At 37.0% G+C, this 72,089-nt stretch overlaps 2 protein-coding genes and 1 pseudogene across 4 annotated transcripts; 2 read left to right on the top strand and 1 right to left on the bottom strand.

Annotated features, from left to right (window-relative positions):
- Positions 1 to 16,866: 16,866 nt before the first annotated feature.
- Positions 16,867 to 17,304, bottom strand: LOC147482529 (uncharacterized). The gene has a single exon (XM_086579334.1). It carries the CDS (start codon positions 17,302 to 17,304, stop codon positions 16,867 to 16,869), a length of 438 nt encoding a protein of 145 aa, XP_086435460.1.
- A 29,750-nt stretch (positions 17,305 to 47,054) lies between these two features.
- LOC147482528 (equilibrative nucleotide transporter 2-like) lies at positions 47,055 to 51,008 on the top strand. 2 transcript variants are annotated; one of them, XM_086581003.1, is made up of 7 exons: positions 47,055 to 47,165; positions 48,050 to 48,205; positions 48,295 to 48,438; positions 48,706 to 48,811; positions 49,356 to 49,531; positions 50,309 to 50,402; positions 50,758 to 51,008. In XM_086581003.1, exons 1-6 carry the CDS (start codon positions 47,073 to 47,075, stop codon positions 50,327 to 50,329), a joined length of 696 nt encoding a protein of 231 aa, XP_086437129.1. In that variant the 5' UTR covers positions 47,055 to 47,072; the 3' UTR covers positions 50,330 to 50,402; positions 50,758 to 51,008. The 2 variants fall into 2 exon arrangements, with proteins under 2 accessions (XP_086437129.1, XP_086437128.1); XM_086581002.1 differs by having other exon boundaries at positions 49,356 to 49,703.
- A 12,583-nt stretch (positions 51,009 to 63,591) lies between these two features.
- On the top strand, positions 63,592 to 70,952 carry LOC147482527 (uncharacterized; annotated as a pseudogene). The gene is made up of 6 exons (XR_015205497.1): positions 63,592 to 63,645; positions 64,010 to 64,041; positions 65,194 to 65,326; positions 68,211 to 68,792; positions 69,782 to 70,331; positions 70,868 to 70,952. The product of XR_015205497.1 is annotated as an uncharacterized LOC147482527 (transcript).
- Positions 70,953 to 72,089: the final 1,137 nt, after the last annotated feature.

Raw genomic sequence — 72,089 nt, 5'->3', positions numbered from 1 at the left:
GTACAAACCAAATTCATCTAAGGTATTTCCTTTATATACTTTTGCATTTTTTATTTATTTATATTTTTAGCAAAATTGAGTGCTCCGTTTGGATGTCTTCAGGAACTTCTTGCCACGCACATACTTATTAGATACTAAATGGACAAATCGTGGATGTCCAAGGATAGGTTGTCAGATGAATATATTCAAGGGGTTGCAAATTTTCTTTTATTTGCAAACCCCATAGAGAATCGAGGAGACTTGTATGAGATGTCCATGTGAGCACTTTATGTCAATCTTTGCGAGTTAAGTCAAAAGGTGGTTAGAAATCACCTTTTCCATCACGGGATTGATAAGCAAACACAAGATGGGTATTTCATGGGGAGAAAATTCTTAGTGCAACTCCTTGTTTTGATAGACAGGATGCCTTCCTTCACGGGATGGAAACTCCAGACAATGTAGCGAGCACAAAAAACTTGCTACAAGCCGGACTTGAACAATATCCCGGGGATCCTGGAGAGTTTGGAAAACTGCTCAATGATGCTGAGAAACCATTATATGAAGGGTGTTCCAAGTATACCAAGTTATCAATGGTGGTGAAATTGTACAATCTAAAAGCGAAGGGTGGGTGGTCTGATAAGTCTTTTTCTGAGTTATTGAAATTGTTTGGAGACGGGCTTCCTGAAGGTAATTTACTACCCTCTTCAATGGGGAAGGTGAAAAAGATGTTGTCCGTTTATGGAATGAAGTATGAAAAGATACATGCATGTCCTAATGATTGCATACTATATAGAGGTGATGCTAATAAGAACCGCACTACATGTCCTACTTGTGGAGTGTCAAGGTTTAAAGAGAATAAGAATATGACTGAGACAAGCAAAGGTGTGCCCGCAAAAGTTATGTGGTACTTTCCACCCATCCCTAGGTTCAGAAAGATGTTTCAGTCTGTAAAAACTGCTGAGGATTTGACATGGCATGCTAATGAAAGAGAAGTTGATGACAAACTTCGTCACCCAGCAGATTCCCCGGCATGGAAGTCTGTAGATGCTATGTGGCCAGAGTTTGCAGCAGATTCGAGGAATCTTCATCTAGCCCTTTCTACGTATGGATTCAACCCACATGGTTCTTTGAGCGATAGAAAATACAGTTGTTGGCCTGTTATGTTGATCACTTACAACCTTCCACCTTGGTTGTGCGTGAAAAGAAAGTTCATGATGTTAACTATGTTAATATCGGTCCACGCACAACCGTGAAACGATATAGATGTGTACTTGCAGCCTTTGATTGATGACTTAAAAGTTCTATGGAATCTTTGGGGTTGATGTTTATGATGCTTACCGACAAGAAACCTTCACATTGAGATCGTGTTATTATGGACAATAAATGATTTCCGCGTTTGGTAATCTATCCGGTTGTTGTGTTAAAGCGGTATTATGCTTGTCCCAGTATGTGGTGAAAAAACCGTTCGTTTAGATTAAAGCATTCTTGTAAAATGTATACATGGCGCCGGAAGATTCCTCCCAAAGAACCACCCATTTAGAAAAAAAGGAAGGCGCTTTTATGGCAAGCAAGAGTTTGAGTTACAAACGAAGTGTTGGATGGTGATAAAGTAAAAGCAAAGGTTAGCATGATCAAAGTCTCTTGGGGAAAAAAGTGAAGAACACGGTTTGAGCAAATCGGTAATGCCAAAAGGGGAAAAAGGTCACGGGAGGAAAATCAAGAAAAGTGAGTGGGTAAAAGGAAGCAAAGGTGTAGGAGGACAAGCAAAGAGGTTAACCACACCAAGGTCAAAACAGGTTGATGATGGAGTCGACGAAGTTGTTAAGAAATGTTGGAAGAAGAAGTCAGTGTTTTTTGAATTGGACTACTGGGAGTTTTTGCTTGTCAGACACATTTTGGATATCATGCACATTGAGAAGAATGTGTGTGACAGCATTATTGGTACATTGCTTAACATTCCCTCGAAAACAAAGGACACTGTTAATGGTCGTCTGGACCTTCAGGACATGGGAAAGGATGAACTAGCACCAAAGATTGGTAAAACTAGGACATTCTTACCCCCAGCTTGTTACACATTGTCTAGAGCTGAAAAACATAGGGTTTGCCAAACATTGCATGAGATGAAAGTCCCAGAAGGATACTCTTCTAATTTCAAGACACGTGTTTCAATGGAAGACTTGAAGTTACAAGGGCTGAAGTCACATGATTGCCATGTTTTGATGCAAAGAATTGCTTCCAGTGGCAATACGGTCTGTCTTGCCAAAACATGTGAGGTATACAATTATTAGACTGTGCTTCTTCTTTAATGCACTTTGTGCGAAAGTAATAGATGTGATGCAGTTGAGTAAAATTCAAAGGGATGTTGTCGTCACACTATGTTTGTTGGAGAAATACATTCCACCGTCGTTCTTTGACATCATGCTTCATCACACTGTCCATCTCGTTAGAGAGGTTAAACTTTGTGGTCCAGTTTTCTTTCGATGGATGTACCCATTTGAGAGGTAAAAAAACTTTATCCCACTTTTTTGTCTTTATAATGTATGAAAAATGGAGAATCATCCTATCTTTTTGTCTTATAATGTCTTAGGTATATGAGTGTGTTTAAGGGTTATGTACGAAATCACAATCGTCCAGAAGGTTGCATGGCTGAAAATTATATTGCAGAGGAAGCAATTGAGTTTTGTAGTGAATTCTTATCTGATTTGGACCCAATTGGAGTTCCTGCCAACTCTAAAATCACACCTGATGATATGCTTTTGGAAGGAATCACTCCGGTGGGGGTGTTGCCACCGCAGTTGATGGTAATTGCCTTAGAGCAAAGCACATCTTTATGTCTTCATAAAACACAAGAGTTGTTGAACCTTACATTGGGTAAATTTCTTTAAGTGTTTCCGTGTTGATTATTCCATTGGCTTAGAAATTTTATAACTAATTCATTCTAAAACTTAATAGGGAGCACATGGAGTACCTAAAGAAAAAACACCCCCGTTCCTCAAAGAAACCAACTTGGTTACAAGAAGAACACATCCGTACTTTTAGTGATTGGCTGAAAGGAAGGGTAAGATAAACTATTGTTAAGTAATTATTTTGTGTACGCCTTGGTTACTAACTTTAAACATAATATAGGTTTCAGAGAGCGAAGCATCCAGAATAACAAAATCTCAAGTGTGTTAACTTGGATAGCTCAGGGACCTCGAATACATGCATTGAAATATGAGAGTTATGTCATCAATGGTTATCGGTTTTCCACAAAAGGTCGTGATGCTTCACGAGTGAATCAAAATAGTGGTGTAAACTTGGTGGCAGGAGCAATGCAAGTTGCAAGTGCAAAGGACAAAAATCCAGACTTTTCCAACATGTTCTTCTATGGTGTTGTCGTTGAAATATGGCTTCTTGATTATTTTCAGTTTCACATTCCAGTGTTCAAGTGTGATTGGGTTGACAGCGGGAATGGCATAAAGATCGATGATCTGGGTTTCACACTAGTGGATCTTGGTAGAGTTGGGCATAAATCTAATCCCTTTATCTTAGCCTCTCAAGCCAAGCAAGTCTTTTATGTTCCCGATCAACTTGATCCTAAATGGTCGATTGCTCTAATAGCTCCTAAAAGATGTTATAATGTTAGCGATATTGGTAATGACGTGTTTGATGGGGATATTGGAGATAGGGTTCAGCCTGAAGTTGTGCCAAGTGTTGATTCATTTGATGTGAATGATGAATCTCAACCAATTTTCTCCGCGTAAAACCGGTGGAGGGAATATGGGTCGAGAATGATTCTTCTAAAACCTAGTGTTTGTTTTTCCTCTCTTTATTGCAATTTTTTGGTTGTAAGACTTTTATTAAGTGTTTTTAATAATTTCAAGTGATTGAGATTTTTTTTTAAAAGTGGTTAGTCCATTTTGTATTTATTCATTTTAATCGTCTATTTACTATTGCATTCAGTTTACTACTCTATATAATATGGTTTGAATGTAGATAATATGGTTTGAATGTGGATAATATGGTTTATCTTACGTACTAATTACTACCATATGTTATTCATAGTTCAGCGATGGATCCAGAAGAGGTTGTCCATTCCGAAGACGAAGAAGAACTAAGTGACACTGAAGCACTAAGTGAGAGAGGTGCGACCATAATGCATGCCTTGTCTCGTAAGTGGGATGGCATAATAATTATTGTTGAATTTAATGGAAAAGGTAAGCCTATAGGTCAAAAGGTGCGCAACAAGCTTTCTGGTTGGGAAGGTGCTCTTGCGAGAGCCCTAATTCCTTTAAGTGCTTTTCAAACATGGAAAAAAGCACCTGAGGAGCTTCTAAATCTTTTGTGGGTCGGCATTCTGGTAAATATATCTTGTATAGTTCCTTTTTTTTGGTTTGTTTCTTATCATGCTTGTATCTTTTGATTTTTTTTTGTTTGTTCATTACTCATATTAGATTCAATATAGATGTTAAGTATACGAAGGCAGTTTTGAAATCAATTGGAGTTCGTTGGAGGACCTTCAAGAATATGTTTACGAAGAAGTTTATCTTCCCTTTTAAAGATGATCAAGATGCGTTTACAAATCTACCTAAAAAATATAAGATAAGGAAACCCGACTCGCATGCATTTGTGAAATCGAGATTAACGGGAAAGTTCCAGGTATATCATAAATTTTATTAGAATAGAATTTTCAGTAAATTGGTTGTGTTTATTCATGCGTTTCTTGTGAAATATATATACTAAGAATGCATGTAAACCATTTTTGAAAGGAGAGAAGCAAATTACAATCAACCACGAAGGAAAATGAATAAGTATAACCACCGAATCGTGAGGCTTGGATATCTTTGCCTAGAAGATAAATTGGTAAGTACTTGCACAAATCTTTTAAATATCAATTTATATATTGAACGTAACATATACTCTACAAATAATTGGAATTCCTATTTATATGTTTTATAATAGAAAGAAGAGTTGGGAGAATCTTTTGATGAGGATGATAGAGCTAATTTGTGGCTTTTAGCTCGTCAAGACAAGAATGGTGGATATTATGATGATGATACGAGGGAAGTGGCAGAAAAAATTGTAAGTTGTTTATATCCTTTTATAGATATTTGAGTATATGTACTTATGTGTAATGTGTAGTAATATTATTAGATATAGCAAACATGTAGTAGGTTGTGTGCTGCTATAGCAAACAAAGAGTTTTCTGCTAGCCCCTTTAGGAAATAAAGTTTTTCCAGACGAAGCCCTCCACCAGCCCCACTTGACCATGTGCCTGCTGATCCTTCGTGTGTTTTTCCTTCGGTGTGTTTTTCCTGCCTGCTGATCCTTTGTTTGTTTTTTCTGAAGTACTTGTGTTCTCCCACAGAACACACATCGATCATTTAATCCTAACTTCGATTCCATTCTTGTAGTTTCTTCAAGGGTTGATGACCACCATTCATCACCATCCAGCAGTAATGGCGGGAAATTCTATTTTGAAACCATGCTGCTGATTCTTGTTCCGTCTTTCGTTCAACTGTCATTAACTTGCTACTTATTTCCTCAATCTCTAATCTCACTAACTGATGAGCATAGTTAGATTTCCTAACCTTATCATTTACTTAGGCATGTTCATACCAAGGCGAAGCTTCCACTTTCGAATAAGTCTGGAATTTCAAGAAACATAAATAACATACATAAGTACATTGAAGTACAGTCAATCATACTAGATGGTTTTGTACAAAATATGAAAACTTTAGATCAGAACCAGTGTTTAAGCTACTTGGTTGCTTACACCAACAAGAAATGAATTAGGGATTCATGGTCTTAATTATCTTGTATATAATGCCAATACTTGCTTTTTCGATTAGTTCCCGTATTTCGGTTTTTAGACCACGCTTTTTAATCAAAAGAGTACCGAAAGTTGGATGACCACATTCTTTTTGCTCTTCGCAGAAAAGGGTATATCAGTAATTTAGAATATTCCCACACTATAAATAAATACAACCTCTTGACAAACAGAGACACCATTTTAAGAAAGAGAAAACCGTTCGACTTCTCCGTTCCTAGACATTACCCCCTCTCCAATTCCCAAATTAACTTAAAATCAAGATTCCTTATGTTCTCTATTTCGAAGTTTCACTTTATACCTTCTTCCCACCAAAACTTGATAAATACTGCTTGAATATTGCCTTCAACTTTGGTACAATGTTATTTTCAAAAGGCTAAAGTAAAAGGGTGTATCCTCATTGGAATTGAAGACTTCTAACATCCCTATTTTAACAGTGCAGTTTCCGAAAACTGTTTTTGTATTTTTATTCTTTAATCGCTGCGGGTTTTGAAGGATCTCTTTTCGATTTTTTTTTCCTGTTTACATTACAGTTCCATTCATTCATGACTGTTGTTTTTTTATTCAAGACTTTCACCCCAAAAATTCATTTTAAATCGCCAAAAGGTATCGTGATTCTGCGCCTCTTTTTTAGATTACTTATTTGTTTATTGCAATTGTGCCTTCGACCTTAATATGATAATACTAATGAGTGTTTCAAGTCATGTTGCTTCAATTCTTCGATTTACAGTTGGTATCACTCGTTACGTTGTTTATATACCACTAATTTTCATTAACTCCTATAACGGTAAAAACTCTTATAGACAAATTGTATATGTCAGGTTCCATCGCAAATATCCGTTTCATCATAGAATCGTTTGCAAATGGTTGATTTAGGGAACATGTTAGATTGATGTGATGTTTCACATTAACCACTATCTGTGATTTGCTGCTTCTAGACATCTAGACATTTTGTACTGACAACTTTAGAGTCGAAATTTCCCAAAATATTATTTCAGTATACCATCAGTTCGGTAGATGTATAAGTGCAAACAGGAGCGAACCTACAACAGGGATAACAGATTTTGTACTGACAACTTTAGAGTCGATATCATTTACTTAAGCAGTGCAGGCATGTTCAAAACAACAAACAAGAAACCTCGCAAGTATATCCAATCAAGTAATCCCCAGCCTATTACAATATATTCTCTCCAAAAAAAGTCATCAGAAAAAATGTGCAAATTCTAAAGTTTTCAAATACCAAGTCAAACTACTTCTCATGTTAACAAGTTCTACCACTTGCCTCAAGCCTTGTTTGCAATGTTGTTTGATAGCCAATCCAGTAAAATAAGCTCATAAATACCTTTTTTAGTGTTGCAACAGTAATACTTATTAATGGCTTATCTAATTATGATATATATTGGATAGATAGAGTATAAGACCCCTTAAGTTTCTTTTATGTTCGATTGTCACTTTAATTAAGTAAAAGTTCAACCGACGTCTGGGGACCAACTAAAAAAAGAAGAGGCTAATGGGAAATTAGTAACCCAAGGAAGCGGCGATGTTCTTACTTGAAGGCACTAGGGACTCGAACATTGTGGAAGGGTAAGAGCAGGAGGTAAGTATGTCACTCCAACAACTTACTTCAATATCCCAAGAAGGGGTCAAGGCACATAGAAGCGAGATGGAATCCAGGATCCGTAAGAAAGAAGATGAGAACAAGGCGTTAAAGGAAAGAGTGAGACAGTTAGAGGCATTAGGTATTATACAAGGAATTATCACCAACGTGCCAGAACTAGAGAAAGTTGCTTCCAACAGTTCTAAAAATGAGGGAAGAAAGCGAATGTCAAGCCCATTGGGTGACCAACTATCTAATGGTGCTAACAACAAGACAAATTATGAATGTCTTAACATTGAACTTGAAGCAAATGTGAGAAAGAAGTGCAAACAGGTAAATTTTTATGCTTGTGATTATATAATGCAAATAGGTAATTATATTTAATAACTCAAACTATCCAATCGTAGACAAAAGAGCGATGCTAAATCAAAAAGCGGCGAGGCAATCTCAAAACCTAAATATAGAAAGGAGCGGTATATGTTACTTAATGTTTAAACCGTAAATGTTATTTTATGTATATAATTGTTCAATTTTACTTTTATTTTTTTGTTAGGCTATGGGCTTGAAAAACAAGAGTGTTGCTAAAACCAAATGCAAAGTGGCGGTTGTGAAACCTACTCTAGGAAATGAGCAGGTACTTGTTATTTTAGTGTAAACTACAATAAATAGTTGTACTATTAATATTAGTGTATGATTTTCATTGTGTGTTTATTGGGCTATGGGCTCAAAATGTGATGTGGCAATCCCAAAACCTAAATCAGGAAATGTGACGGTAAATGTTGTGTAATTTCTATAGTGAGTTATCATGGTATTCTAGGATATTTGAACTTATCATTATTGTTATATTTGTCATTGGTATTAAAAGTGCTGGCTTTGGAGTCAAAAGACAATGTTGTTGCTGATGCTAGTCTCATTGAGGGTTAGGACTAGGCGAGAAGATCCATAACGTTACATTGGGGAAGGATATGTGCGTGTTCATATTATCGTGCAATTTCAACAACTGCCATTTTGCCAAGACCAATTCTTGATGATGATGTTACCACTTTGTCGGAGGAGGCGGTTGGTTACATTGTGGCTTGGCCTCGTGAATTTGTGCTACTTTGCGATAATGCAATATCAAAACCTAAGTCGGAAATGAGCAGGTACTTGATGTTAACATGTTTACTAAAGGTTATACACTCACCATATTTATTAAAAACATTATTATTATGCTTGTTAGGCTATTCGCCGAAGGACAATAACAAGGTTCTTGAAACCAAAAAGGACATGCCAATCTCTAAGTCTAAATCAGGAAATAATGGCGGTAAACTCGTGTAATGTCCATAATTAGTGACTATAGTACTCTATTGTCTCCAAACTTACTATTATCGCTATGTTTGTCGTAGTTTCCAATGTGTAAGTTAATTTTGGAGTCAAAAGGCAATGTTGTTCTGATTTGATGCTAGTCTAATTGAGGGGTTAGGAGCGGATGAAATGATAAATGATGTTAGATTGGGGAATGTTATAATGCGTGTTCAAATTATGCGTGCAATTTTTGCAACTGCCATTTTGCCAAGACCAATTTTTGATGATGACATTACCAATCGCTGAGGTGCGGTTGGGTACCATGTGGCTTGGCCTCATGACTTTGTGCTGCTTGAAAATATGGTAAAACATTTAACACTTTTTACATATATCTATAACTATTTATTCTTTTTTTTTCCTATAACTATTTATTCTTATTATGAGTTGTTTTTTTTTGTTAGACTGATGAAGTTGAATGTGATGAGTTCGATGAATGTATGCTGAAAGAGTTTGGGGTTTTGGTGGGAAGTGTAATGAAAGGAAATCACATAAGTCAAATGGACACTAGGGTTTTTGAGCGTGAGTTGCAATTTTTTATCGCCAAAGATGAGATCATGGATGTTTGTCAACCTAAGAATTTGTTGAATGCCAATTGCATTATTGCTTATATCAGGTGTGTCAAATATTTTTGATTGATGGGTTGTTTGATTACTCCTCTTGATGTGTAGATGTACTAATGTTTACTTTCCTTTTAGATATTTGTTTGAGAAATATGAAAGTTCCCAACAAAGGTTTGGATTTTGCTATCCACTGATTTCAGCCGTTATCTTGATAAGAAAGAGATGAGCCGTTTTGTCTTGAATAGATTACAGCAAGACAAAGAGACCAAGTTATTTTCCTTCCTTACAACCCGGGGTAAACATGTTGGCTATGTTAATTAAGATCTGTTGGATCTCATTAATTTTGTTTTATATTATTTTGTGATGCTATTGTTCTATATATGATTTTAGGAATCATTGGGTCTTGGTAATGATTGATTGGACGTAAGTGCAAAAGAAGTATATTATCTTGATTCAATTGGGCGTGAACCGAATATAAACCTAAAAGTGATGGTGAACACGTGAGTTGATTTTACTTTTACTTTTAATTTTTGTATGATAATGTACATATGCCTACATCTTTTAACATATTGAAATTCTTCTTTAGTGGGATCAAAACACTAGCATTGGGTGAAGGAAAGAGAGTGGAACCAAAATGGCAGCGTGTCTAGGTAAATAAGCATTACTTGAATATACAATGTAAATTATAGTCCATTATCGATTGAATGTTGATCAACAATTTTTTGATGTTGGTGTGTAGTGCCCTAAACAACCAGGAGATTTTGAATGTGGATATTACGTCATGCGGTTCATGAGACACTTTATGAAGAACCCTAATCAATCACTTAAAACAAAGGTTAATAGTTGTTATTTCTCATACTAATTGCAAGTATATAAAAAGAACAGAGATGATTGTAATTTCTTTGTTGACTTATGTAGTTAATGGAGTTGGTTAACACTAGGACATATGCAAGTGCGGACCTTATTGAAATTCGTCTGGAGTTTATCGAGTACATCGATAAATTTATCTCGACATAGGTATGTGCACCATTTATATATCTTTTATGTTTGGCTTAGGTTATTAGGCTTAGTTTCTTTATTAGAAGGATAAGCACGGTTATTGCTGTTTGTCCCAACATCCAGCCGAGGTAGGCTACTAACTTGCTCGTTAGAAGTAGTTAACGAACGGAAATAATGCCATTTGATGTCTATAAGTGAAGATTGGATGGATACCTGCTCCTTCAATATAGGCAGAGCCAGCCTGCACTCCTTCAATACTGACTCAAGATGCATTCATCCTTACATTACCATTCTTCTAATCCTTACATTCATCCTTACATTCATGCTAGTGGAAGTGTATCTAATTTTTTGGCTTCACCTGACCAACATTCATCCTTACATTACCATTCTTCTAATCCGACTGTGTGGTATTTTGACGGCAATTCTGAAGCCATGGATGTCTTTTCAGCCTCAAAAAAACTTTGGTTGGGTTCTCTAGGTTCTGATGTGTCTAAAACTGGAGTTAGGTTTCAAGTTGAGAAATTTGGTCCAATAGAACAATTCATGTTCTTTCCTATCAAAGGATTTGCTTTGGTTGAGTACATGAACATTATGGATGCTGTTAAAGCTCGTGAATATATGCCGGGATCTTCTCCTTGGGGCCCATCCGCAAGTTAAGTTTTTAGATGTAGGGTTGGGGAGTAGAGGATCTATTAATGGTGTGGCGGTTGGTTCCAGGTTGCCATGTCTATGTTGGAAATGTCTCAAGCCAATGGATAAAAGATGAGATCTTGCATGAAGTGACGAAGGTCGGTTTCGGGACACGATGGTTTTACGATCTTACCGGTGAAAATCGTTCTTGATGGAGTTTGAGGCGGCGAAGAAGCTGCCATTGTTATGGGGCATCCGAGCCAGCAAGCAAGGAAAATGGGAATTATATATCATTAACTAGAAGCTTGAGTTCTAGTGATGGTACATCGATGTTTCAAGGTGTCATATGGATGGTGCAAGATTTAATCGCATTACTCTGTTGAATGCGAGATAAGAAGCAATAACTTCGATTAACATGCCTACTAGTCTTACAGGATCACCTCGTGTTCCAACCGAGCTCGATCCTAATTAAAATTGTAGAATGAGGATGTCTCGCCTTATCTTCATATGTTTTATCTTTATTTTCAAAATACAACATATCAAGAAACCGTCATGCAATTATCTCGAGGGATGAAATCAGAATGCCAACCAACACTCTCTGGATAAATTTACCACATATTAGCTCTACCTTCCTCACCGATGATGAGCTAATGGTATCGCCGCATCATCTTTGTGGGAAATGTTGGATCTGCTTAAACCCGACAAGGGAAAATATGGAAAAGTTCTCCTGCATGTTGAGTTCCCGACAAGGTAAATATGAATTTCCCCGCTGGTATGTTGAATTTAACAGTGTAGATGCAAAGAATGACGGCTATGAAGAATCTTCGTCCTTACATTACCATTCTTCTAATCCTTACATTCATCCTTACCCTTGACCACGATGATTTACACCACGATGATTTAAATGCAAGATGCAGGGAGCACTTCGATGCTTTGGCGTAAAGTGTTTCCCAACCAAGTTCCCTTTGTATCGATGATTCACCATCCTCCTCCGCGAATTTGACATATCTTTCCCTTGACCCTAATGATTTACTGAATGCTTTGGGTCATCATCGTCCCAGTTACCTCTGTTAGTAGAAATGGGGCATACTCGATGAATCTGATCACTTTATAAGCAAAAGGGATTGAAGCGACTCAATGAGTTGTTTGGATCGGGAGAAGGAAGGGGTTAGAAAAGGCCTCCATTTTCATGATGATGACGGAATGGACTCCGAGAGCCAGAATCTCAAGGCAAAGGTAGCTGCAGAGTCGGTAAGAGCAGTAAATGCTGAGACTGAAGTTCAGACCCTAAAGGATGCCCTTGCAAAATTAGAAGCAGAAAAGGAAGTTGGCCTCCTTCAATAAGGCCATTTGATGTCTATAAGTGAAGATTGGATGGATGCCCGCTCCTTGGGTATGCTTTCAAAAGGGCTGTTTTCATGCGTGCTGGTGTTCGTGGTTTGTTGGTTTTTCTATTCTCGTGGGGGAGCATCTACAAGTTGAGAGTGTGCTTGGGCAAGTGGGCTAACCAGAACTACTAGTAACGGGATTTGCCTGCAATAGGAGTAAGGGGAATGGAACTCTTGTTTAAGAACTTTAGCTACGGACTTAGGTTAGCTAGCTCAGCTTCTCCTATGGCTATTTGGATTAAGGAGCTAGCTCAGCTTCTCCTATGGCTATTTGGATTAAGGAAGTAGGGTAATGCGCAGACAAAGAAGGCCTAATCTAATAATGGTGAGTCGAATCAGGCACGGCAGCCGTTCCAAGGCTTTTATGCCACCTAAAGGCCTAAGATAGGAGAATGAGGTTCATGTTTAAGTATCCTCCGGGTTTTGCCTATATTCTTTGCTTTAGCGATTGAGTTCCCCTTTTCGGGTGGTAGCGCCTATACATTTTAGTGTTTCGGCTAGTTAGTACATATCAGATATATCCTACAGTGGTGTACGTTATTTGGGGCTTAACCAATATGATTCTCTGTCATAGTTGATTGTATCTCTTTCGTTTAGTAGTTATTGACTTAGTGTGTTAACACATTGTTTGTGTATTTTTTTAATACTGTGTAGAAGTTGTTATATGATTATATTTTTAGTTTACTTATTAAACAAACTAACACATTCTTCTTCATATTGTTTTTAGGTTATAAGTGAGATAACACGGTAGCTCAATTCAGTTTGTTTGAGATGGATCGGTTGATTAGCAATTGGTTGGATGGGTTATGTAAATTGCATTGTTGTTGGATTATGAGACTTGATTTTGAATCAAGTGCTTAAGTTATTTAATTTTTTTCTCCGTGAATAAATCATGTAATATGAACAAGTTCTTGGAATGATTTATGTTAGTAATAAAAGTATGATTCTTGTTTTCGTAATGGACTCCAACTGTCAAGTGTCTGAATATATTGGTGGTGTCGGAATGTATTGGTTTATAGGAATTTTTAGATTTACAGGAAAAAAAAAAAAAAAAAAAAAATGAGTTATGACTTTCTAAAGAACGTAGGTGTGGCATACCAATTCTTGACAGTTTTAGTATTAATTTCTTGGCGCTTTTGTTTCTCAGGATGACACTTAAATAAAAACAGTCATAAATGAAAGTTTATTTTTTGACACTTTTTCTAATAAATTATGACGGTTAAGTAAAATATGTCATGCAAAAGGATCCAGTTATGACGTTTATAAATGAGTTTTTGTCATATTAAATTCGAGCTTTGATGTCAGCTTCTCTAGAACCGTCATCAAAATTATGACGCTTTTGGTTAACTTTTATGACGGGCTCTATAATGACGGTAGTTTTTTTAATGAAAAAATGTCATTAAACCTGTTTCATGACGGCTAAAAGCCGTCATCACAAGTCATTTTTTTAGTAGTGCATGAGTTCCCTTCTCTATAACACCAATCAATCTTATACTCTTCAAAGGTGGTTAGCAAGGAAATAATCTCAGTATTGATTTTTCTTAAAAGCCAATGTAGTTCCAGCTCCCCATCAGTAAGAGATTTGAATAACAGTTGCGAATCCGTCTCTAAGATGACTTTTCTGATTCGAAGTCTGCCCAACAATTTAATCCCATAGAGCATAGCAAGGAACTCTGCAAGGTTGTTTGTAGTATGTAGAATTGGTATTGCTGCCCCCATGATGAAGTGTCCGTTAGCCTTGCGAAGAACACACCCAGCACCTCCAAATCCTAGATTTCCAATAGCTGCTCCGTCTGCGTTTAATTTTTCCCAATCATCACTTGGGGGATGCCATTTAACATACAAAGTAATAGTCTGTTTCTGCAGTCCCTCTGTCAAAATATTATGCAGTATTTGCATCATACCATGAATCTTCTTGACATAAAGAATAGGATTTGATGTGCTATGATTGAATCTCGAATCGTTTCTAGACAGCCAAATATGCCATAAGCCCATACCCAGCAAGCAAACTTGCGTAGCTCCATCCTGTTTAGTCCTGATTTTATCAAGCATCTTAACCATTCTTAAAGGAAAAACCTGCTCAGTAGAGAAACTCACATCTGTCACCATCTCTGTACAATTAATACCACACCAAACGGCTTTTGCAAAGTTGCACTCAAAGATAACATGTAATGGCGTCTCTGGAGCAATCTCACATAACGTACACTGATCAAACACTTGAAAATGGTGGGATGCCAAATGATCCACAGTCGGGATGACACCCTGCAAGCATTGCCACAAGAAAAATTTGATTTTAAACGGTAACTTTATTTTCCATATAAACTTAAATAGAGCACTCTGCTCCTCCTCACTATTGTTCACATGATTCACTAATTGAAGGCAACCATTATAAGCCGATTTAACCGAATAGCATCCCGAAGTGGTCCACTTCCATTCTAATTTATCCGTTCCATTTATGTGAAACAGAGGAATTGAAGCAATTCTATTGACAAAAGCAGCCGGCCAATAAGTATTTAGTAACTCTAACATCCAAGTTCTGTTTCCCTGATCGATAAATTCAGCAACCAACTCCAACGGACAATCCTAAGGCTTTGAAGGCATCGTCATGTTATTATCCGAGTTTAGAGCCCAACAATCCTCCCACGCATTAACAGAAGCACCATTTGCTATATTCCAAATACCACCTACGCGAATCACCCTCCGCATAGCACATAATTGTTTCCACATGATAGAATTCGAACATTTTATTCTTGATTCGAGGAAACTTGTTGAAGGAAAATATTTACCCTTCATTTGTGTTGCCCATATCGATTTTTGCTGTAACAAATCCCATGCTTTTTTTTGCAAAGAGAGCATAATTTTGGAGTTGAAGATCTTTAACACCAAGTCCTCCATTGGACTTTGCAATACAAGCCAGCCTCCAAGGAAAATAATGCAATTTTTGATCGGTTGGAGAGTGTCCCCAAAGGAAAGACCTTCTAATAACTTCCATATCATCAATGATCTTTGCAGGGAGGATTGCACAAGACATGGCATGCGTCGGTAAAGAAGATAAAACTGAATTAACTAAAGTTAGTCTACCAGCTTTAGATAAAATCTTCGACTTCCAGCCCGCCAATTTATATTGGAACCGCTGCAATAAAGGAGCAAATTTATGAATGCGGCCTTTACCAGTGAGATTAGGTATCCCCAGATAAGTCGGCATACAGCTTGTGGAAGTCATTTGGAAGGATCTTCGAAGAAAAAAGACAATTCTCCGATGTAGCTTGGGATGATGAATAATCTGTGATTTTCCTCTGTTGATTGTTTGGCCCGACACTCGACGATATTCTTTCAACAAGTTGTTCAAAAGATATTGCTCATTGAAACCACATTTGCCAAAGACAAAAAGATCATCTGCGTACATGAGATGTGAAATAGGTTCAAAATGCCTTCCCAACTTGCAACCATGAATTAAACCTTCCCTTTGCATCTTTAGAAAATTTAATGATAAAATCTCCGTGCAAGGAATGAACAGATACGGAGATAAAGGGTCTCCTTGGCAAAGACCCCTTGTTGGCTTGAAAAAACCATGAGCTGTACCATTTAACAGGATAGAGTAGGACACCTTTTCAACACAAAACATGATATGGTTGACCCAATCCATAGGAAAACCAAACTTGGTAAGCACCATTTTAAGAAAAGACCATTCAATTGTATCATAAGCCTTCTACATGTCAATCTTTAAAGCAAAAAATTTTGAATTCCTATTGTCACGCCCTCGAATCTTATGATAGAACTCATTTGCTAAAAGTGCATTATCATGTATACTCCTCTGGGGAAGGAAAGCAGTTTGAAAAGGGCTGATGACTCTTTTAAGAATAGGTCTCAGTCGGTTTACAATGATTTTGGAAATTATCTTGTACACGACATTGGTTAAGCTGATGGGGTGAAAATGTTCAGGAGATGAAGGGTTTGGTATTTTTGGAATTAGAGCAATGAAATAATGGTTTAATTGAAGTGAAAAAGCTCTATGACTAAAGAATCTTTTTATTGCATCACAGACTGGAGACCCAATAATGTGCCAAAACTGCTGAAAGAAAATTGCATGATAACCATCCGGACCTGGCGCCTTGAAAGGATGGAGTTGCTTAAGAGTAAAAAGAATGTCCACATTATCAACCGGCTTCATAAGACTAGAATAGTCATCAGGAGAGAGAGCTGGTGTCTCAATATTTAGTACTTCGGAGTTTAGGCAAGGCTCAGAAGTAGTCATTATATCTGCAAAATAGTCCATCAATCGATCACCAATCTGCTTCCTCTATGTAAGAATAATGCTTGTAGGATCTCTAATCCTGTGAATAAAAGATTTCTGTCGACAACATTTGACCATGGTGTGGAAGAATTAGTATTTAGATCACCAAACTTGTACCACTCTGAACATGATTTTTGTCCCCAATGAGTAGCCTGCTGGACAAGCAAGACATTGTGTTCTTGCATCAACCTCTGTTCTTCCGCAATCAAATCATCCGTTGGGTCCGCACTAGCAATAATACTGTCTTGGACGCCCTGAAGTTTCTGCTAAATATCCTTGAAACTATTTTCTAACTGTCCAAAAATGTGCTTGTTCCACCATTGTAAATTTCGCTGACACTGTTTCAGTTTGTTGTACAAGGTAAATGATGGAGAGCCAACATTATCAACATCAAAAGCCAAACGAACTTGTTCTGAGCAGCCACTATCTTGTAGCCACATAGCCTCGAAACAAAAAGGTCTAGAAAGACGATCATGTACATTATCAACTTTAATGATCAGAAACTTATGGTCCGAGCTAATAGCCATTTCATGATAAACTTTGGTATTTACAAACCTCAACATCCATGCAGCATTAGCCAAACTTCTATCAAGCCTTTCCCAGATTCTGCGATGCCCTTTTTGTTTGTTTGTCCATGTAAAGGTGTTACCCATGAAGCCTAAGTCGATCAACTCACAACCATCAACCATATCCATAAAAGGCATAGCTTTTAGATAATTAAACATCATTCTGAGGTTTCAACAAAGAGAAAACAGACCGTTGTATCTGCCGATCAAAGAAATTTGGATTCCCATACACACAAGACAAAACAAAGCTTTCATTTATCCCATTCAGCATTAATTCAATCTTACAGTGAATAAACCAACTATCTGAGTTCAGTACGTCCACTATCACAAAACTTTCCCATATTAACCACATACCACCAGCTAGACCAATACTTGGAACCACAAACCAGCTATAATTTCCTAACCTCATGATCATACTAGTTGATTTACTTACATTACTACATTTAGTTTCCATTACCAAAATAACAAAAGGCCCAACAATAGCAATCTTCTTTTTAAGATCCTCCAAAGTCGAAGGCTGGCCACACCCTCGACAGTTCCAACTTATGAAATTCATGACTTGGGTTGGAGCTGTTTGCGGCTAGCTGCCTTCACCGTCTGACTTCTCTTACGCCTGCTAGATAGGCACAAGGTATTTCCATTCGAAGACATGGAGTTTTCATGGTCCTCCCTGATCATGTTTAGAGGAGTTTTGCGCCTCTGCTCCCTTTCCCTGTTGTAGCTTTCCACTGCTTCATTCTGAACTTGGACATAGGTTTCATCAACCTCAGCCGCTTTTCCTTGACTAACTTCCTGTCTTTTGAGTTGCTTTGGTTGTCCATCAGCACCTTCTACCTGTATAGTAAGATCAATCACAGGAGCATTATTTTGAGTAGAAGTTTCTACTTGTGAAGCATCATAGTAAGCTTGATAGGGAAGTGTGGTGTTGAACTGGAGTACAGGGAGTTGGGTTGTGAAAACCATTGAATCAGGAAACTGGTTTTCTATGTTAACAGGGCTACCATTGATCATCCATTCTCCATTGAAATGCTGCCCAGTTCCCAAATTTGACTCTGGGGTGTTAATTTCCATTAGCATTGGTTCTTTGCCTTTACCCTGCATACCTTGAGTGTAACCACCTTCATTTGGCCCTTTCGTTGCAGCATACATACCACCATCACTAAAAGAATTCCTTATTAGAAAAAGATAATGTCCTCTAGGTGGTTCTGTTTGTAAAGAAAGTTGAGTTTCAAGAACAGGATGCTCAGCAATAGGTTTAGGGAAGATGCGGGTTTTGGCATTGTAGAGTTCGAACTTCAATCCAGTTGAAGTAACCTGGGGTTCAACACAGAAGTCCACATCATTGAAGTTACATGCCGCCTAAATATGTCCTATGAAGCCGCATTTGAAGCAAAAAATAGGTAGAAACTCATAAGCAAACTGAATCCATTCTATCCCATTTATTGGTTCAGGTAGTTTGAAACCAGGTGGAATGGGGTCCTTAATATCCATCAAAACTTTGACTCTTGTCATTTCAGCAAAATCATTATGTTTTGGATACAATTCCAAGTGCAGCAGCTGAGTAGGTCCAAAGCTACCTGATTCAATTAAATTGTTCTCAACTATTTCCCTATCTTGAAAAATCTCAGGAAAATGTAATAGTTGGACCCATATGAAGAACTTGTTGAAATCAAGTTGTTTGCTTTCCTTCGTATCCATCCATGGAACAATCTGTAGGATATACTGCGACACAATCCAAGGTTGTCGTTTGAGGAATAGTTCAAGTTGGTGTTGATTCTTCATCCAGACTCAAAAGATTTTAGGTTTATGGAACTCCATCTTAACTATTTTAAAAGGTGCCCACAATTTGTCCAATCTAGCTCGCAGATTTCCAGCAACTATTTTACCATCTAAAACTCGAATAAACATGCTAAGCTTATTGTGCTCCAAAAGTTTTGCTTTCATGAGATCTGAATAAGCAATAGTAGGGGCTGATTTATAAGGCAGGCGAACTTTGTGAGCAAAATCAGCAAAAAGATTTTCAATATTGTTTGAGTGGGCTTGATGAAGGGTGGATTTATCTTTGGAACTGGCCATGGCAATTGTGATAGATAGAGCGTATATGGTTTTTGGATGATGAAGAAACAGGGAAAGTGGTTTTAAATAGGACTTCCATCGCCTTCTCATCTTCCTTCTCCAGCTCGCGTGATAGTATCTCATCATGCAACTATCTCATAACCCAGTCTGCAAGGAAAGAAATCAACCAGTATCTTAGAGTTCCAATACAAACCAACATCGATAAACAAACTTCTCCGCCGTCTTGCTATGTTCGTGCTTAGATAGGCTAATCATGATTAGTTGCAGTCCCCTTTGTTTATTTCAGAACCAATGAAAACACAAACCACTTGTTTAAAACAATAAGTACTACCTAGTGCATCTTTAAAATCGAGTCCCAAGACACATAAACAAAACTAGCTGGCTCTCTGGGCTGGATCTGGGCTTAGTTGTTTGGACTTAAAGTCCCTGAGCAAAAAAAGCAAACATGGAATTATAGAGAGGAGGTGGAGGAGGTGTAGAGAGGTGGAGGAGGTGGAGAGAGCTGGAGGCATGGGAGAGCCAACAAAACAATTTTGTCAAATAAGGTGGAGCGGTTGTGGACAAGTGTTTGGAGTTTTCGCTTTGCTTTTTGGATGTCTCCATCCATTATATAGGTTCTAGGATGTAAAATGAATAAACGGGATATGCAACAAGAGATAATTCACAACGAAAGATTATCGAAAAAAAAAAAAGATAATTCACAACGAATATTTTTGACACATTCTAAACTCTCAAGCTCAATAGAGAATCCAACCCACTTACCCACCTAGGGGGGTAACACATTGCAAACGAGTTGGCTATTGACATACCTCAAAATCTCAAACTAATCTCTAGTTTGATGTGAACTCAACGAGTCTCCTCTCACTCTTTCAGTCCTCCCCCCTAAAATTTTCATTTTACTTATTTTTAGACTCTTTTAACACTTAGAAAAAAAAAAAAAAAAAAAAAAAAAAGATACGACAATTTAGCCTTTCTTCCCCCACCGCCACTTAGCCTTCTTCCCCCACCGCCACTTAGCCTTCGTCCCCCGCCGCCACTTAACCATTTATTTTTTTATGTTTCTTTTTTGTCTTTCTCCTTCTCTCATCACAACAATCTCAATTCATCGTTTGCATACTCTCTCTCTCTCTCTCTCTCTCTCTCTCTCTCTCTCTCTCTCTCTCTCTCTCTCTCTCTCTCTCTCTCTCTCTCTATTTATCGATCTATTGAAACCAACGGCTTGAAGGCGTGCTTGTATTGATTGATCTACTAAAATCAACGGCTTCAAGGTAAATATTTTTCTATTTATGTTTAGGGTTTATTTGTAGTGTAAATGGTTTTGTATATACATATATATTTTGGTCTATTTATGTTTTAGATTGGAAAATTGGGTGTTAATTTGTTTTGGAAAAATATTCACTGTTGGGTTTTGTTGCAAAAATCTTAGTTAGTTTTGTACTTGAATTCATGTCACTACTAAAAATATGATTTTTCGCCGCGGCCAGCTCTAGTGGCTAAATGTATAAAAGTCGTGGCAAAATGTGTTTTGCCGCGATAAAACTTTTTGCAACGGTGGTGGCAGTATTTTAGTGGAAAGAAGTTTTTGGCCACCAATTTTGCCACCGCTGCAAAAGTTGATATATTTAGCCGCGGCCATGCCGTGGCAAGAAGTTGTTTTATATTTGAATTGATTTTGTTTTTAAAATAAAGTAATTTCTTTTTGTCGCGGGTTGGGCCGCTGCATGATGTATTTTATTGCCACCGTCGTGGCAAGAAATGATTGTTGGGCCCTCGCTTTTGGTTATTCTTCTTGCCACAAATGACCGCGGCAAAAAGTGTGTGTGCATGTTTTTATTTTCTCTCTAAAACCATCGTGAAACTACAAAAAAGAATCTAAACATGAAGCTATGAAGAAGAATCTAAACTGAAATTTCATTTCAAATGGCAGATAACCCAATTCCAATCAGTACCAAGAGAAACATTCCATTTTTTGGAGTATTTCAATCTCACAAAACAAAGTCTTAAAATATCCACACTAAAAATCCTTATGATGGAAATTCAAAATCAGCCAGCACGCATGCATAGCACACTACTATTTTTTTTATCCAATCTGCATCAAAATCTCAAAAACCATGAAGTTCGGAATCGACCATGTACAAGAAGTCATTAATGCGTACTCATTTTCTGCAAAAACAAGCAACATTATTTGACACAAGTTTAGAATATGCAAGAACTCATGTCATCTGAGTATAATGAAGTGACTTTTAAAAGTTCATAACACATTTGATTAAAAGTTAAAACACATGCATGTGATTGCTATTTAAAGCCAAGCAAATGGTTAGGTTCAATATGGCTTGTGAAAGAGAGCAACATAGAACAAAAACAGTGTGTACAAAACTAGAGATTTATTTAGCTGATAAGAATATCAGACAATGAGAAGAAATGCTGTTAGGACAACCTTTCAACTTGTATCGAGCCAAGCTGACCATGAAAAATAAACTATGCCATCCTTATACGGTAAGTGGTGGAAATAGAAGATCAAATAGTGTTATTTCTTTATAGGTCGCTTCAGTGAATAATTTTAAAGGAAGAAGTCGAAAAGAAGGCACTGCCACATAACACTAGTTAAGCTTCAAACAACAAATTCCGCTCATCGTAAAACATGCAATTAAGGGTGGGGAATAAGGGGGACAAGTGTTCTATATGTAAGTTTGATGAGTATGTGGTTTTTTAACAACAAGATGAAGAGTGCAACATATTGTCTTAATTAAGCTTTTACGAGGCGATTGTCATAAGTAGCACCTAAAAGATAAATTTCATATTACTGCAACACACCTAGCTACCACCAAATAATGCCTAACCAAGTTGTCTTGAGAGAAAAGTTCACATTCTATATATTTCACAAGCGCCACCTATTGCAAAGTCCTTAAGACATCTTGAAGTTCCAGAAAAATAAAATCAACATACCCCATTAAATACTACGTACCAAGATAAAGTGCTGCCGAACATATGGAAAGTGAATCATCATATGAATATATATCATATACTGCCTGTTTACATACCTACCTATACCACCTTTGCAAAATTAGCCATCTGTTACCATATATCTTCCAAGCCTACACATATCAATCAATGATTAGACTGCATCCATGTTTAGTGTTTTAATAGAATGCTGATTTTACTAGAGCGCACGCACAAACATAAAAATAGCTTTAAACTACAAGAAGATAGTTAAAGGATCCAATTAAAATAAGGGTTACACGCGTATATGTTTTTTTAATATAACTTATCTACTCTCCGGGGGCGCACCCTATCTTTCTTTTGGCTTTCTTGCATTTCCTTTGGACGGTTCAGGCAGGTGAACATAACAGACACAACCAAATAGATGCAAGTGAGTGCCCAACATCTGGTACCTTCTTGTGTACCATATCATATATCGTCTTGTTGGAAATTTCTGCAGACGGAGTTTTGTTATGCAAAAAGGCTGCAGTCCTAATGCATTCGCCCCAAGAAATCTTCAGAACTCCCTTGGCCTAGCAGCATCCCATCTAATACATTCTAACCTGTCTTTACCTTCTAGAGCTATCACTTGAGAGATATTATTTGATAGAATACATCCTAGCTTGCTCTAAACCGAAAGGAGAGACTATCCAGAGAGGGATTGAGCTAATGGCTTATAATGCATCATGTATTCCTATAACCCTCTATAAACATAAAGGGAAGAAAGATACAAACTCATCTATTCTAATCTATCTTAGCTTGATCTAACCTTCAAGTAAGAACAAGGAAATAACAATCAATCTAATCCATACCAACCATATATAGGATACCGCTACTGCCATGCTTTAATCCCGTTTGATACGGTAGAATGTTCTCCTCCAACAGCGAAAGGAACAGACAGATCTCATATCATAAATAAAATGGTAGAAGCCCTAGGTAATTAAGCAGTCCTTCTTTTTCATATTCCTCTTTGAATTTGCTACTATGCCTATGCCTACAATGCCTACATTTACTCCTATGCTGGCAATTCCAACTCTGCCTACAACGACATTGCCACCATTGCCGACAAGCCAAATGCCTTCTCTCCCAAGCATTCCGTCTCTACCGAAGCTTACAATGCCACCATTGCCTAGTATGAACTTTTTTATATATAAATTTATCCATTTATATAAATTTCTCATTATTCAAAGGTTCTGACAAAAGAAAAATATAAATATGCTGGAAGTGGAAGGAAGTAACTCACAAAGGATATACAAGAGTTATAATAGGCCTGCAATCAAATACTGAGAGAAGCAAAGAGATAGCGATTCGATTACAAATACTTAAAAGTGCGTAAACAACCAAAACAAAAGCTACTGCTACATACCCAAGAAGAAGATGAATTGTTGTACTTTCAATCACCATGTCTACTGAAGATGTTTTAGTCACATTCCCATATTTGAGTTTCAGTTGTTATTTCAAGAAAAGTTTCTGCCTTTTTCATTATGCAGTAAATAGAATGGTCCTAAATAGAACAAGAACCTAAACAAGAGTTAAAAAAGAGTCAGAGGATATGAGTTCCTAGATTTTTTTAGTATGACTGTATGACTGTTGTCTGTTTGTTTCACTGCTTTTTTTCTATTTCCTTGCTTACTAAGTAAGGAAGGTCAGAGGAGGTCAACAAGCAACAAGTAATACTAGAGTTGTGTTTTTGCTGCTTTCTTCACTACAAGACAAGCTACTACACTAGAAATGTTTCCTTCATGGCCAGTGAGATTTCAAGAGACTCCCATAGCACTTGATTATCTCCTCTTGTATTTTAAATAAGTTTAAACTGTTAACTATCTACTCTACACGTCTTGGTTACAGACTTGGAGTAGAATTGTAGAAGTCCAAAAAAATATTATGCTTTTATTTTTATTTTGTCATTCAGGGTTGGTTTAGGTGCTATGAGTTGATTCTTATATTCCCACTTGAATTTCTAACTTCAACCATAAAAAACTTTGAGCGTACAAGAAAATAAGTTTTTTTTTTCTTTTGTTCAGGGAAGTTCAAAATCAGGAGAGAGTACATATTCGGGATCTACCCAGAATATTATTTCCTATAAAGCTGATGCTCAGTTAGAACCAGACTCTCCTAGCAACAAGAAGACATCAAAGGAGCATCTTGACCAGAAGCAGCAGTAACAACAACTGATAAAGACGGCATGTGATGTGTCTAGAACAAGACCACTACAACAAGCTAATCTAATAATATAAATGCACAAGTTATGAACTTTACCTCTTCATAAGAAAATAAAAGGCTAAAGCTTTAAAGGCATACTTTTTACCTACAAATAATATAGAAAGGATTAGAAACTCATACATCACTTAAGAATTGTTAACAAGCTAGTTAGGATGAAGAAATAGGGAAGAATGAATTATTATACCTGAGAAGTAGTAGTGAAGGAGGTAGAAGTGAAGGAGGAGCCAGAAGCAGTGAAGAAGCTGGCTAAAATGGTGGAAGTTTCGGGGTTGATTTCTATTTTTGTTATATTTCCATTTGTTCTTTCAAAAGTTTCGGGGTTCAATTTTTCACCAAAATAAATGGAGGGAAAGAATAAAACAAACTGTGGGAATGTGTTTTCTTCACCTTTTTTTTTTCGGGCCAACTTAAGAACCTTCTTGCCACCATCGATGCAAAATACCCACTTGCAGCCGTGGCTAGAAACCAAGCGTGGCAAACGGTATGACTTAATGCCACGGCCAAGTCAAACTGGTTGCAAGAAATAAGCCTTTTGTCACGGAAATCCACAGTGAGGCAACATGAAACTTCTTGCCACCAATTTTATGTGTTGTCACAAAAAGTGGGAACTAGCCACCAATTACAATGACTGCGGCAAAATATTCGATGCTAGAAGTCACTTTTTTGGTAGTGGAGGCAGAATATGAAGCCACTCTTGCTGGCCTCACAATGGCTCTCGATATGGGCTTGACACACCTCACAGTCTTTAGTGACTCACAACTGGTTGTTTTCCAAGTTGATGGTGGATACGAGGCCAGGGATGAACGAATGGCAAAATACCTGGAACTGGTAAGAGGCCTTTAGAGCAAGTTTGAGAACATTCAATTCTATCAGCTGCCTCGGTCAGCCAATAGACACGCAGATGCTTTGGCATATGTTGCCTCAATGTTGGGCAACAACGAGTCTCGTTCAATCCCTATCGAGTTCCAGGAGAAATCTAGCATTCAGGTCCCAGTTACAACAGTTCATGTCATTCCAACCATTACTCCAACTTGGATAGATCCATCTAAGTCCTACCTCAAAGAAGGGACACTCCCTGAGGATAAAAATGTAGCAAGGCGTCTGCTTCAAAGATACACCCTCGTTGGAGACGATCTGTATAAAAAGTCCTTTCTGGGACCTCATCTCAGATGTCTCTCCCTAGATCTCGTTGAACATGTTATGCAAGAAGTTCATGAAGGAATTTGTGGCAACCATGCTGGGGGTAGAACTCTAGGTCTCAAGATCCTAAGGCAAGGATACTTTTGGCCTTATATGCGAAAGGATGCACAAGTTTTTGCCTGCAAGTGCGAAAAGTGTCAACTATTCGTTCCACTTATCCATGCTCCAGTAACAGAACTGCACCCATTGTCCAGTCCATGGCCATTCACACAGTGGGGAACTGACATTGTAGGACCCCTACCACCCGCTCTTGGCAATGTCAGATTCTTGGTGGTCGCAACAGATTACTTGACCAAGTGGATAGAAGCAGTTCCCCTTGTCTTCATTCGAGAACAGGACGTCAGAAAGTTCATTTGGAACAACATTGTCTGCAGGTTTGGCATACCCAAAGTTATCATGTCAGATAATGGGCAACAGTTCGTTGGAGGACTACTTGCTGAACTGTGTGAGGAGTTTCACATTATCCATCTGTTCTCAACTCCAAGGTATCTGTAAGGCAATGGCCAGGCTGAAGCCTCTAACAGGGTCATCTTGGATAACATGAAACGTAAATTAGATGACATGAAGGGCTTATAGGTCGAAGAACTGCTTAAGGTCCTATGGGCATATCGAACTACACCCAGACGGTCAACTGGTGAATCTCCATTTTTTGACCAACTGAACTGAAGCTGTCGCCATACCTCCAGAACTTGTAGCTCCCACTCAGAAGTCAGATGTTGTGCACACTCTGGAGAATGAGGAGTTGTTATGTAGAGAAATGGATCTCCTAGATGAAAAACAAGAAGGTGCCACACTTCGATTAGCTACTAGCCAATAAATGTTGAAGAGATCATACGACAAGAGAGTCCAGATTTGATCTTTCAAATCTGGCGATCTGGTTCTGGGTGAGATCCCAGAGCCCAACAGCAAACTTGGACCTAACTGGGAAGGACCATACATCATCGACAAGGTTGGTCGAACTGGTTTTTACTACCTACGCACTATTGAAGGTGACGTTCTTGTCAAACCATGGAACGGACAACACCTAAGCAAGTACTATCAGTAAATTGTTATTTCATGCTTTGTTATACATATTTTACTATCAATAATGTTCTTCGCCTTGCAATCGAATATAATCCTTGCACGTTCTTTATTATCTTCAATGGACTAAGCCTTTAGGGAATTATTTGCTCACTATCTGTTCAAGAATATTGTATGCCAATTTGCTTTGGAACTAGTGATACTGAGTAAGGGAAAGTCGAATTGTCAGTTCCTTTCTCAGCCCCACGCAGTTCGAACTGTATGCCAGTTCTTTTAAACTGCAAATATCCTCGATGGGTTAAGCTTTTAGGGAATGTAACCACACTAACTATTCAGTAAACTGTATGTCGGTTTGACTTGGAGCAAGAGATAGTGTTCTTGCGAGCCTGAACTGTATGCCAGTTTCGGGTGCTCTCAAAATATCAAACGCAGGGGTTGCTAGGAAGATTTGGGTGGGATCCAAATCCTAGCACACCACCATTGGCCTGGAACTATATCGGCATGATGGTGCTGAGGAAGACTCCTCCATTGCTGTTCAGGCGATACCCTTTTTATTTTTCAAAAATAAATTGGACCTATCATTTTTAAACACAGTGTTGTGCTCATGGCACCAAGTTGCTTTCTCAAAGGCATATGTCTCTATGTGATTGAACTCTCAGTTACAGTTAAGTTGAAATAGCTCCCATGACATCCTGATCAGATTCTGGTTATGCCTCATCTTAATCTGTTTAGCCTGATAGGGTCACCTATTGTTGTTCCAAATGAACTTTGGGGGTAACAGGGGTAGAGTATGTGATAAGAGCCCAAAACTGTAGTTTTAACCCCTTTAACAATATCGCTTTTGACCAATTACGTGATTAATAAGTAAGAGTTAGTACTACTATCGTGTTCTTATGTATTTCAGGCATTGGAGTTGAATATGTGTAGAAATGCGCCCCTTTTGCGAGATAAAGGAGCAAGGGTTGGTTGCTAAGAAGTTCTACAATAAAAGGCCAAGATTCAAGTAGAAAAAGCCTTCTTAAAGCTCGGTTAAAGCTGAAAAGTCAAAGTTAACGCGGGCAGAAACAGCGCACAAAAGTCAACAGAACTTCCGAAGGCTATATCTTAGACTCAGACCTTGAAATTGGGCCTACCTTATGTCAAAACGACCATCTCGGAACGAGCTTTCTAATGGTCCAAGCCTTGACCCAATCAGAGGAGCAAAAGTAGATGAAAAGGCTATTGAAGTCAAATTCGGCTGAAAACCCCCTTGTGGACTGAAGTAATAAGGTTTTAGGCTCGATTTTTCGGCCCAAAACATGGCTCCTCAGCCCATGCACGAATTTTTAGATCTTGTCTCTTCTATATGAAAAGACAAAGACTTAGCTCTTAAGTTACCTAGTTCTAGATCAGAAAACTTATTTTTTAGTTAGTCAATTAGTTTTTAGTTAGTTTTTTAATTAGTTTTAATCAATAATTAGTTTGTATTTCAAGTTTTAGTTTTTAATTCAATATTTGATTCATAGATTTAGTTTGTCTTAAATTTATAATTAGTTATTCATAATCTTAGTTCTACATTAGTTTTAATTTCAGTTTTAATTCATTTGATTCTTAGATTATTGTTCTATTCGTTTAATCAAGTTTATTTTAATCAAGTTTAATTTAATTTAATTATGTCTTCCTATTATTGTTTATTGTCAATGAATCCAATGAAACTAGGCCAAAAGCTCCATTAGATGAGGTTAAATAAGGCATGTGAGGATGATTGCTTGTTAGAATAGTTGTTATTTAGAATAGAATTTCAAGTTCATTATTATGAGTGTTTAGAGATAAACCTCATAATGATGAACTAGAGTTTAGAGCCACCATCAAAGAGATTTGTGGTGGAGCTAAACTCTCATGCTAGTAGAACCTTGATTCGAGAAGACTTGGTATTCACTAGGGAACAATATTCGATTCGATGACTAACTAATAGCCAATCGAATTGCATGGTGGAATTTCCCCCTATATGTTCTTCCAATTCATTAAATTCACCTTTTAATTGCTTAGTTAAATTAGTTTAATTTATAATTAGTTTTAGTTTAAATAAATCACAACACTACTCCCATTGTTTTCACCATTGGTTCCTTGTGTTTGATTAATTGAATTCTATTTAGTCTTGATAGATTAAGAGTGGAACAAATCCTGACTCTCTATATTTAATGAATATATATGTGAGAGTAGGAAATAAATAATTGATACCGTAAGAATAAAGTTAGAGTAATCTAGTTTAGTTTTTATGGGTTATTAAATGGCGTCGCTGCCATCTTAATCTCGTTCAAGACAAGAATTCAATTGCTTGAATCCAAGGGGCAATCCCCTATTCTCTACCCACCCACCCTTTTCATTTTTCATTCTTTTTTTTGTCTCATATTTTCATTACTGTTCACTGTTTTAAGCACAGGGGCGCACGCCATCCCTTTTGCCTTGTTCAGAGCGCGCCCGATCTCCTTTGTGTCTGCGGAATCACAGTGAAGAATACTGCGGTAAAGGTATTTTCAAATTTTTGAAAATTCTGAAAATTTTCAGGTATAATATTTAAGGTGTTTTTTATTTACTGGAATATTTTCAGAATTTTCCTAATTGGTTTACCTTGTGAACAAATACGATCTTTACAGTGCTGCATTTCAGTTTTCAAACCATAAGTTCTTGAAAAACTGACGAGTAAGGTTACTTAAGCAGTTTCACAAATTCTAAACTTTTTATAGGAGTATCTATCCTAAGTCAGGAGGTTTCAGTAAAAATTTGACGAGTTTTTAATTTGTTTTGACCTCCTAAATAGTCGAGTGTTTCCAGTGTGTTTCTGCAATTTTGCAAACACTTAATTTCTGGAACAATAGCCGATAAGGAGGGTTTGTAGAAGTCCAATTGCTCTAAAAGTTTTACAGGAATACCCATGATCTATCAGGGATCTCCAGTAAAATTTCCGAGATTTTTGTCTCTGTTTTGATTGGTTAACCTTTCAGTTGTTTGTATTGTTTCCGAAAACTGTTTCACAAACTTTGAAGAGCAGTAGAAGGACTTTCATAGCTCTGACTGATCTGAAATTTTTCTGGCTACTTGATAGTTGTCTTAGCAAACTACTGTAAAAATTTCAAATTTTTTGGAGCGCATCCCCTTCCCTAGATAGCCTATTTCCAAGCGCGCCCCGCGCTTAAATGCCTGGACATTGTGTCAAGCACGAGCGCGCCCCGCGCTCAACCGCCTGGACATTGTGTCAAGCACGAGTGCGACCCATGCCCTAGGTAGCCTATTTCCAAGTGTGCCCCGCACTCAACCACCTGGAACTTGAGCTAGACAGGAGCGCGACCCGTGCCCTACCAAGGCCATCTCTGAGCGCGACCCACGCACTCTTCTTTAGCAGCCCGATTTTCACAGGTCAGTCCAAATTTTCATTTCTTCAAGTTATTTAGTGTTTCTAACATTATACAGACACTGAGATCGCATATACAAGACGTTATTCAAATGCGTAGCAAGGAGGCATTCAGGTACTCCTTCTTCCACTCCTCGCCTCTTCTGTCAGAGGAGTTTTAATTCTAGTATAATCAGGCTTGTTTTTCATAGACATAAATACCACATGCCTATCTAGAATTTCACACACTACACCTGCATCAATGGCTAAAGAATAAGATACTCCTCTCTCTGATTTTTATAAAGCCCTAAACGATGGCCCTAAGTCGTGCATCGTTTTTGCAGACCTAGTGGGGAATTTTTGAATTCCCCCTAATATATTTAACTTGTTACCAGTTTTTCATGATTGAGACCACGAGAAGCCTTACCAGCATATGCGTAGGATAGAACAAGTTCTCACTACATTCCATAATCCTAGTGTAAGTCCGGATCAAGTTAAACTTAGGGTGTTTCCTTTCACCCTAGTCCACAAGGCGGCGTCTTGGTTAATTGCCCAAATGCCAAACTCTATGGACTCATGGGCTCAACTTGTTCAATTGTTCATGGAACAGTTTTACCCACCACTGAAGACAGATGAAATGCTTCACAAGATTCAATTCTTCCACCAGAATCCTTATGAATCCTTTTCAGAGGCTTGGAATCGTTTCACTAATCTTCTCATTGAATGCCCGCATCATAATCTTGCGAAAGACACGCTTGTTCATGCTTTCTTCAAGGGACTTTCACATTATCATAAGGAGGTTCTAGATATCATGACTGGGGGTAGTTTTCTCAGTAAAGGAGCCTTGGAGGCTTATAAATTTTTAGAAAATCAATCTAATAAGAACAACAATTAGGGAGGTAACGACTCTTCCCGCTCCACTCCTTCTTTTGAGGTTAAACCTGATCCCGAGCTTAAAACTCTTATCGATGCCCTCACTAAAAAAGTAGATGCCATCTCTGTTAAACAACAACCCACTCCTGTCATGAACATTACCTCTACTCGTTGTAATGTCTGTTTTAGTCTTGAGCATTCCGACTTCTATTGTCCTCTTGTCTATGCACAACCATCACACTTCAACCAGTTAACTCAACATCAAGGACAAGGAAACTTAGGTGACCAGAATAAAGGTTTAGTGCCCATGACCCAGAACTATCAACATCAAGACATGAACACTCAACAAGCCTTAATTCTAGTCCAACCATCTACAGACAAAGTAGTAGTGACCTTGTTGGAAAAACAAAATCAAATTATGCAAAAAAACTTTAACTTGATGAAAGATCAGCATGATCAAAACACTAATATGATGAAACAAACGATGCAAATGATACAGTCTTTGTGCCAAAAGGTTATTGACATGTCTCTTAACCAAAATAATAACCAAACAGGTGTGTTTCTAGGGCAAGCAGTGCCTAATCCTAAGTTAACAAACACCGCATTCGAAATAAAAAGTATTCAGTGTAATGGTAATATAACCCCAAGGGACCTACAGGCAGTCACTACCCTTCGTTTAGGGAGAGTAGTTGATAATAAAGTAACTATGCCTAAAGACCACCCCCAAACAGAAGCTGAAAATGAAACCATACCAAATACTGTAATAGAAATTGAAGACCTTACACCTATAGAGATTCCAATATGGACACCTAGATGGAAAACGGCTAGAGATAAAGCAAAGACTAATAATACTGCTAACTATAGAGATAAACCACCATATCCCCAGAGACTAGTTGTGTTTAAAAAGGACAATAATTTTGACGAGATTAGGGAAGTGTTTAAAAATTTGACTATAAACCTACCTTTTCTAGATGCTATAAAAAGTCTACTTGGACACGCTAAGTTTCTAAAAGAGTTGTGCACCAAGAAGAGGAAAACCAACATACCCAATGAAGCTTTCTTAACTGAACAATATCCCTCTTTATCTGAACATAACACAATTGTTAAGTACAAGGACCCTGGTCGTCCTACTGTACAATGCACCTTAGGTGATACCTTCATAACAACTACTTTATTAGTCCTACTGTACTCCCTTTTTATTTATATGAACAACTAGGTCTAACAAAACTTCAACCAACCAAAATGACTTTGCAGTTAGCCGATCGTTCTATTAAGTATCCCAAAGGCGTAGTTGAAAATATTCTCGTTAAAGTTCAGGATTTTTACTACCCAGTTGACTTTGTTATTCTCGACACAGAAGCTGCTCATGATTTTATTCCCATTATCTTAAGGAATCCTTTCTTGGCAACTGCCAATGCCCAAATCAATTGTCGGGATGACTCAATGACTCTTTCTTTTAGAAATCTTTCTGTGGAAGTTAACATGTTTAGACAAAAGCAGAGACAACTAAGTTTTACTGTAGAAGGAAAAGTTAAGTCTATTAAGAGTTTTGTATATCACATTAGTGCTTCCGACGATCTCGTCCCCACACTAGTAGATACCCCTCTTATGGAAGAAGACAAAGATCATAATTTTGACTCCTTGAACATAACTGAACTAGCGAAAGAATTTTCCACCCTGCCTTCCGACCCTACGAGAGATGGAGTAAACCTCACAATAGACGAGATAAATGAATTCCTCAAAGATGGAGATGAATACTATAATTATATGGATGCGAACAACCTAGATGAGGAATTTGACGAGTTTCTAAAAGCCTATGATGATCCACCCTCTCAAGAACTACATAAAGAGCCACCTGATACCTTCATTTTCAGATGTGTGATAATACCAACCCATTACACCAATAAGTTTTATGCTAAAACCACGCACTCATTTTTTCCATTCCTTCAATCTAAAACTTATCCATACCATACATATCTTCCACAACCATCCATTTTTTCATGATCATTCACTTGGACACCTTTTCGTTCAAAGAAAAAAAAGAAACTTTATGCTCGATTAGGTTCTAGATCCATCAGATTTCACTCCCATTCTACTAAGCCATGCCATAGGAAATCTTGGTGCTTAATTTTGTTTGATGGTGCTTTCCATGTTAACTATTTATGAAAAGATCCACAATTATTTAGATTATTGATATATGGTAAACTGCATGTTAATACACATATATCACATTAAGTCTAGGGAATCTGACTTTAAAAGACCCAAGTTTTTGTACAATACCACTTTTCTGGAGTATATGCCAAACAAAAAATTTCAAACTTAAAAAGAGTTTTCCAATTTTGTTTGGGGGTGGTGTATTTTGGTATTTCATTTCAAAACGTTTTGCCACCCATTGTCTGTCATGTTTACTCCAATTTCGTTAGTACATAATAGTTTAATTGTGCTTCATGTTATCATATCATTTTTACAATATTTCGGTTACAGGTACTGCCAATTTTTACCACGTTTCTATGGTAAATTCTTTCCTTATCTCTTTACACTTTGAGGACAAAGCATTCGATTGTTTGGGGGTGGGATAGAAACATTTGCAAAAATTAGGCACTTTTAGGATGTAAATTACGCACTTTTCTTTATATAAAAAAAATTAAAAATCATAAATATTGTTTATAGTAGGCATTTAGTGATAATGGTATTGTTCCCTTCTCTACGATGATATTAGTCTAGAAATCTCACGTAGTACTTGAATTATGATTTAATTTTTGAAACTTAGATTAATATATAGGTAATAGTCATTGCATCTTTTTATGAACATCTTGCATGAGCATCTTTGATTGTACTTGGAAGTATTTTTTTGAGACCTAGGTTAGAGTACTTAATACATATCCCATGAGCATCTAGCCTAAAAGCCTCATAAGAGTGAAATATCTGAGTGATGACACAAGGGAGAAGTAAATTCCGAGTAGAGAAATCACACATCCACTTGCTTGATCACCACACCATATCCTAAGCGAGAATTTAGGCCCTCTTTGGATCGATATAGCTAGAAATTCACACATATATGAAATTTATTATCCGCTAGTCGCCCCACTGACCCTTTTATTAGCCTTTTCACAAACCACAAATCCTTTACCTAATAAAACAAAATAAAAAATAAAATCAGCCTACCTATCTTGATAAGTATGAGAAATAGGATGAGTGAAGAAAAGAAAAGAGAAAAACCTATGTAAACAAAATTAGTTAGTTGCTTTAGAAAAAAAAAAGAACAGAAGTTTCCATCCAAAAAAAAGCAAAGAAAAGAAAAAGAAAAGAAATTTCCATCCAAAGAAAAGAAAAGAAATGAAAAATAAAAATAAAAATAAAAATAAAATAAAAACTCCAAAAATAGAATAAAATGAGTCAAAAAGCCAAAATAAAAAGGCTAAGAATGGAAACAAAGTATAGAAACAAAAGAACAAGGTTTTCTCTAGTTACATAATATGAAGACCCTACTTTCTCAGACTTGTCTTTTTGAATATCCATTTCCTTCATTCTTTAACCAACACCTACGCCTCGTATCACCTAATAAAGACCTCTAGCTCAATTAGGAATAGGTTGGTGTGATAGTAAGTGGTAGATGTGTTTGATCGACCTCGACTTCCTTGGATTGTCATTGAGATTATGAGGAAACGTGTGCCTACTGCACACTAGAGTTAGCAAACTTGAGTGGAAAAATCAGAGTGTTATGTGTTTTGACACATTCCTTGTGAGAACCTACTTAGGCACTGATAAGAGCCCAAAACTGTAGTTTTAACCCTGTAACAGACATACTTTTAGACCAATTATGTGAGTAATAATTAAGAGTTAATACTGATTACGTGTTTTTATGCATTTCAGGCTTCAAAGTCCATTATGTGCAGAAATGTGCCACTTTAGCGAGATAAAGAAGCAAAGGTCGGTTACTAAGGAGTTCCGTGATTAAAGGCCAAGATTCAAGAAGACAAAGCCTTTCTAAAGCCCGGTCAAAAGCTGAAAAGTCGACGCGGGCATAAACAGCACACAAAGTCAGTAGACATTCCGAAGGCCATATCTTTGGACTCAGACCTCGGAATGGGGCCTACCTTATGTCAAAACGACCGGCTCGGAAAGAGCTTTCCAATGGTCTAAGACTTGATCCAATCAGAGAAGAAAAAGTGGACAAAAAGTCTGTTGAAGCCAACTGCAGCTGAAGAGGCCTTTTAGGACTGGAAGAATTGGGTTTTGGGCCTGATTCTCTGGCCCAAAACATGGCTCCAAGCCCATGCACGATTTTTGGATATGAAAGTATAAAAACCAAAGCTTAGCTCTTTGTTAATGCTAGATAGGGTAGATAGTTAAGGTAGCTAGTTAGACCTAAAACCATATAGATAATTCTAGATCTAGTTTTTATTTAATTAAATTAAGTTTAGTTTATATTCAATTCTTGTTTTAGATTAAACTCTTAGAATCATTACTCTTAATTAGCTTGATTAATAAAATAGCTAGTTTGTTAATTTCGATTCTTGTCATTTACATTTGTGTTAGATCTGATTTCATTTATTACTTGTTATTCAATTCTTAGTTATTAATTAGATTTTAATTATTGTTTAATTTAGATTAGTAAATTTCAATTCTTTATATTATGTTTAGTTTTAATTTAATCGAAATGATTAAGTAATGATTCTCGCTAAACCTCCATTAGAGGTGGTTGAGAAGCCTTGATGAAAGCTTGATTCCGATTATCGTAGAGTCGTCGTAATTTCCTTTCCACTCTAGAAACGATTAGTTCACCATGAGAATGGGTTTAATCGTTCACATGCTAGTTATGAATTGGTAGAAATGTCATGAATAATTAGGGATTAAGAAGAACCAATTGTTCTGCGAAGCAGTTCAAGTCGGATTTCAACGATTCGTCGTTAATAGGATTGAGTTGAGTTAAGGTGGAATCAATCCCCCTCTAACTCCTTATCATCGAATCAACGTAGCATTCCCATAGTTATTTAAATAGTCGACTAGTTGCGTCTTGTGGGTAGTTGCATCGTAGTCTAGTTGCCATTTCGTAAAGCTCTCATTAGACTTTAGAGTTAAGAGTAGTTATACGTAGAGAACATTAACATGCGGAAGGACTAGGAGTGGAACGAATCACTCTACTCCACTATATCTCATAGGATTGAGAGTAGAAATCTTTGATAAATATAACCACGTATCAAATTTTAGTTTACTTACGTCTTGAGTTTTAGTGTTCATTTTGTAGGTAAACTATCATTTTACGTTTTATCAAATGGCGCCGCTGCCATCTTAGTTTCACTTTCACATTGTTTTCGTAATATAAGTACTTTTCTTAAAGTCCCATTTCACCCACCCACCCTTGTTTGATTCATACTGTGGTTTTCCGTTTCATCGTTGAAAAGTTACGGAAAAACTACACCTGGGCTACCTGGCGCCTCGGTCGGGCCTCCTAGCCCATAAACTGGAACAACCGGCGACCCCCCATGTGGAGTGCAACCCGCCCTAAATCATCAGAACTTGGAAATACACGCGGGCTGACGACCGCTCTAAGCGAAAGTGCACCCACGCCCTAAGCTAGATTTTTCCGGATTTCTACAGTTTTGATTGGAACTTTGATTTTTCAAGTTTTTCAGTGTTCTAACTTGTTATATACACTGAACACGCATAAACAAGACGCTATTCATAAGCGAAGCAAGGACGCAATCAGGTATTCCTTTCTTCCACACCTCGCATCTCCTGTTAGAGGTTTATACTAGTATATCAGAATTGTTTGGAGTGTTGACGTGTTTAGCTAAGTTTGGTCTTAGCCTTGTATGAGGTTAAGGTATGGCCGAACAAAAACACCGAACGTAATTACACAACAACGTCAACAAACAAGTCTATCTAGTATACCACTCACTACACCTCTAGCTAATATTTCACACACACCACCTGATATAATGGCTGAAGAAAGAGAGACTCCTCCCTCTGACTTCTACAAAGCCTTGAGCGATAGCCCCAAATCTTGCATCGTTCTAGCGGACCCGGTGGGGATTTCCGAATCCCCCAAATATTTTAATTTGTTACCCGTTTTTCATGGATTAGACCATGAAAAACCTTATCGGCTATCGCGTAGGATTGAACAAGTCCTAACAACATTCCACCATCCTACGGTTGGTGCGAACAAATTAAACTAAGGGTATTCCCTTTCACCTTAGCCGATAAAGGCGGCATCTTGGTTAACGCCCAAAGCTAATTAATTGGACTCGTGGGCTAAACTTGTTCAAATTGTTTATGGAACATTTTTACCCACCCCTAAAACGGATGAGATGCTTTCCAAGATTCATTTCTTTCGACAAAATCCTCATGAATCATTTTCGGAGGCTTGGAATCGTTTCACCGATCTCCTTATAGAGTGTCCACATCATAACTTAGCGAAAAGACACGTTAGTTAGCGCCTTTTCAAAGGACTTCTACACCACCATAAAGAAGTCCTAGACATAATGAATGGGGGTAGTTTCTTAAGCAAAGGAGCCTCGGAGGCTTATAAATTTTTAGAGGATCAAACTAAGCGAAATAACAATTGGGGGGGGGGGGGGGTAGTGACGATATCCACCGCTCCGCTAGTTCTTCTAATACAGTTAAGGCCGCCGGTATGTTTGAAATTAAACACGATCCCGAGCTTAAAACTCTAATCGAATCACTCACTAAAAAGGTAAAGGCTATTTCGGTTCAACAAAAGCCTATCCTCGTCATGAACGTAAATTCAAATCCATGTAGTTTTTGTTGGAGCCCTGAGCATCCCGACTTCCACTGTCCTATAGCCTATGAACAGGCTTGTTCCATTAATAGTGAACCTAACCCCCCTTGGAGACAAAATCCCAACTTCGGTTGGAGAAATAACCAACACGTCACACCTCCAGGGTACAATAATCAATATGTTAGGCCAACACAAAGTTTTAACCAAGCTCCACCACGACAAGGGACAAATAATGGGGTAATTTTAATAATTATAACAACCAAGTGCAACCTCGACAAGGTCAAGCACAAAGTCAAGGTAGTTATAATAATTATAATGCTAATAGAGGTATTGTTCCGGTAAATAATAACTATCAAAATCCACCCATAAATAACTCACGTGAAATAGTTCCAGTCACACCACCCGTGACTACTACACCCACACAACCGGATCGTCTTGACACCTTCATACAAGTGAGCCAAAAACTTTTCCAAACCAGGGCTCAATCTAACCAATAGATTCTACAATCCGTTAATAATTTAACCCAACAGTTGGCTCAAGATAAAGCCCAACCCAAAGGTGTGTTTCCAGGTCACGAAATACCTAGTCCTAACACAACAAATACAGCCTTTGAGGTAACCGATAATACTAGTAATGAATATGAAAATGTAGGTGAGCTAAAGGCCATCACCACTCCGCTCTGGCGAGTGGTTGATAACAAAGTAATTATGCCTATAGTTACCCCACCAATTAAGCCCTACACCTGCTATTTTTACTAGATACGAAATAGAAACTCAAGAGCCTACCACCGTAGAGGTACCAGTTACAACACAACCTAAGAAACAGAAAGCCACGGTTAAACATCCAGGTGATACCATTGCTAAATATAAACAGAAACCACCGTTTCCACAAAAATTAGCCGTGTTAACTAGGGATACTAATTATGAAGAGATTAGGGACGTTTTTAAGAATGTAACTATAAACCTTCCCTTCATCGAAGCTATTAAAAAGCTACCACATCATGCTAAGTTTCTTAAGGAATTGTGTACTACTAGGCGTAAGACCAATATACCAAAAGACGCCTTTTTAACAGAACAATTCCCAACTCTATCTGAACATAATGGAATTGTTAAGTACAAGGACCACGGTCATCCTATCAGTATAATGCACCTTAGGAGATTCTTATACGACGACATCGTTATTAGACTTGGGGGCTAGTGTTAACTTACTCCTGTTTTATTTGTATAGACAAATAGGTCTAGACGAGATGCAACCCACTAAAATGACGTTGCAATTAGCTGATCGGTCTATTAAGTATCCTAAGGGTGTCGTCAAAAATGTTCTGTTAAAAATTCAGGATTTCTACTATCCTGCTGATTTTGTCATCCTCGATACAGAAGTCGTTAACGACTCTGTCCCGATCATTTTAGGGCGTCCTTTCCTGGCAACTTCCAATGCGCTCATTAATTGTCGCGATGGTTCAATGTCCATGTCTTTTGGCCATCTTGCTATTGAAGTCAATGTTTTTAAAACAAAGACACAGTTACCCGATTCGTCTATGGATGGAGAGGTTAGCATGATCGAGAGCTTTGCTCGAGATTATTTCAACAACACGTTCCTTGATAATCATATGCCCAAATTTCATTCCTTTGGAAGTTCAGACTCCAACATTTCCATCCCTACACTAGTCGATACACATATTACGGATGAGGATGAGATAGATGACTTTCTCAAAGATGTTGAGGACTATCATAGTAATGAGGATATGACCAATCTAGATGAGCAATTCGATGAGTTTCTTAGAGCAGGTGATGATTCACCCTATCAAGAACTACTTTGCACAACATCCACCTCGACTCCCCTCCTTCCACCCTTTCAAAGAAATCTCGAGTTTGCACTCGATCCTTTTGTTTCTCCTGTGCTTCATAATTTTTTAAATCCAGCTAGTAAACAAATACTTCAGAAGGACAAACCATTTGACACCTTCATTTTTAGACTTGAGACAGTCCCTAATTACACCATGAATGAGTTTTGTGCTAAACCCACATCCTCATTGTTTACATGCTTTTCTTCTACAACTTATCCATATCCACTATATCTTCCACAACCATTCACTTTTCCACACTTCTTCACTAGGACACCCTCTCGTTCAAAAATAAAAAAGAAGGTGCATGCTAGATTTCGTAATAGGGTTATCCGACTTCGCTTTTATTTTACTAGGTTGTGTCATAGGAAATCTTGGTGCTTGATTGTGTTTGGATATGTTTTCTGTGATATTTATTTATGGAATGATCCACAACTATTTCAGTTGTTGATATATGATAAACTGCATGTTCATACATATTTTTAGATAAAGTCTCGAGTATCTGACTATAAACGACTCAACTTTTGTGTTAGGTGCATTTCCTTTCATTTCCATATATTGGTGAGTGCACCATTAAGGTAACCGGGGCCTCCCTACGGAGTGTGTGGCTGTAAGTACCGGATCCTAAGTCCATGTTTGACATAATTCACGTTTTCCACTCTTGCATGTTTTCTCGGATTTTTGAGTCATGTTTCTCTATGGGGTGAATTATGTCTTTCTTGTTTATTGTTTTTCTTTTTAAAAGTAAATATATATATATATATATATATATATATATATATATATATATTCCTAGATTTCTATGTTTATTTTTTTAATATATATATATATTAAAAAAATAAACATAGAAATCTAGGAAGTCTCGGTATCGACTTTAAAAGACCCATCGCTAAAAACAAATTTTCTAAGCTTCCGTTGTAAAAAAATTTGTTTGGGGGTGGGTGTTAAATTTCGATCCTAAAATGTTTTATGTCCCATTAGAATTGCTTAGGCCGTTTAATTGTATTTCGATTCGGGTTGACATAATCTATAAATTTAGAGTTCAGTCGTTCGCATAACGTACGTCATGCACGCACTTCGAGGCATTTTCCACTATCTTATATATCATCCACGGTCAGAATAGAGTGTTTTATGGATCATTGGATTGGAAATTCTCTCCTAATCATTTCCATATCTCATTCGCAAAAATCGGACCTGTAACGAAGCGGCAATTTTGATTTGAAGTTTCGCGAAAAATCGAAAAATTCACAAATTTCGAATTGGGCTTGGGCCCAACCCGCGCCCACCGGCAGCGCACCCGCGCCCTTACCTTCACCATCAGTTCATCATTTTTTCCACAACCCGCCATTAACAAAGCTTCAAACCCGACCTAAAAAATAAATTAAAAACAAAACCTAACTAACCCACGCCCACAATCCAAGACCCAACCCAAATCTCCTCCAACCGCGCCGCCCCACAACCTCCACCAATTTACATCAACAAAAACCACCGGAAAATCAAAATAAAAAAAAAAAAAAAAAATTGGTGCTGCCGCGCCACCACACCACCACCACCATCGTTCTTTTTAGTGAGGTGTCCCTCATTGCTTCCCCCTACCTTCTACAAACCTCAAACCGTATTCAAACTTCCAATGGCTCAACAACGCCGAATTTTACCAGAACAAGCTTTTACTGGTGACCACTTCGCGCCGTTTTACGGTGACGAAATGATCAGTAGAGACTGGAATCACTACCAAAAATTTGATTTTTCCCAACAGTCGAGCAAGAGCTTCCTCGATACTCATCAATTGTCGTTACCTAGCAACGGTTTAAGACTGCAAGTACTAGTAAATGACCATCACAAATTTTTCGAGTTCGTCATATTTTATAATTGCAACTCTTTGACACTCATTTTTTGTTGGGAAATGTATCACATCATAGATGTCGGTAAGAAAAACCGTCGCATTGTTATCCTCGATAGTTTTTTTAAATTTGCTCGATGTAATTTAGCCGTTGGAAATAGTAATTGTTCCAAATTGTTGCAGAAACTATCACAAAATCTTCTATTATCATTGTTGACTTCTCTTAATTTCTTTTAACTGAAATTAAAACCTTTTACATTAATATTATTATTTTTTATTGTTTTTCGAATAGAAGAAGCATAATTGTAATAATTTTGAATATGGAATGAGGTTTAAGATGATATATATATATATATTGAGACTACATACAAATACAACTTTAGACTCTTTTAAATATATTCAGTCAAGTTTTTGTTCAAATTCCAAAAGAACACCAATATTAATTTGTTCCATTCAAGAAACATTCATGATTCACTTATATACTTATCGAATTAAACTTTAAAAATTAGTGATAATCATCTAGCTAGTTACAAACTTCGAGATAATTAAAATCAAGAAGTGATGATATTATTATTATTATTGTTAATTAATTATATGCAGTTAGGTACAGTTTAAAATTAAGTTTAATATTATAATCTAATTAATCAATAGGACGAAGCAATGTGAAGAGTTCAAACATCAACTATATAAAGTTTAAACTATATATATATATGCGCGCAATATATATTAACCTACAAGTTGTTAAAAGGCATGAGCATCACATCCCTCTTTAGTTCTGAAGTGTCGATTTGTAATTAATTAAGGTTGTCGCTCCAAGTGACGTCGAAGTTTAAAATCCTGTTTTTTTAGCGTCTCTCAATCCATTGGCGGGGAACTATAGGGTGTAGATAGTTATAATTTATACATTAGTGTGAAATTGGAGTATAATTTGAACCCCCTTGGCACACCCAGTTTGCTAGACATGTTTACACCCCCACCCACAGCCCCTACTAGGGCAAGAAACGAGTTGGGTTCGGGTTGGATATGGCTATATCTGAATCCAAATAAAATTGAAATCTTGTATCTGAACCCGACCAACCCGATTGGATAACACTAAAAATGCAAAAAAAGACCAAAAAATATATCCGAACCCGAATCCGAACGCGACGCAAATAAATAAACAGATATGAAAATCGACCCAAACCCGAACTATTCGGATTTGGGTCAAACCCGACTCGATTCGACTATAGTAAAAAGAAAAGAAAACAAGTGGGCCTCTGAAAATGGGTTAACATGGTTTTTGCCTATGGACTTGGTTAAAATAAGTGACCCGAATCAGACCCAAAAAGATAACAAATGAGAATGGGAATTGCCGCGCATATTGAAGCGCCAAACCATCGAATTTCTTCTAAAACACCCGCGAAATAACTAACTCCCTCTAGAAAGATTGCACGAAACCCACACTCCATGGTCGTGCAAGTTAGTTTTCCTCCATCTTCTCCACAATGCAGGTGCTTATATATATGTGGTTCAGCCCATGTCGTTTTTCACAAATCCAGAGCTTTCTTCCAAAGAGTTTGGTATGGAAACTTTTACTCTGTGAAATAGTTCTTCTGCTTTATTAGAATCTTTACTTGTTACTTCTTTAATTGTTAGTTTTAGTTTGGGACTTTGGTGTTTGTCACTCTAACTGGTGTCTTGGATTTTTCATCTGTATAGACTTATGGATCCTTTGGACGAACAAGATGGTAGCAATTCGCAAGGTGTCTTTGGACAAGAAGGCGATAGCAATTACCAAAGGTGATGGACATGACCGTAGCAATTTGCAAGGTGCTAATTTGGGTGACAATGAGATAGGTGGTAATATCTTGTGTACCCTAAACATTCTTGTTTTATAACATTTTATTTTAGTGTTACCATATTTATTATTGACACATGTAGGAGGGACACCTGCAGGTGACTTCTTCTACCAAGAGGGACCCTCAAAAGGCCCTAAAGCATTACCTGATGGGAAGAAAAGGAAAGTTAGTACTAATGAGCTAGGACAGCCCAATGGGTTAGATCTGGATACCAGGGCATTTATTACCGGGTTAGGAGTGAACACTAGGAAATATGTTCCAATAACATACCAGAACTTTCGTGTAGTGCCAATTGACTACAAAAAAAGAGTTTTGAGTGTTCTGGAGGTATATTATCTTTTAACTATGTTTATTAAATTTAAGTATGAGTTTATTGCTTTAAGACATACTACAATGTGTACTAATCAATGTTACTTTTACATGCATATTAGGACAATTTTGATTTTGATGACGTTTCACTAGAGTACCTCAGAGAGAGTATGGATCAAGCTTGGAGAAATCACAGGCATAACTTGTATAAGTGCCATATCAAAGGTAAAAGTTGGGCATCAGTGAGAGCAGCTCCACCCCCTCCTTTTTTGAACAGAGAGCAGTGGTATTGGTTTCGGAATACACAAAGAGTGAGAAGTTTCAGTGTCCCAATTACATAATCCTGTTTTTCTTTGACTCCTCTTTGATTAAGTATTTGACGACTTTAAGTAGTAATGAGTTAATGATTTTTTTTTTGTTGGATTAACTTAGGCTGCAAGCAAAAAGAAACAAGGCTAACCGCTCAAACTTCAGAGCACCAAATACACTTGGCGGGGAGGAGCATGGCTGCCACCGCGGCATGTCATTGTGAGTATGGTTCAATTCTTTTGTGGAGTGTGATAATTAGGCATGTTTTATTTTTTTAAAAGATGCAATAAAGGAATTAGAAGATTAAATTAACATAGTTGTTTTTATACTCACATACACCTATATTTTAAGGTCATGGAAAACAAGTTCAAGTCCGACTTGGAGGTTGGGAGGCGAGGTATACATTCGAGCCCATACTAAGAAAGACAAAACCATTCATTGTCCTGAGATCGTTGTAAGTGCTGAAAAATTGACTACATTTTATTCTTCAGTCACTCATAGTTTTACAAAGCTTATTAGTTTATATTGCTAACTAATTAAAAATGTTTTAGGAAAAAATTCAAGGAATTGTGAATTCTGATCCTTCGATCCAACATTTTTTGAGTGTTGATGATGCACTTGCACAGGCAAGTAATACTTAATGCATTGGTATATATCTTTATATATTTATTCCATCTGTTTTTTATGTGTAAATCGGATTAGTCTACGACACTTGGCAAAGACAAAAAGTGGGCGTATGAGAGGTATGGGTGTCTTTGGTGTTAGTAGTACCATGGTGAAAAAAACTGCTCTGGTTACTGAGAAAAATGAAGAGTTGAGATGTGAAAACACTACTACAAATTCAAAGTTGGACAGGTTAGAAACAGAGCTTCAAATGGTGAAGGATATGATAGTGGCATCACACGCATACATGTGGTAGGATTGTTGAACTTTATAGTGGTGTTGTTTCGGTTTTCCTTAGTTGCTAACATGTGGTTTGTCTACATTTAGCCTTGCATCCCAAACTCAAAGAAATCCTGTTTCCAGAAACACCTACTGTAGAAGTTCCATTAAAGCAGCCTAGTCGGTATATTTTTTTGGATAGTTTTATATATTGGTGCATTTTTTATGGTGTATTACTTTAAAAAGGTATTTATATTAGTTCAAAATTAATGCAGATGCATTATTCATTTATGAACAAGATGAGAGATTTGTATTTTGTCGGGGTTTAAAGGTTGCTAGTGGAGAGATTGTTGCAGTAAACCCACAATCTATTGTCCATGGTAGGCCCATGGGAGAGGGGTTTCAAAATTCTCTTAACTGAGGTGGTTGACAGTGAGGCCAGCAGTGTTCTTTCCAAATGATTTTGCTAGTACACTTGGAGAAGTAAGTGTGCATGGATATGTCACTTGGCCAACAGCTTTTCTGCAAGTTCCAAAGGACGGCGGCTTAATGTTTATTTTGTCCGGGCGTGGGTGCCAAGCCTCCAGGCGCGTAGGACTGGTTACATCATCCAAAAAAAAAAAAGTTGTTTATTTTACTAGTTTTGTTTGGACGTGGCTGTGTAAGTATGTTATTTGACTACATTCGTTTAGACTTCTCCATTTGTACATACGTTATGCTGTTGTTTGGCAATGACTACTTGTGGATATGATTCACAAGGTTTGTCTAAGGTTCCCTTGTACATTCATTTCTTTTGCTGCAAAAGCTTGGTTTTATTCTTCCTCACAAGCTTTCAGTAATGATGTAATTGAGTAGTCCCAAACAAATATATATCTTACATCATATTGCCCTTCTAGTTAACTTTGTGAGGCCCATCTGTGCCAGCTTTTAGATTCATTTTGTCTGCAGCATTTTGTTTTCCTTTGGCAATGAGCACGTATCTGATCTATATCCCAATTGTCTCTTTTCCTTCACTTTTATTAACTACAACCATGGGTAAGGAAAAGATTCATATAAGCATTGTTGTTATTGGTCATGTCGAATCTGGGAAGTCCACAACCACTGGGCCCTGATCTACAAGCTCGGTGGAATTGACAAGCCATCATTGAAATGAGCTTTGAGAAAGAAGTGGCTGAGATGAACAAAAGGTCTTTCAACAATGGAAGTGATGGGTTTGATGTTGGGTGATTTTGTTGATGAGTATACTGTTAGGTGTTGTGGATGTTTTTGCTATGCCTCAAAGTGGTACTAGTGTTAGTGTTGAAGTTGTTGATCATGTTTTCTAGACTAATATGCTTGATATGCTTAAACAGACTGGAAGGTATACACTTACTTTTATTTGGTATTTCAATTTTCTATAATTTTTAGTTAGGTTGTGTAAAAAGTGTTCTTTATGGGTTTTAACTTCGAATTAAGTAAAGGGTTTTTATAAAAATTGTGGACTGTACATGGAAACTAATTTTTAGTATTCATGTTAAGTTTATTAAGTTCATGGTGCTCACTTGTTTAATGAACTGTTCAGGTGTCTTGTTTGTGGAGTAGGAAAAGTTGTGATTTAGGTTTGAGGTGCGAGAAATGGAGCTCTGTAGTCGGTGGCAGGTGCAAGGCTTTGGGTTTAGCTACTAACGCCTTCCGCCCGCTTTAGGATTGATTTTGACAACATAGCAATAGAGCATTGAGTTGGTTGGCAAGAAAACAAAGTTATGTGAATTAGCCTATTTTATGATTTTTTTAGTGAGGATATATTCACTAGTCGAGATGTGAGAAAAGGGACCGGAATTGGTGTTTTGAAACTTGTATGTTGTTTGGTCTAAGAGTAAAGGGTCTATCTATAGAATTCTAGACTGAGAAAAAAGAAGCTACGGATGAAGAAACTAAACTAGTGTTCACTATGCATTGTACTTGAAAATTTTGGCGAATGCAGGTTTAAGTAATTAATGACTATGTTTATGTATTAATGTAGGGAAATTTTTTAGGAGCGTAACAAGTGTCAGTAGGTAAGGTTAACCATTAGACTTTATTAGATGATGAGAATAATTTAAGGCCCCGTGTTACTTTGATGTGCCTTTTATTTTTTTGCGCTCAGTAAAGTGAAATTTCATTAATAAGGGGATGGCTGAGAAGGCCTACGTTACAAGTCAAAAGAATAAAAAGCGCTTGCAAGAGACAGATAGAAACATAGAGAAAACACAAAAAAAATGCACCATCATGCCATGTCTAAGAACATAAGACGAGTATATCTACCTACCTCACGCGACCACTTGATTTTCTTTGATTTTTGGTTTTCGTTACTTATCCTGTCAAACCCCTATGCCTTTAGTGACTAATATTTGGTTATGTGATTCTATGTACTTATATTTTCCATGCATTGCAGGCCAGAGATGGTGGTTGGCTGGTATCATTCACATCCTGGATTTGGATGTTGGCTTTCAGGTGTCGACATTAACACGCAGCAGGTATAGTACCTTCAATTTTTTTGATGTTCTGTTCTAAACTGTGATCTTTGGTCTGCTATCCCAGACATGTTTAAAATCATTGTGCAATGTCACGATTAGTGGTTTATCTGAGTTTCATTACATTTTGTGTTATTCCGTCAATTTTTCTTTGGTACCCCTTGACTCCATTTACTGCAGTATTTCTATCTTTTTGTTGTGACCAACAACTCCAAACTTTAGCATACACAAACAATTGACATTTTGATGTACTGGAAAAAACTATCCAGAGGAACAGTGGATGAGAAGTCAGATATTCAGTGGCCCTTAATTTTGTCTCCAAGGTCTCATTTGACAGCCTTTATCATGTTTAAAATGAAGGGACCAAGGGAAGTTTGTTCCTTTACTGGAATGAGTCACCATTAGCAGTTGACGAAATAGGTATACTAATGTACATATAACGTTATGGACATGTATACTGATGTCATCTTCTCATGGGGATTCTAGAGTTGAGTAGATTTATTCAGGAAGTAAGGTTATTTGTTTTTTTTGTTTTATTTTATCGGTTAAGAAATAATGTTATTAAGCTAATATTAGATATACTTGTCATTTTCTTTGACTGACTTGTAATAAGTCGTTTGGAGTTTTTGGACTGGTACTGACTTGTAATAAGTCGTTTGGAGTTTTTGGACCTTTACCAGTTCCTCCTTTGTTGGTCTTGTGTGTAAGTCTCGTGTTTGATTGTTTCTGAACTTTTTTATACTTCCGCATCTCTCCATTGTCCAACTGGTGTATAGGAGCTGTCCATATTCTGTTTGTGTACACCCCACTTGTAAGTTTGTAAGTTTCCTAAATTTAAAGGATATTTCATCTAACCATATATTGTCATGTCTTTATCTATTGTGCAGTGGTACCACCCTTCAAGGGTACTTACTCTTGTGTATCAACCTTTTGCACTTGGAACACTTGCAATTCTTGCATACAATGAAGCAAAGATAAACACAAGAAAGCGAAACTTACTTGGTTATTCACTTTTATTCTTAAGTTCCTTGGTAGTTCTAGTTGTAAGTGTTCCAAACCTTGTACTTTAAGAAAGTTTCAACTGTCATTACAATGATTTTGTCAACCTGATTTGACGATCTTTCTGAAATAGGTGGACTTAGCTACTTCTGGAAAAGGAGGCCTTGGGACATTCATTGCTATATGTGCAATGAGTGGCGCTTTTGGTGTTGCAGATGCTCATGTTCAAGGAGGAATGATTGGGGATCTCTCCTTGATGTGCCCCGAGTTTATTCAGGTTAGTTGTTTTTTACTCAACACTTATTTTTTATGGAACGTTTACTTCCCGTAGGGCGTTTTTGATGATTTTAGTTGATGTGAGGGCTATATGTAACCAAATATACAAAGATAATTACATGAGGGCATTTCTAAAATTGTATTAGGAGAAAGGACAAATCTTTTAATGGAATAATGCATCTGGGAGATATCAGTTTGTTACTCTTCTTTTTATGCAGGTTTCTATTGTTACATTTTTCTGATTCTTATTGTTGTTGTACATATGCAGTCCTTCCTGGCTGGTTTGGCTGCATCCGGAGCTATAACTTCTGCCTTGAGATTAATTACAAAAGCGGCCTTTGAAAATTCTACAGATGGACTTCGCATGGGAGCTAGTATGTGTTATTACTATTGTTATCTAGAATTCTTGTCTCACTTGTTAATGTTGTTTTGTGATGCTTAAAAACACAGTTTATGCCAAGTGTCATAGTAAGCATCTTCTCTGCTTTCTGAGTATTTGGAACTTAGAAGTTCTGGTTAATATATTATTCTTGTTGAAGGAGTAGCTTAACTGTTTACCACAATATGTAGCAAATGACAATACAAATTGAAAAAGATGCAGAAGACTTTAAGTTCAACATCATTTACATTAATTATAGATAATATTGTGCCTTGAGAAAACAAAAATCATGAGATCGATGTCAGTTTTTTGCTGGAAAACCTTGTTCAAGGTAGATTCGTTGAAGCTTAAATACTGAACTTTTTTGTTGTTGTCGTTGTCGATTTTATATATATATATATATATATATATATATATATATATATATATATATACAAGATGTTTTTCTTAACTACAGTCCCAAAATATGTACCCCACATTCCATGAAATTTTTTATAGATTTTTCATTTGTTTTGACCCTCTCCAATTGCTTACTGCAGGGTTGTTTTTTGCAATCTCCACGGTCTTCGAGTTCTCATGTGTGCTTCTATATGCATTTGTCTTTCCGAAATTACCAATTGTGAAGCACTATCGTTCTAAAGCAGCATCGGAAGGATCTCAAACAGTTACAGCTGACCTTGCCGCTGGTGGTATCCAAGCACTACCTAATGAAGGAGTATTAACCTACCCTGTGTCTTAAATTAATGGTGTCTTTATTTCACATGGGGAAAAGACACCTATGGAAACCCCAGTTTTGAGTTTAAAGTTTCATGAGATATGAGCACGCTGCGTAGATATTTTTTCATACATCGAGGGTGTGTTCGAAAACTGCGTAGATATTTTTTGAGGTACACCATTCTTCTGTCTTCAATCCAGTCTTATTCACTGGATATTGAAAAGTAAATTGATTAGGCTATCTTTTTTCTGCGATGGATGTAAGTAAGGAAACAGGGACATGCCTTGTAAAACAGCTCTCGTAAAATGGAGCAAATTAGGTTGAAGTCTTTAAGAGAGTGGGTGTAATACCGACTATAGTGATATGAAAAAAAGATTTGAACAAGCATGCCTTAATAGAAGATGTAACTTATCAAATGGAGATGCTCAAAACGAATATGATAATTGGCTTGTGGGACTCCCAGGTAGTGAAGATAAGCCATGCAAAATTATGACAAACGATAAACATGTTTCATCTATATACCTTAAAGTGGCATCTTTGTTCTTAGTACGTACAATTTGACCATTGCTGAAATTAAACGTTTTTGGATAATACTCTGCAATACTTTTACAACGGTATACTCGATGAGACCATTCCCTGCTGGTGCTGTTTTTAGATGCTATCCAGGGTGAGAACCGATAAACACTTGTTATGTTCTGGACGATATACTATTGTGATCAATTATTGAGTTATACAGGTTCAGTTCCTCTGATTCTCTTGTTTTGCCATTTTTTCTAGATTGTGGAAGGTGTTCTATGATGACAAGGAGAGACCAAATAGATATTTGCTGGCGAAAGAACAGATTAGCCGTCCAGATGCTGAAGACCTGGAGGTTAGTTGATCAATATAATTTCTTGACTAATTTTGAAAATTAACATTTACATATTGTTCAATGAACAAACTCAAATACAGTGTTAATATATCTAGCAAACAAAACAAAAAAGTCATAGAGACGAGCTACGATATGATGCACTATGGCTCCCCTGCAATGGGAGTGAGCTGTTACATACTGCTTAATTATCTAACAGGTTTGATAGTAAAGCTAGGTAGCATATTAAGTCTGATCATTCCATGATTGCTTTACTTGTCTTTTATCTAGATCAGGTGTGTGGTTGTCTCACTGGTTTTGTAGTCACGTGGCTGGACCATGTCACTAATCTGTGTGTTTCTTTCTCATACTTACGCAGATAATATTTGGGGATGTACAAGAGAAATCAGACAATGGCCCTTCATTGTTGGATAGAGCAGCAGGGATATTTTATTCAGTAAACTGATTCATGAAAGTCATCTCAAGATGATCTTCCTTGTTTTCTTTTTTGGATTCTATAAAGAGTAGTTACAGCTTCTCTTGTGAATTAGGCCCCATCACAATGTAACTGTGTAATGTAATCTGCAATTCTGTAATCATACTTCAGGTACATAGTTTTTTCTCTGCTTCGTTCTTTCAGTTTTATATAATTGACAGCTTATCGAATAATCTCTTTTACCTTTAGTTGCATTTCACGGAAGGTTAATGAGGATTTGGCGATAAAACTGGTTGATTCTGGTTGATATGGGGATATAATTGGTTTAGCTGGTCTCGCTACAAAATATGAGAAATTATTATTTTTTTATTAGCAACCCATCAGCAACGGTTTATAACCGTTACAAACGAATTTTAAATTATTTTTTTTAAATTAACTAACAACTTTGCAACGGTTACAAACCGTTGGTAAAAATTTTAACAAATTACCAACGCTTAAAAAGCGTTTATGAAATAAAAAGCGTTGCAAAGGTTTTAAATATGTGTACGAAATAGTTATAATAAGCGTTGGAAATTTCTGTTTGCAACGCTTTTTAAGCATTGCAAATATTTCCAACACTTTACCGACGCCATATTTGCAATGCTCAAAAGCGTTGTGAAAATTATTAATAACAGCTTTTGCCGTTACAAATAGCCCGTTATGGTGGTGTAGTTGGCGCCACCAAAATGTTTGTCAACGAAAATTGGTCTACTCTAAATCCATCGGTTTTGATTCAATCAGGGCCGACTCTGAGTTTTGGATGGCGTTTTGTTTTGTTTTTGAGAAATACCAAAAATATTCGGAAAAAGAATTGAAGAAGACGAAATGGATTTTATTTTTTTGGGCCCGGTTAGTTAGGGCTGGGAGAACATTTAATATTTTAAGCAAAAAAAACATAAAAGCGTTGGCTAGTGACTTAGTGGGCAGTGGTCATTCACTAACTAGGCCAAACTTTTAGTGTTTTGAACTTACGTGGACATTGACTTGCCATTTGTATGCATTATGTTTGCCAAATCATCAAATCATGATACATACTTCACAATATAAATATCACGGTACCCATATTAGCAATATTTGAAATCTACGGTACCCTATTTTGCAAAAAATAATAATATTACAAGGCCATAATGTAAAATCTACTATAGTTCAATACCCATATCAATAATTTTTTCAATTCAAGTAAATAGGAAGATAGGAGAAATTGAGATATGTACTAAAATGACAATATTGATTTTTGGAAGTGTGAGAGAGACAATGTTCTACTTCTCAAGGATTTTATTTGGTGCAGAAACTATCTGCAATTTTAATTTAGTAATAACTATATAAAAATAAACCGCTATATGTTAAAATCACGAAATTAATCGAAATCAGATTGGATCGGATTTTGAAAACACATCCAATTCCGATCTAATTATTTTTTGGAAAAATCGGATATCAGAATTTCGGATATCGGAACACAAATATTATGGCCAAATTCAGAAAAATATCGAATCGGAATTCGAAAAATTGGATTTTCGAAAAAAAGAGACACCCCTAAGTTTGGGTAAACTACCAATGAGTTTATGACAATTAATTGAAGTTTATTAAGAATGAAAAATTGTTAAAAATGAAGAGGAACGTGGATTAATAGTTAATGAAATTTTCTCATAAAAGTCAATTTCGGGTTTAAGCCTCTTTGCCATAAGATGTGATCTTACCGTTGAGATATGAAGCAACATACATCTCGATGTGAAATGACTTATGGCTTGTGAAGCCGCACATGTAGAGGTAGGGGAATGGGTGGGATATGGCTATATCCAAATCCGAATCGAATAATTTCCACGATATCCAAACCACGAACCCGATTATATGTGAAATTTAATATCCGAATCCGACCGAACCCAACCAAACCCGACTAACCCGATCGGATAACACTAAAAATTAAAAAAATCCCAAAAATTATATCTATCCCGACTTGAACCCGACATACCCGAATACATAAACGGATATGAGAATAGACCCAACCCGATGTATTCGGTAATTGGGTCGGATGCGGATTCGGTCTACCCGACCGATTCCCTACGCTTACATTACATGTGTTTTAGTGAGGGATATCGATTTGAATTCCAACGTCTAAAGAACTAAAATGGGAAGTTCCCATAAAACAGTTATACAAACTTCCAATCTATCTTTTCTCTGTCTCCTCCTTCTCCCTCAACACACCCTTTTTTTTTACTCTCTACCGGTTCCATCGATTAGTATTAACGGGGTTTTCTCTTTGATCAAGTAAGCACTTTTCTTCAATATTAAATCTTATTTTCAGTTGTCTCTTTGTTTTTATATATATTTTTATCTTGCCGAGGATTGTTTATAATTGCATAGATATATGCCTTTACCTATCTAAATTATGCTTGTTTTAAACATGTTGCGAGAATGGAAATGGGTGACTCTACGCAAAAGATGACCGAGGCCTGGATTGATCTTAGTTTTTTCACGATCAACGTTTTATTGATGGTGTGTTGAGCTTTGTGAAATTCGTGCAAGTTCGCTTTTCCCTGAGAGATCGACACAATGCCCATGTAATATGTGCAAGAATCAACGAATTCCAGTTCCTTATGAAGAAGTGAAGATAGATTTGTTCAAACATGGTTTCAACCCGGCTTATAAGATTTGGTACTTGCATGGTGAGAGTGAAACATTTGAGCACGCCGATAATGAATCAAGATTCCATGACCACCAAGAAGATGTATACATGGATGACTTTGACGAAGCTTCTCATAAACTCAATGGCTCAAGATTCGATGGTAATCCGGATGCTTGTGTCCAAGATAAACCAAACACGGGGACTCAAGGTGAGAACAGATTCGAGAGGTACCACCTCTTGAAGTTAGGAAATATGCGAGTATCCGAACCCCTTGTACAATGGTAGTAAGTACAATGTGCTTTACACACGACAGTCTGCTGAACCTAAAAGTGGGCCATGGATGGAGCAATAGAAGTTTTACTTGAGCTCCTCGACTTCTAAAGGATCGTTACCTCCGGATAACAACACCCCAAAAATATTCATTATCGTCGAAAAGTCATTAAAGAAGTGAAACTTGGATATGAGAAGATTCATGCTTGTCCAAATAATTGTATGTTGTATTGGGGAAAACAGAATTCCAAAAAGATCAAGTGTGACACATGTGGTGTGTCTAGGTTCAAGTTTGATGGAAGAACAAAACAGCGAGTCCCTGCTAAGATATTGAGATATTTTCCAATAACTCCAAGACTGCAAAGAATGTACAGCGTGCCCTGGGTGGCTAAAGAGATGACTTGGCATTCAACCGGAAGAATGACACCCGGAAAGATGAGGCACCCAGTCGACTCTAACACATGGAAGTCCATGGATAGAAGGTATAAAGATTTTTCATCTGATCCTCGTAATGTTCGCTTGGGATTATCCACAGATGGATTTAATCCTTTTGGCACGTTTAGCACAACACACAGTTGTTGGCCTGTATTGTGTGTACCCTATAACCTTCCACCGGGTTTATGCATGAAGCCACAATTTACAATGCTCACACTACTCATTGAAGGCCCAAGCCAACCAGGGAAGGACATTGATGTGTTTTTGCAACCTTTGGTTGCGGAGTTGAAAGTTCTGTGGGAGAAAGGGGTCACAACATTGGATGCGTTCACTAATACCGAGTTTAATCTTCGTGCTATGTTGTTGTGGACAATACATGACTTTCCAGCATATGGGGATGTTTCTGGTTGTAGAACGAAGGGTAAATTTGGTTGTCCTTGTTGCGGTCCAAAGACAGATTCTATGTGGCTTCGATATGGAATGAAACATGCATTCATGGGTAGCAGGAGGTGGTCACATCGGGCTACGATACAAGAAGAAAAAGACACAAGTGCTAACACTTTTAATAAGAAAGAGGAGTCTCGCGTGGACAACCAATACGTTTGAGTGGGGAAGCGAGTGAAAAAAATGACTGCTGGACTAGATGTGGTGTGGGGGAAAACTAAAAAAAGAAAAAAAAAAAAGGTGGGAGAAGATGATGAATTTGCGGATGGTGATGCATCGCCTTGCTTCAGAAAACAATCAATTTTTCTTTAAGTTTCTCGAAAGAGAGCATATCCCGTATGCCATAATTTGGATGTTATGCATATCAAGAAAAACGTTTGTGAGAACTTGATTGCATTGATCTTTGAACACAAAAAGAAAAACGAAAGATGATGCTAATGCACGTAGAGATTTGAAGCGGCTGAAAATCAAAAAGCGACTATGGCTGCAAAAACAGAATGGAAAGGAAATTCAGAGGCCTGGTCGGTATTGGCTCATGAAAGAAGAGAAAAGGCTATTTCTCCAGACACTACGTGATTTACGTGTCCCTTTTGGTTTTAGTAGCAATTGGAGGAATATTGTCACAGAAGATGGTATGGACTTAAAAGGTGCACATATGAAGTCTCATGACTATCACATCTTGATGCAGCATTTGCTTCCTATGTTGATCCAACATGCATTTAAGGATAGGAAGGAAATTCGCCCTTTAATTAAAAGTTTCTCTTCATTTTTTAATGCTCTATGTTCTAAGATTATCGATGTTGATTCACTGTTAATATTAGAGAAGGATATGGCAAGGACACTATGTGAACTTGAGAAGTATTTCCCTCCGTCAGTGTTTGTTGTCATGATGCACCTGCCTATCCATTTGGCTTATGAGGCTCGGGTTTGTGGACCTGTTTATTATCGATGGATGTATCCATTTGAAAGGTATGGTGTAATTTTAATTATTTACATTGTAGACATATTATTTGAAATATGTTATACTTAACACGTCGTTAATATTGAAGGTTTATGAAGACTTTTAAAGGCTATGTTGCAAACAAAGCTCGCCCTGAGGGTTGTGTGGCAGAGAGATACCTTGATGAGGAGGCAATAATATATTGCAATCAGTACAAAGGAAAAGGTAAAACAAGTATTTTGAAAGAATTGGAGGAGAAAATGGATGACTCTGCTAAATCTTTAGATGATATTGATGACAATGGTGAGGCCGACCGGTTAGGAGTAGGTCAGACCTTTGTCATCCATGGTATTGAATATGAACAAGCTCGCCATTGGGTACCCAACTGTCATCCTAAATATGAAACGTGGCAAAGGTATGCGTTATTGTAACCCTATATATTAAATTATCATCGTGCATCTTATGTAAGCTTAAATGTTCCTCCTTTTGCTTTAAGGAAATACACTGAATTCTTACAAGAACGTAAGGCAACTTTAGGAAAGAAATCTGGACACTATAAGGTACCTAGCGAAGAAGAGTTTTTGCCCTGGTTGCAACAGCAGGTACTAGAAAATAACTTAATATTTGCCTGCTTTTGATTGATCAAATCTAATTCTTTGTTGTTAATATTTACAGACAGAGATCGTTGACTCTACGGATGTTGATTTCTTAGATATTATTAAAGGACCTTTGTCGATTGCTACGCGCTACAAGAAGTACTGCATAAACGGCTTCCTCTATGTTACCAAGGACCATGAGAAAACTAAAAGGTACCAAAACAGTGGGGTTAGCACAGATTGTATAACCGCTTGTCGATCTAGTGCTAAAGACAAGACTCCAATAGATGAATCATTGATGTACTATGGAGTTCTCAAAAATATCATCCAGCTAGAGTATCGAGAAGGGTACAAGCATGTCCTCTTTAAGTGTGATTGGGTTAAAGTGACTCACCATGGTGTTAGATGTGATAAGGAAGCGAATCTAAGATTAGTAAATTTGTCGAACTTTGCTAGTTCTAATCAATTAGGTGACGAACCATTCATTTTTGCACAAGATGCTAACCAGGTGTTTTACTCTAAAGATCCCAAGGAGCCGAAATGGCATGTTGTACTAGAGGTTCCAAAGAAAGGCATATTATGAAGATAAAACTTGTATTCTTCCCAATGAATCGGTCGTAACCCGGTGCTTTGAAGTTGGAACCAAAGAATAGTGAACAGGCAATGGATGATGAGCTGATCTATAGTGATCCCGAATTTAAAATGTAGTGGTTGTTGAGAAGACTAATATACTGGCGGTCGAGGAAGCGTTAGGTATTATTATTTGTAGTTGTTTATGTGGTACCCTTTTGCTGGCTAAGAAAGTCATTTGAATTGTATATTATTTGACAATTGATAGTTTGTCTTTTTGAATGTATTATGTGGTGCTAGTGAATTTTAAATTACCATCTTCTAGGTAAACCTTTAAACTCCGCCAATGCCAAGTTTTTTGCTTAGCATTGCCGGTCCCAAGTCCGGATAAAGGAGGGAGGGAAAAAAGGTAGGTTTAATCTTTAATAATGGAACATGGTGGTCTTACCAGGTATCATCTCAGCTCTCTCTTATTAGGAGGTAATTATTTGATAAACTCTTCTTGAGATTTTACTATCTTCTTTATTTATTGCTGTTTTACTTAAGATGTTGGAATGTAGCTTTGTTTCCTTTCTTAAATACTAGCTTAGAGGAAAGAATGGCTTCTGCATATGACATTTGCTTCGGGAAAAGCTAATTGATTTTGTCCCAACTATTAGTGGGATTTCATTGGCTGAATCCCCCACATTTAAAAAGGCTCTAGGAGGTGCACCTGTTAATGTTGAATTGTTGATGTTGGGATCGTACGACTTGGTGGTTCATCAGCTTTTATTGGCAAGGTATTATTTTTAAGGTTGTTTACTTTCCACTCTTTTACACGAACGAATGATTTCTTTTTTGTTAGTTTGTTTTTTTAGCTCCGCCCTTTTTGGAATATAAAAGTATCTACCATTAGTACCATGAAAGGTCAAACTAAGTCGACTACTTAGGAAAAAATTAATATTCTTAAGCTCGATCTGATGTCATACTTTACTAAGGAATCTAAATGTACAAATGTTGTACCTTCCATTTTTCTGTCTATACCTTCTATTTTGTAGTCTATAACGTCTATTTTTCGTGAATCACTTAATATCCCTTAAGGCTTGAGGAGTTGTGATTAGAACCCTCAGATTCATCATCTTGGATCAAATCAATGATTTATTTTGTTTCACATACTTTTGGAACTTCGCTTGTTATAAATTCATTGCGTACATTGATATCAATCTTTACACAGCCTGTTGGAGATGCCGGTGAAACAAAATCCATGTACAAAGAAGTAGTTTTAGGCGGTGATGTTTGGGATCTTCTTGACGAGTTAATGATTTATATGGGAAACCCTATGCAGTACTACGAGAGAGAAGTGCAGTTTGTTCGGACAGGGTGTTCTTCTCTCTGGTCCTCCTGGAACAGGTAAAACACTTTTTGCACGGACACTTGCAAAAGAGAGTGGAATGCCGTTTGTTTTTGCTTCCGGTGCAGAGTTCACTGGACTTGACTTTGGTCCCTTCATGAACATCAGTTTCGCTTCTTAATTAGTAGGTGCTTTCTTCTTCTTCATTTTTTTATGTTTGTTTCTTATGGAGATAAGCTAATGGTTCAAACTTCAGGTATTTATATTTCTCAGACTTGTATAACACTCTACGCATACACATAGTTTGAAATCGTTTAATTATATTAAAATACTCGCCAAGTTTTGGGCAGTGGTGTTTGTTAAGTAGCATTTCACTTGAAATGATTTGCTTATGCCAAGTTGTTCTATTCTCTGCTTGAGCTAATATAAAATGTTCAACCTGTTTTTGCTTTAGGTGAGTTAAAAAAAAAGTTTTGCTATTTTCTCAAGTCCACTCTAAGACTGTTAATGAAGGACAAGATATGGGTCCTTTCATGAGTTATACAACAACCGCTTGAGGTGACTCGTGATAGTTTCGGTAACTCATCTACTTGTTTCCAGTGATTACTATAAACTATGAGCTTTCCAACATCTCGTTACGATTATATTTTGGCGCATTTATTCCCATAAAAGTAGGTCATGGCATACAAAGGTGCAACATCCCATTGCCTCGGGCCAGAATTTTGCCAAGATGTTCGAGATAACCTTCGAGAATGAGATCTTGAGAAAATTTGTATGATGGAAATTCTCGGCGCAAACACTTCGAGCGGTAACTCTCACACAATTTCTTTTTGTTATTTTTATTTCACATAATTTTAGGTACTTAACAAGATCTTGAGTTAACCATCTACGTGTGAAATTTTTATAAAGGCATTGGATGAGAAGCACTTCTCTTGATATTTTCCAACTGTCCTAGAATAGTTAAAATTTGAGTGTGAAAACCAATAGACTCTTCGCCGGATCAAGAGTTCATTTAATATAGAACTTATAGAAGTCCTGATTCATTAAGCGAAGTAATTTATATCTCCCTTCCTTAGTTTGTAGGATTTTATTCATTCTTGTATATGAAGAGGCGAGATGTGCATTTGACAAATCTGAAAAACATAAATTTGTTTGGCAAGTCCTTGTCGCTATCACGCCAACCAAAGAAAGTAGTATAATGTACTTTCGTTTCATTCTCTTTACTTCTGTGATTGGAGTCATGGTGATGGTTCATGGTGATGACAAAGGTTTGGTTCTTCCACCTAAAAGTGGCATCCATCCAAGTTATTATGGTTCTGTTCCTTTAAGGCGGGATATGCAAGTCATCTTTGATGTGTGCTCTCGCCAATGTGGAAACATTGAGCAATGCCGGTGTCCGTCTTTGAGAAAGATATAGAAGAGATTCACCTAGTTGTAAATACTCACAAAGGGGAAATAAAAGGTGTTCCTTTAAGGATTGAGATTGGGCCAAAAGACATGGCTAATAATCAAGTAAGTGCATTAAGGTCACAGTCTATTACAAGATCTCATTGAAGAAACAAAATATTGTATCTGTTTCCTTGTCCTAGAAGAAAAAATATTTACGTGGTGATTCATAGTCTTTTATTAAGTTATTTGTTTTTCCGTAGGAACTAAAACCAATAATTATTTGAAATTTTCAAGTCTACATTTGTTTCCCTCCCAATGAACACATGTTTACACCACTACATTACTGTTCATTGCAAGAGTGCCATTGAGATGGTAGAGGAATTAAAGATTCTAGCGAAGATGAATGAATCATCCGCGACCGAAGAAATGCATCATCCGGATCTGTTTAAACCTCCTTTAACCGAAGTGCTTGCTTAAAAGGAAACTAACATTGTAATCTCTTTTAGCATAACATTGTTAAGTCCAAGTTCATTACATAATCATCCAAAGTAGTCATCCTTCTCCTTTCTCCACCATGAAGGTTTCTACTTCATTGAATATATTTTTAGCATATAAACCATTTTGCTCACCAGGAGAACGCCTTTGTAGTTGGTCCCCTTCACAGTTTCATTGGATATATGGCTTGAAAGTAATATATGACATTTTCACTTTTAATGAGATTTCAACTTTACCGAGCAAAAAAAAAAAAAAGTAATATATGACATCGATTGGGCATATCAGCAGTACTAGGAGGTTTTTGTAACTGTTAGAGATTTAGAGGATCACTTTTCATGTGGGCCAATGTGTTTTAAGAAGTTTAGAATTTCGATAGGTTTTGTTTGATTGTTGTGTGGCTAGGTGGGGTGAATTATGTATCAGGAACCTCTCTGTTCTGATTTGATGTTTTTCTTTCTTTCTACTACTATGTTATATGCCTCTTTGATTTTAAAAAATCTATCCTTTGACAATTGTTAAAAGAATACTAGACCTTTCTTTTTAGGTGATGGCCTTGTATACAATGCTGCTTAATACAAATTGGTTCCTTAATGGAAATGTATTCAAGGTTTCCATTATCCTCTTCTTGTGATGCTTCTAGTTTTACTATGCTTAAAGAGCATGGAGAGTATTTTCCTTTGCTATGACCCAAAAAACTAGTGGACCTTCTTCATGTATTGCTAATCAATTATCACAACATCTCAAGGCCTCAATATGTTAGTGATCTCTACGATGTTTTATTACTGCTTATATGCATGCTTCCTAGTGTGAGTCTCTATTCATTGGGAACTCTTTGTCCATTTTACAACCATTGGATGTATTGAAGTTAGTTGTTTAGTCATTGTGGGATCTTCATGTAGAATGGTTTAGTGCGCATAAGAAACTTCATCATCTGATAAATTTTGGCTTGATAGAATATTGAATTTGCGAGGACATGCTTCCCAATTTCTAACAGAACTTCGCCATGCAGTGGATATGCAAGTTTCACTTGAGACTACATGTGGAGGAGGGAAATTACTTTAAGGTGGGTTATGGTATCCTCTCCTTTTTCATCACCCCTTCCAATGAGTGTCTCTTTCTTTTGTGTATGCTACTATACACATTAAGATTGTTTTACATGTTCTTTTCAGTATTTGTCAAGAGTGTTTTTTTTCTCAATTTGTTTTAGCAAGGCATTCCAGGTTCTATCAGGTATTTGCAGGTGCTGGATAGCTTTTTCAGGGCTTTCAGCTATACAAGAAATGGGTCGTGGTGTAGAGGTGACATCCTCTAGAATTGAGCCGCTTATTGAAAAGTCACCCAATAATTGCATGTCCGTCCTATTACTCCATTTTCAAAAATCCATGTATTTTCTTATGATGGAAGAGGCTTTTTCAGCCATGTTTATTTAGATAGATAATGGCTTCATGCTAGATAGAATTTTGTCTGCCTAACTGGTATTTTCTTTTTGGTCAAAAATGTATTTTATTGAATATCCAAAAAATCATACAAAAAGTACCTAGGAGGCACCTAGCCCTTTCTGAGCAGCAAATCGCCTCACTCCTGATTGTTTATTTGTTTTATTTATTTATAATAGAGGTCGTGGTTCATTACATTTTAATCGAATTCTTTTAAATTCTATTTTTGAATTTTTCTGCAGGTTTGGCTTAACATTAATTTCAAAAGCTTGACTCTCTTTACCAGGAGCTCTGCCAGGAGTTTAATGAAGATAAATATATGACTGTCAGTATTTCAATCCATTTCTTTGTGATTTTACTGTTATTCTTGCTTTATACTTGGCTTTGTCTTCATAATCCTTTAGCTAATTGATACCACTTTTTGTAAGGCTCAAAGAGTTACAGATAATGCCCTTATTGTTACGCTTTTCTTGCCTACCCCATTCTTTGAAGTAAAAATAGGTTGTTAGCACTGTATCAAAAGGAATAAATACTGAGGAGTTAAGGAGTCCAATCTGCAGTCGCAGGGGAATATATGATGAAACCTTGGGTGTTATTATGCATGTGCCAACCTCGAGTTTTTAACGCTGTGGAGACATCAATTATACTATTTAGGTTCTTGTGAATCTTTTATAGATTAAAATGGAGAAGAAGGGTCCTAGAATTCTAGTGTGGATCTATGTTAAAGTTGGTAAATTAAACCCAGGATATTGCGTGCTTTGTCATTTATAAAAGAAGTCCTCATCAAAAAAAAAAAAAAAAAAAAAAAAATCTATCAAATATATTGGGGAAATTTTATTATTGTTAATGGAGAAGAAAAAAGAGGATACGACCTTGTATCACTCAATATATAGAAGAAAATAACAAGGTTTTTACACAATAGAAACTTCCTAAAAAATCGGTCGGGTTGCCATGTGACTGTGCCAGCGCTCAGTCCTTAAATCCCCTTGAAGATGTCCCTTTAGAATTTAACAATGTTATCTCTCATTATTCCTATTTTGTTTTGGGAGTGGTGAAGCATTGTAAAAGTTGTTTAGCAGATTTTTATGGGGTGGTGAAGGAGACAAGTCGAAGATTCTCTTTAACAGGAGGGATAGAGTGTGCCTTTCTAAAGAAGGTGGTGATTTGGGTTCTATTTGTTTTGTTCTTGTTACAAACTTAGCCTTGTTGGGTAAGTGTCTTTGGAGGTGTGCGGAAGAGGAACATTTGTGGAGAAAGGTGGTGGTGGATAAGTATGGGGAGGGAGAGAGAAAATGGTTGATTAAGAAGTCGGTGAAGTTTCTTCGTATCACTCTTTGGATGGGTATCACTAGTGGGTGCTACACTTTTTGCTAAAGAGATAGCGCTGATGTGGCGACTCCAGTATGATGTGGAATAGTGAAGCCATGGTGAAAATCTAATAAAAAGGGTCAAGGGTATAATAGTCATTGCAAGTTTTTCTCTGTTACTAAACCGATAGATGGGTTTAACCAGGGTGGTATCTCTTTGATTTTAAAAACAGGGGGTATCTCAAATTAACCCAATATGTTTTGATAGGTCATAGTCTCATAGGTAAAACCACTGTAATAGCTAAAATCCACTCTCCCCTTGCATGTTCTGCACTTTTTCCTCCTTCAGTGTAATTTGGAAGTGCTCTCATTTTAATGCAATAATTTGTCTTAAATATAATATTTGAGGCTTAAACGTTAATCTTAGGCTTTGTTTGATTGGTTGGAAGAATTCCCATGGGAAACTTATAGTGAAGGAATGCATAAATACATTTCCACCAATCACACAATACCGGCATTTAATGGGTCAACATTCTTCACTATATTGGATTGAGACTTTGGAAGTACTTTTAAAAACTTAACTATGCAATTACGGGTAAGAAGCCAATTTGAGGCCAAGAAAACTTAGCTCATGAAGTGAAGGGTCAAATACTATGAAACCCAGGAGTCCTTCTGACCAGATCCTGACATCTTAATAGTGGTATAAGCATTGGCGCTTCGATTGAACCCCGGGTATCTCAGTCCCTTTTTTTTTTCTTTTTTGTTAAGGAAGCTGACTGAGTTAATTGCTTACCAGTTTTACGCTTAATAGTATAAATTGTTACAATTATTTTTATAGGTGGTGGATGCATATGCATTAATTGGTGATATCACCGGTCTTGCTGAAAAGATACAGAGCTTTTTATGCAGGAAGTTCTCTCAGAAACTCATTCTGTTTTGAAGAATATTTTGCAAGAGGTATATATTGTTGACTTAGTAGCTGTTTCTATGTGCCAAACCTAGACTTATTGCACAATTTTCTCTTCAACACATCCCCACCACCACCACCACCACCCCCACCCACACCCCTTTTCCTTTTATTACTGGGTTTTCCCATTTGTTGAATTTTATACTCTCTGTGATCTGATTCTCCTGAGTTGTGTCTTGACCATGTTGATCATCATCGTCAATTTTTGTTATATTGCCTTTGTCGGACATGCTTTATTTTTGTTATTTATTTTTCTTTTCCTTTATTTTCTAAAAGTAATTCCTTATTTATTAATTTATATATTTATTTATTTGTAAAAGGCTTACTTTCTGATCTGCTAATTAATTGTGACAGGGAGAAGGGTTACCCAACATGCAGAAGAGTAGGTAATGGATTTTATACCTCAAAGTATTTTTTTTTTTTCATGATACATGAGAAATATATTATTTGTGTAGCCAAATGTATGCTTACATCAACACTAAGCCCACTAGCAAGAAGCTTATGCTTAGACCAACCTCCCCTGCATCCTAGGACCAACATCCTATCCTGATAACATACAGATAATATGCTTAGACCAACCCATGCATACAGATAATTAGTCCAAATAAATACTGGATACCCTCTAAGGCACCAGACTACCAGCCATGCATAAATAAACGAAAAGACCCAAAACAACAATTGAAACCAAAAAGTCAACCTGAATCAGGACACCAGACACCCATCACCCTGACCAACCTCCAAATGACCTTCCAGCAGCTCCATATTTCGGATGACACTGTACCCTAACATCTTGTAACATTCTTGCATCTGTTTAGATCTCTGGGGTCTCAATGCCGTGATTTCACCAAATCATGGCTTGAAAGTGACCAATTAATGTCTGTTCACTATAAGTTCTTAGTATATCACCACTTAAAGGTGTACCATCCTTAAAATTCTTATTATTTGTCAAAAATAGGTATGCCATTCTTAAGAAATTATTCAAAGATTTGAAAACATGGCAACTCTTTCAGAATTTATCAATGTAAACAATTTTAAGTGTCAAATCGATTTCGGGTATAATTGCAAATAGACATTGTTAGGGGAAGTCTCCTGGTTCATCACCGATTGTCTGTAGGAGTTGAGAACAGTAAAAGAATCATGATATAAGTTTCTTCGAACAAGTAGAAAAAGAAGGATGCTAAAGATGCTAAAGTTCGATAGTATTCAACTTTAAATTCTATTTAGAGGGAAAACAAGATTATCTAAAATCACAAACTTTTCTTGTATTCTTTAAATTGAGAATATCCAATCAAGACATGCTTCTTGTTCCCCGATAGCTTCACAGTTAATGACAATTGATTACATCATTGCTCCCAGAATTGCTTTTGATCTTTTTTTAAGCTTGCCGTAGTTATTCATGATAATAGTTGAAATGTTTCAGCTTCATTCTTAGTTGATAGATAATAGTTCTTAGTTCTATTTTAGATTCTATTGCCAGTGCAATATTGATGTTCTGTTGATAGCATAATATTAATATGTCTATTGCATACTTTTTTCAGACTTACCTACAGCGATCTCTGCCTTCAGATACCTGAATCACAGTATAGGCAGTGTTTGTTAAGAACACTGGGTGTCTTATTCAAGTTGATGTGTTCTTACTATACAATCATGAGCTTTCAACATGATACGAAGGTTAGACCATCAAGATGTGTAGTTATTCCTTTTTTCCTCCTTAATCTGCGTATTTACATTTATTATCTTATGATCTTTGGGCCTGAATTTTTGTAGTTTGAACTGATTAAAAATGATTATTCCTGATTGGAAAAAGCCAAGTAACACAGACACTTCATATTTTTTTTAAAAAATCCGTTTCGACATGTTGTGCATACCACTTCAAACTAGGGCTTCTTCTATACTGTTAAAAAAAGATTAAGAAAATAATCTTTTAACATAGTTACAACTCCATGATATGCCATTTTCATATTTATTTGTCTGTAAGGAGCAGATCGTAAGGTCTTGAGGCCAAGAATTAATTGTGTAACTAAAGAATATTAATAGTTTTTTTTTAATCAGCTGTGTCCCCGTGTCCTACTTCATATAGGTCCTGTGTCGGACAATCGACACACGATCCGTGTCAATGTGACTTAGGAAAAACGTTTGTCACTTTCTCAGATACTATTCTGTTAGTTTCCCAGTTATCTGATGACCCCATGGTTTTTCCAAACTCTGATATGTGGAGGTTATTAAACGCTTTCTTTGTTTTCTTATCTATCTCTCTGATGTCCTCCTAAAAGTGACTCTTCAACTGTCGTCGTGGACAGCCTGTCCTTAGCAGGGTATTCAGTCTCTGAGGCAGCCTGTCCTCTCTCCCAAAGTTATCTTTGTCTTCTTTTATGGATCATACTATGGGTTTTATTTTATGTGGACTTAGTTGTCAAGAAATACATTGAGAAACTGGAGTGATTGGAAATTTGCTTTCTATTAAAAGAAGGTAGACCCATTCTATTATTTACATCTGACTAATGTCCTTTTTTTGTCTCTAATGTTTCAGTCAGTCAATGTAGGTATCGCTCTTTTTACTGATACATATATATCTCTATGTATGTGCCACTGTTTCTCTGTGTGTGTATGTGTGTGAGAGAGAGAGTGAGACTTTCCAAGCAAGAAGTGAATTTAGGCCTTAAAAGATTAAATTCATCATTGCCTGAAGATGGTTCTGGAGGTTTGCGGAGGAGAGTGTGTGTCTGTGGAGGAGGTAATTATCTTTAGATTTTGGAAGAGTCAGTTTGGGTGGCCCAGTGACCTCGCCTTATGGGTGCGGGGTTTGGAATCTGTTATAAATTAATCTGATTTGAAATGGCAAGCCCACTTTTGGCTTTGGATTGAACGATTGAGGATAAACCTTTCTTCATGGTCTTCCTAAGATTTTATTCCCTCTACTTTAAAAAAAAAAAAATAGCCTGGTTGTGTTTTCAACTTTTCATGCGGGAAGATGAAGGTACTATCCTTGGGGATTTAGGCATTCAAGGTACCCTCTCCTATTGCAGGAATATAGTGATAGTTATTACCCTCATGTAAACCTGAATGCTGTTCCTTAGTGAGACCAGAGAGAGACAAGCGTGGTCTATCGACAAGAAATGGAATTTCCCCCCCAGGTCATGGTATTATGCTCTTCGTTCTCAAATCCCATGCCGTCTTAGCCATAGGGTCGTTCCTAATTTCCCGAGGCAGTGAATTTAGTGCCCCAAGATCCCTTTCAAAAATTTCTTCCTTACTGTGTTTGCCTCTTTTAGGAGATATTGACCATCGATGACGATAATCTTTATAATAGGATATTAATAAAACGATCATTAATTGTTGTCCTTCTGTATCTCTCGGATGGTGACTTGGTTACTCTCACCCTTAGCCATTGGCCTTTTTGTATGGGTTTAATGCACCTTCATCTGATTTTAGGAAGTCTATTTGGTTTGTCCTTGTTCAATGAATTAGAGGGAGTTTGAGGGCATGTGGTGTCTATGGAGGAGGTCATCATGTCCAAGGGTCTGTTACTCTTTTTAGGCCAAAGTATGTGGATACACAAGATTTTTTCTTTCAGTCACTTTATCTTTAAATGTAATAAAGTGTATAAGTTGTCAATCTCTTTAACGTCAAAGAAATTCAGTACCTTGGACCATAGTACAAAATATCGCGATATATATCTAGATTTCAGCAAAAGATATATAAATATCGTGATATATTTAGAGATATATATGACTGCAAATATCAGCGATATTTCGACAATATGTACAAAATTATCGATATTTGGGGATATTTTGTGATATTTGGCGATATTTTGTTTAGGTAACAATTTTATTTAATATTTACCATTATATTTCAAATAAATATAAATAATATGTCGTGGTATATCAAAAACTATCCACAATATCTACGATATTTGTCGATATTTTAGATATATTTACAATATTTGCATATGAAACAATGTAAAATATCCCCAAAGAAGAGGATATATCCACGATACATATCAAGAAATTGAGTATCGATAAATACTCATATCCCAATATTTTGTACTATGCCCTGGACCTTTGAAAAAAAAAAAATTATGCTGTGCTTTACTGAATAATAATGTTGTTCGGCTGTGCATTTCGTATCTATCTCTTACTTTATTTTATTCATAAGTACCTGTTATCTGTCGATATTATGTGGACTTCTGCTTACTCGCTTATTATATTTGTGTACTAATGCCATTTAATGACCATCACTTCTGTGCTTATTAAAAAACAAAAGATACAGTATCAAATATCATACATCTCAACAGGGGTAGTGACGTATGGGGTTAGCGTGTTGAGGTGTCTTGTTGCCGTCGATATGATGCAAAAGAGGATCTGAAAAGCTCCCCATCTTGCATGTAAACTTAGGATGGATTGTTATTGGTTCCTAGATAACTGGATTGCTTTACAGAAAAATAGTTTTCTTGGATAATTTCATTATTCATTGTTTCTGTGTTAATCATTCTAGACTTGTAATACTTCAGTATTACTCTCAATTGTTTTACATCATTTTTCACATTCTTTGTCAGGATTCAGAATGTCAGACTTCAAATTCAAAGCAGATCCGAAAAAACATGCCTGGGTGTTCAGAAGAGGTTGCTGAGACTGACTCCATATCCACGGTTTCTAATAATTCCCAAGTGGAAAATGGTTTTGCGTCTGAGTCTGTTGATAGAATCTGGACTTTGTCCCCAGACACTGAATCTGCAACAAGCAACTCATATGTGAAAAATAATCCGGAAAGTTATGAATCTTCATCATTGTATGCTCATACATCACTCTCTGAGGTGAGGGATGATTCAAGTTTAACATCAGGCCGTGGATCATCCTGGGATCAGCTGAGAAAAGATGCTATAGAATTTGTTTCTCAAACGCTAAAGAGAGGGCGAAAGAACCTGTGGCAACTTACAACTAGCCGCATATCCATGTTTCTTTCTTCCTCTGCAGTCTGTTCCACGAGCGTACACCAATTTTTGAAGAACTATGAGGATTTGAACGTATTTATCTTGGCTGGAGAAACTTTCTGCGGGGTTGAAGCAGTTGACTTCAGGCAAAGATTGAAGACTGTTTGTGAAAATTATTTTGCAGCTTTTCACCGACAAAACATATACGTATGTCAACTCATCTAGCTTTGCTGTATCAACGTATATTGCCTGCATCCTTTCAATGAATTATGCAATAGATTTATGTTTCCTTCGGTAGTAGTCTTCTTAATTAGACCCGTTTTACCATTTGAACTGCAATTTTTCATCATAATTTTACTATGCATGTCGTTGTTCCCAAGGTTCACTATGTAAACGGGTATTATATTATTTTAAAATTTTCTTAAATAGTCCAGCGAATGCTCTCAGTTGAAAAGTAGCATTTTTTTACTGACCAATTATACACCTGCACATAAATAGAAAATGAGAAACCAATGTACTAAGATCCATTTAATTGCAATCATCTGACAAAACTCTGCTCTTGTTCTGAACTCACTGAAGAACCACATTTGCAATCCCAGGTGTCTGTCGACGTAATGATGGATTTAGAATGTGGGTTTACGGATGCTGGAAGCTGTGGCCAGTAAAAAGTTGAGGTTGGTGACTAACGATCCAACAAATTGCCACCTAGAGACCAAACTGAAAAATCAAACATAAGAATTAAAAACTTCAAATCTGGTTCCCCATGTAAACTCTACTGCCTTTGCTACAAACTATTAGTTGTCCCAGAATGTGCTGTGGATCTTTCAAGTGAGTCTTTGAGAGCCACTTTTCTTTGTTATTGTTTGTCACCAATTTAGCTGGAAAAGTTATTAGAGTTATGGATATCAATGTGTTTCCATTTTTTTTTGACATATGATGAGGGCCTTGGTTAGTCTTCTTTTTCTCTTGTCTGTTTTTCCAAATGTGGGTCAACCCTAGTTAGGATGTCTTGCTTCCATTAAGATGTGAGGGTATCTCTTACACGGTTTTGTACTCTGACGATTATTTGTTTAAATTATTTCTTATCAGGACAAAGCTAAGGTCTTTGTATGTGTCAACTCAGTGTACATTTTAGAAACATGTCTATATAATTGAATTCAAGTATAAGGAACATGACTATTATTAACGATTTTCAGGCATTAAAGATGGTTTTGGAGAGGGAAACTTGGTTGAAAATGTCAATTCGGACACAATGCAAGTAGTTAGCTTCGCAGGTCTTGTTGGTGATGGGGCACCTATCATTGTCCCAACTGATGGTAATTCTGGCAGAGTCCGAGCACTTCATTCCAGGAAATCACCTGACCCTGTTGAAAGTGGAAACCAGAAGAATGGCTTTAGTCGATGGGTTAAAGTGGAAAACCCATTTTTGATAAAGCTGACTAATGGATCCAAAGAGCATCCGAATTTTTCTTATACGGAAGCAATTATGCCTGGAGCTATTGGAGACAAAACCCTTGATATTTTACGCCATGATAACTTTTCTCCACGAAATAGTGACGTGAATCATATAAATGGTAGCAATGCTGTGTCAGAAGATGAAAATGAAGATCTTCTTGCTGATTTTATTGATGAGGACAGTCAGCTTCCAAGTCGGATTTCTAAACCTAATCATTCCAGACGCCGCTCTTCAAATTGGAATGAAGAAGATATTACCGCACAAACAGGGTCCTCACTTTGTCTTCTAAGGTGATTAATACCCACTTCTAAGTGAGTAATACCCACTTTGTCAGTCAAGTGGTCGACTAGACCCATCACATTGACACCAGCCACCGTGCCTTTTAACTGTTTTGAGAAATTCAGTGTAGTCCCACATGGGATGTTTAAAGCCTTATAGTATAGTATAAAAGATCATGGGTCTCTCCACTCATCACCAATTGTGATTGAGTTTGATGCTCATAAAATTTAAGTTGGCCTCAGAGCAGGCTATTGTATTTGGCTAGACTAGTCCGTTTTTCTCGACGTCGTCCAAATATGTTGTCCACGTGTTACGCTCAAGTAGCACCACACGTGAGAGGGCGTGTTGAGACTTGAGAAGTTTAGTATAGTCCCACATGGGATGTCTAAAGCCTTGCAATATAGCATAAAAGTTCCTAGGCCTCTCCACTCATGATCAATTGGTTTTTGAGTTGGATGTTTAAGAAACTGCATAGGCTTCAAGATTCTTGGAATATTGAGTCCCATCATATTTTAGCATTGAAGGTTGTATAAATGTATTGCTTCAGGTTGATGGACAAGTATGCGAGGCTCATGCAAAAATTAGAAATAATTAATGCAGAGTTTTTCAAGGTATGTTTTGATGCATCTTGAGGTTTGAATTTTCTTTCTCAATCTTGATTAGTATCTCATAAAAATTCTTCTATAGGGTATCTGCCAAACTATTTGGAGTTTTCCACTTTATATTATTGACATTTGGTCAGCGGGACATAAATCTTAGTGGGAAAGTCTTCACTGATCCTTCAACATGTAAGTGCATCTTCCAAGTAAATTGAATGTCTAAGTTTTGACCAGTATATGTTCTTGTCTAAGGATATGAATTATCCTATTATATCGCTGCATTTTAAACTTTTGTTACACTATTCTTTTGCTCAGATAGGCTAAAGGTGACTATATCTAGAATAACACAAGATTGTGACCAATGGATAAAGCCTCACAATGTTGCATTTTCTCCTTCATCCCCTACATCTGATGTGACTCCTACTAGTCCCTTCAGTGCTAATTTTGGGCATGCTCCAAGTATTTCCTTTGGACTCAAGGTATCGATCTATATTTACAAATTCTGTCCCTTCAACAATACATAACCCTCCTTTGTTCCCCCATGCCTACTCCTTCACTCAGAAAAAGGGACTTCAATGTTATTGTTTTCTCAGGTTCTTTTATAACCTAGTTTTTGAAATTAGTTTCTTTTCATAGAGCTTTTGTTTAGAATATCTTCTGATTGATCTGAGTTATTTTTAGTTACAATATAAGTAAAACCACTGATGAAGTAGGACTTATCATAAAAAGAACAGAAGAGAAGAAAAGTCGGTAAGGCCACTAATCATATGGTTACTAATCATCTTTCCTTTTGTCAAGTGAGGGTTATTAATCAACTTACTCCCCCAATGCTTCCTGAATTCCATAAGGGGTGTCCAAGGGCCAAGGCTTATCAAATGAAGAAAAAAAACGTGAACGCACCCATTTCATCCATGTGTCTATGTTGTCTCCTAAGTGATGTGGGACTAAGCTTTGGCAATACCTTCCTAAGTGACATTTGTATGGTTTATATAATTACTTATATGTAGGGTTTAAGACAAACTTCCTAAGTGATGTGGGATTAAGCTTTGGCAATACCTTCACCAGCCATGGGATTGCATATCCAATATACCCGCCTCCCCTTGGGCTATAATCTTGGACATCACTGTTCCACCACTTTAGGAATGAGTTGTTCTGGTTTCTGGTGTCATT

Source organism: Coptis chinensis, chromosome 8, assembly GCF_015680905.1.
Source record: "Coptis chinensis isolate HL-2020 chromosome 8, ASM1568090v1, whole genome shotgun sequence".
In the NCBI taxonomy this organism is placed as follows: Eukaryota; Viridiplantae; Streptophyta; class Magnoliopsida; order Ranunculales; family Ranunculaceae; genus Coptis; species Coptis chinensis.
The sequence above is the reverse complement of the archived record's forward strand: the minus strand, read 5'-3'. Positions and strand labels throughout refer to the sequence as shown.

Coding starts and splice junctions, on each gene's coding strand:
- LOC147482529 (XM_086579334.1), bottom strand. CDS start 17,304: ATGCCTTTTATGGATATGGTTGATGGTTGTGAGTTGATCGACTTAGGC.
- LOC147482528 (XM_086581002.1), top strand. CDS start 47,073: ATGCATTGCAGGCCAGAGATGGTGGTTGGCTGGTATCATTCACATCCT. Junction 48,206..48,294: donor GTTCCTTGGTAGTTCTAGTT/GTAAGTGTTCCA, acceptor TTTCTGAAATAG/GTGGACTTAGCTACTTCTGG. Junction 48,439..48,705: donor TGTGCCCCGAGTTTATTCAG/GTTAGTTGTTTT, acceptor GTACATATGCAG/TCCTTCCTGGCTGGTTTGGC.